Source organism: Nicotiana tomentosiformis, chromosome 3 (genome assembly GCF_000390325.3).
Source record: "Nicotiana tomentosiformis chromosome 3, ASM39032v3, whole genome shotgun sequence".
Classification (NCBI taxonomy): domain Eukaryota; kingdom Viridiplantae; phylum Streptophyta; class Magnoliopsida; order Solanales; family Solanaceae; genus Nicotiana; species Nicotiana tomentosiformis.
In genome coordinates, this window is record NC_090814.1 from 116,949,716 (window position 1) to 117,021,037 (window position 71,322).

At 37.7% G+C, this 71,322-nt stretch overlaps 6 protein-coding genes across 8 annotated transcripts; 3 read left to right on the plus strand and 3 right to left on the minus strand.

The window, feature by feature from the left end:
* The first annotated feature begins 2,701 nt into the window (after positions 1–2,701).
* On the plus strand, positions 2,702–8,654 carry LOC104121650 (HIPL1 protein-like). 2 transcript variants are annotated; one of them, XM_018766726.3, is made up of 7 exons: positions 2,702–3,818; positions 3,901–4,058; positions 4,608–5,411; positions 5,495–5,711; positions 7,421–7,599; positions 7,815–8,056; positions 8,188–8,247. In XM_018766726.3, the coding sequence occupies exons 1-7, from the start codon at positions 3,728–3,730 to the stop codon at positions 8,207–8,209; spliced, it is 1,713 nt and encodes a 570-aa protein (XP_018622242.1). In that variant the 5' UTR covers positions 2,702–3,727; the 3' UTR covers positions 8,210–8,247. The 2 variants fall into 2 exon arrangements, with proteins under 2 accessions (XP_018622242.1, XP_009631991.1); XM_009633696.4 differs by having other exon boundaries at positions 2,706–3,818; positions 8,162–8,654.
* A 7,793-nt stretch (positions 8,655–16,447) lies between these two features.
* Positions 16,448–25,536, plus strand: LOC104121649 (DDT domain-containing protein DDR4). Its single transcript, XM_009633695.4, has 12 exons — positions 16,448–17,484; positions 17,571–17,681; positions 19,620–19,706; positions 19,786–19,823; positions 19,923–20,004; positions 21,181–21,287; positions 21,438–21,594; positions 23,666–23,758; positions 23,855–23,978; positions 24,056–24,098; positions 24,187–24,375; positions 24,451–25,536. The coding sequence occupies exons 1-12, from the start codon at positions 17,005–17,007 to the stop codon at positions 25,193–25,195; spliced, it is 2,256 nt and encodes a 751-aa protein (XP_009631990.1). The 5' UTR covers positions 16,448–17,004; the 3' UTR covers positions 25,196–25,536.
* Positions 25,537–26,663: 1,127 nt separating this feature from the next.
* LOC104121648 (uncharacterized) lies at positions 26,664–28,100 on the minus strand. Its single transcript, XM_009633694.4, has 2 exons — positions 27,945–28,100; positions 26,664–27,841 (listed from the first exon to the last, which is right to left on the minus strand). Exons 1-2 carry the CDS (start codon positions 27,996–27,998, stop codon positions 26,897–26,899), a joined length of 999 nt encoding a protein of 332 aa, XP_009631989.1. The 5' UTR covers positions 27,999–28,100; the 3' UTR covers positions 26,664–26,896.
* A 5,066-nt stretch (positions 28,101–33,166) lies between these two features.
* On the minus strand, positions 33,167–36,918 carry LOC104121647 (hydroxyproline O-galactosyltransferase GALT6). Of its 2 annotated transcripts, none has more exons than XM_018766724.2 (7): positions 35,658–36,918; positions 35,091–35,230; positions 34,719–35,009; positions 34,478–34,606; positions 34,220–34,393; positions 33,782–33,889; positions 33,167–33,705 (listed from the first exon to the last, which is right to left on the minus strand). In XM_018766724.2, exons 1-7 carry the CDS (start codon positions 36,526–36,528, stop codon positions 33,496–33,498), a joined length of 1,923 nt encoding a protein of 640 aa, XP_018622240.1. In that variant the 5' UTR covers positions 36,529–36,918; the 3' UTR covers positions 33,167–33,495. The 2 variants fall into 2 exon arrangements, with proteins under 2 accessions (XP_018622240.1, XP_009631988.1); XM_009633693.3 differs by having other exon boundaries at positions 35,091–35,329; positions 35,658–36,917.
* A 13,354-nt stretch (positions 36,919–50,272) lies between these two features.
* On the plus strand, positions 50,273–53,388 carry LOC104121645 (transcription factor MYB8). The gene is made up of 3 exons (XM_009633692.4): positions 50,273–51,080; positions 51,491–51,620; positions 52,419–53,388. The coding sequence occupies exons 1-3, from the start codon at positions 50,948–50,950 to the stop codon at positions 53,221–53,223; spliced, it is 1,068 nt and encodes a 355-aa protein (XP_009631987.1). The 5' UTR covers positions 50,273–50,947; the 3' UTR covers positions 53,224–53,388.
* Positions 53,389–67,939: 14,551 nt separating this feature from the next.
* LOC138908390 (uncharacterized) lies at positions 67,940–68,377 on the minus strand. The gene has a single exon (XM_070199052.1). The coding sequence runs from the start codon at positions 68,375–68,377 to the stop codon at positions 67,940–67,942; it is 438 nt and encodes a 145-aa protein (XP_070055153.1).
* Positions 68,378–71,322: the final 2,945 nt, after the last annotated feature.

Sequence of the window (71,322 nt, forward strand, 5' to 3'; positions counted from 1 at the left end):
AGCGCATTCACACCTGCGGCCAAATGTCTGCTCCTGCGGAACCGCACCTGCGAGAACCACTTAAGTCCTCAAATTCCGCACTTGCGCCCCAGGTTCCGCACCTGCGGGTGCACTCCTGCGCAATACTTCCGCTTCTGCGGAACCGACTCAACCCTTTCTTTCCGCATCTGTGCTCAAGGCCTCGCACCTGCGGGCTCGTAGATACGGCAAATCCTTCGCACCTGCGTTCGCAGCCTTGGCCTTCCATTTCCGCATCTGCGGCTACCCCAAACGCACCTGCGACTCCTCCTTCCGCAGCTGCGGAAATATCAGTAACAGCAGCTTCAGCTATATTTTCCAACTTCAACAAATCCGTTAACCACCCGGAATCGCCTCGAGGCCCTCGGTACCTCAACCAAAAATACCAACAAGTCATATATCAACATACAAACTTAGTCGAACTTTCGAATCACTCAAAACAATATCAAATTACCAAATTACCCTTGGATTCAAGCCTAAGAACTTCTAACTTCCAAATTCGACAACCGATGTCGAAACCAACCAAACCACGCCCGAATGACCTCAAATTTTTCACATACGTCACAAATGACACTACGAACCTACTTCAACTTCCGAAATTCCATTCCGACCCCGATATCAAATTTTTCACTGCCGACCAAAATCGCCAAATTTTCAACTTTCACCAATTCAAGCCTAATTCTACCACGGACCTCCAAATCACATTCCGGACACACTCCTAAGTCCAAAATTACCTAACGGAGCTAACAGAACCATCAAAATTCAAATCCGAGGTCAAATGCTAAAAAGTCAAACTTGGTTAACTCTCCCAATTTAAAGCTTCAACAATGAAATTCTTTCTTCCAATTCGCTTTCGAAATACCTGCAAAACCAAAAACGATGATTCACACAAGTCAAAGTACATCATACGGAGCTACTCATGCCCTCAAACAACCGAGCGAAGTGTAAATATTCAAAACGACCGGTCGGGTCGTTATAGTAGGGAAGCTCCCTCATCACTAACTTTTTCATCATCGTCGATCGTCACGGTGTCTACTACCGGAGATGACTCTGGGGCATCGGTCATCGCCTTCTTATTCTTTTCCCCGACTATGGAGGAGCGTCTTCTCTTTGGTTGTTTGTCTTCCGGTCGGGGACTCCGTAAAGAAACATTTGCTCCCGAAGCAGGCCCGGAAATACCTGTTCGAGTAAGTGCCTCCTGAAGCAGCCTCGGTGCATCAGCAAGAATCAGGATCAGCTAAGACATCTTCCTCGGGAACAATAACAGAGCCCGCGGGTAGACCTGAAACAGGCGAAGGATGGATGAGCAGAGTCCTTGGCTTTGATCTTGCTTTTTGAAAAATCGGTACGCTTTGAGGAAAAAGCTATTGTATGGAAGAAAGAGAAGATTTTTTGTTTGAAGAGAATTAGAGAAACTATGAAGAGCAAGATGCAAATTAGATAAAGGAAACTTGAAAAATTATGAAGTATATGGGAGAAGGTTGATACGTATAAGTAAAAGTTTTGGCGGCCAAATTCATGGCCATGATTACCTCGATAATCGGGAAAAGTTGTGCTGAATCATGGGATGACGCATGTTCGAAGCATTAAATGCGGAGAAACGTTTGTCTAATCAACTGTCAAAAGCCTTGAGAGGGAATTATAGTAATTCCCGCCAAAAGAGTATTTCTACCAACTTTTCGGTAACACAAAGTTATGTCACCGGAAAGCATGGGGACTATCTGTATAGGGTAAAATATGCTATGACACGTGGCCATAAAAAAAAGGGATATGTGGAACCCAAAACGGGGGGATGGGCAAAGACCAAAGGCAGCTGTTTCGTTTGTCACCGGAAAGAATAACGCTCATAAAGATGTGATAAATGCTTTTCTCTCGGTAGCATTTAATAGAGAATATTCCATGGCATTAAGAGCAATTACCCGTTATAGAGAATTTGGTATTTATGTTCACCGTTACATCCATCAATGTCTCTTATAATTGACATTAAAGAAGGGCACGATCCTAGGACCTTCTTCCCTAGACATAGCTATAAATAGTGAGCTCAATTATCATTGTAAGCGACACAAATTTTCTGGCAAACTTATGCTACATTCTATACAAAGCTTAATACCCTTTTACCTTCTTACTTTTTGATTTCGTTGTTGTCGTGCCCGAAAATTATGTTCCCCAAACTGTTGCTTCTGTTGTTTCGTCTACATCTTAAGCCTAAGTATTGCATAATTCTTCGTTTATTTTATTATTTCAGGATCAAATTAATTCATTTGTCTAGAAACCACGTATAAATTCAAGTATACCGTTTTACAAGTAAACAAGATGCTACAAAATACCATAAATGTTTATTTAGCTTTTACATTCAATCAAACAATTTAATATTAATAGTTAAAAACAAAAATAAAAATACTTATCAATTAACCATAAATATTATACAGGACAATGTCTTGCATTTGTTTGGTTAATGTAACCATTGAGTGGGCATTTATCGAAGAGAGGTCAATATGTGGAAGTACAAAAATTGATAAGATTAAATTAGTATATTTTTTTAAAGGATGTGTAAAAAGTTAATATGATTAAGCAATTAGGAATAGAATTAGAAAAAGCAACATGTAACATTCCCTATTTTATATGGAGTAAACAATTAGCAAGAATGTCTTTGTGCTTCTTTTCCAGTTTTAGTTCTCACTTAAACTTCTAGATCACCACTTTGCATTGGTCAAGCACTTGCAGATTTTCATGTTCAGAGTACACATTTGGAAAAATTGCTTGATAGCAAAAAACTTTCCCTTTAAAAAGGTTATGTCTATGATTTGCCTAACGCCTTTATCTAGAAGTACAGAGCTCTGTGTTTCTTTTTTTGTTTCTTTATGTATTCAGTCTCCATCTCTGCTGATTTTGACGGTGCCCTTTCTGAGTTTTCTATAATATTTCCAAAATGGACTTATTCATATCATATACAACGACCGTTGTTCTAGGGATCTGTATTGTTAAGTACAAGATTTGACTATATTTAGTGAGTAAATATTTATCTCATAAGGTGTTTGCACAAAACCAAGTAATTTAATCTTAGCAGTAAAAAATGAAAGTGATTATATATAATTTAATCATAGTTAAGTGATAAATGTATATTAGTGCGGCTAATATTTTAGCATATTCAGAACATATGGGTTGCAATCAATGTGGACACAGAAGACATGAAGCCAAACCAACCAAGATCCATCCAGCTTCCAGCCTGGGTTTTCTCAATTAAAGTTGCTTCTTTTTTCCTGCTCAACCACCCAATATGTTCTACTAGTATATGTATTTATGCCAAGATTTCACAATCTTAAAGTCAACTGTTTAGACTGCCCAATTGGAGCGTCTATCCTTAGTAGACAAAAGAAAATGTCAAAAGCCTCTTACAGAAGAGAAAAGGACAGGTTGATAACAAATGAGAGACAACATGTTCTGGAGATTTTCTTCTTCTTTTTTTGAATTTTGATTAGAGGGTTGGACCAATAATAGAGGGAGTTGGCAACAGGCAGCATGTGTTGAAATTTAAAGCAAAGAAGGATACAGTCAATTAGAAAATAGTTTTATATTTGTGTCTCTATAATCTATCTGGTTCCACTTAAGAACTGGAAATGTATCTTATCTTGAAAACAACCTGATGTAGCTGCAGCCTGCAAATAGGTGTTTTTTCTGCTTTAGACTTTTGTTTTCTCAGCTAGTAGTTATGGGAAGCAGTTACTTCTTGATCATCCTTCTGTTGAACTTTCTGCAGCTTCTTTATCCTTGTGTTTCACTTCCCTTGTGTACTGATTCAAGTAAGTTTTTGCTGTTGGTCATAACTTCCCATTTGCAGTTATCTATTCTTGTTCTAATTTCAGTTCTCTTGATGCTTTATAGGGGCTCCTCTCCCTCAAAAGACTCCTTTGACTTTCTGCTCCTACAATGGAACCTCATGCTGCAGCTCCAGTGATGATAAACAATTGAAGAACCAATTTGATGCTATGAATATTTCTGATTCTGGTTGTGCTTCTCTTGTAAAGTCAATCCTTTGCGCGGTAAGAAGATCCATGATCTGTGCTATTTTGTATTATCTTGCTAAATGTAACTGCTTGTTTTGAGTAACCATCACTAACTTAAACAACTTAAGGTAATTAATGTCCTTAAGATTCATGAACATCTAGTTATTTCCTATTTTCCTAGTCTTGCAGCATGAATTATATAAATATGTGTTTTAGGATACCCGTTTAGTATTAAGGACCTATATTATATCCATAGTTCGTTAGATTGTTAATTATTTAAATGCTCTTTTTATATAAAACCAGAAATTTGTGCTATTTAGAAACTCTGCTGAGGTCAAAAGACTCAATTTCCCACAATCATCTGTATCAAGATGGCTCTCGAGATCCTTGTTCTGATTTATTTGGAAGCTATGAACTTTCATTTTTCAGACTTGTAAGTTGTACCTTGTGTAACTGGTTATTTAAGATGCTATGACTAGAAATATTACTAAAGGATTTGCTGTCCAAATTATTAATTTTCAAATGTGCATCTATCTTCCTTATTGGGTCTTGATGTATGGACTTCTGTATTTTCACCTTCTGCAGAAATGTGATCAATTTTCAGCAGATCTCTTTAGTACTAGTTCTGCTCCGAGACAACTTCCTATACTGTGCAATTCCACGACTACAGCAAATTCTAAGCAAACTAGACAAGTTACCGATGACTTTTGCTCTAAAGTATGGACGACATGTCAAAATGTATCCATAATGAACTCTCCCTTTGCTGCTTCCTTGAAAGGTCAAGCTCCAACACCTGTAAAGTCCAATTCCACCAAGTTGACAGATCTATGGCAATCACAAGACGATTTCTGTAATGCATTTGGAGGAGCTGCTTCTGGTGTTGATGGAACAGTATGCTTTGCTGGGGAACCTGTTACCTTAAATACCACTGAACCTCCAAGTCCTCCAGGCGGTTTGTGCCTCGAGAAAATAGGAAATGGTAGTTACCTCGACATGGCTGCTCATCCTGATGGCTCTAATCGTGCCTTTTTCTCGAATCAGCAAGGAAAAATATGGTTGGCTACCATTCCAGAAGTCGACTCTGGAAAGGTGTTAGAGCTTGATGAAACAAATCCTTTTCTGGATCTAACTGATGAAGTTCATTTTGACACTCAATTTGGTATGATGGGGATTGCATTTCATCCAAAATTTTCGCAGAATGGCCGTTTCTTTGCTTCGTTCAATTGTGATAAGCAAACATGGCCTGGTTGTGCGGGAAGATGCTCTTGTAACTCAGATGTGAATTGTGATCCATCAAAACTACCTTCTGATAGTGGTTCTCGGCCATGCCAATATCAATCCGTTATAGCAGAATTTACTGTTAATGGGACTGCATCCCAGCCTTCACTGGTAATTTTTCAGTCTAAAGGAGTAAACTTTTTTCCCTTTTTTATTTGACTCTGAATGATCATGAATAAGTATGATTTTTCCAGGCAAAAACTGCCAGCGCGAAAGAAGTCAGAAGAATATTCACAATGGGCCTTCCTTTTACATCTCATCATGGAGGCCAGATTCTTTTTGGACCTAAAGATGGATATTTGTACTTTATGATGGGTGACGGTGGAGGTACAGGAGATGCTTACAATTTTGCCCAAAACAAGAAGTCGTTGCTTGGAAAGATTATGAGATTTGATGTTGATAGCACACCGAGTAAGTTGGGTTCAATTTCTAGAAAAGTACTGTACACCTGGAAATTGTATCTCCTAAAATATGTAAAGGGCAGCCCGATGCAGAGTTTTTGGCAGAAATCATCCTTCAACTGTGGCCCAAAACTAGAGTACATCCTTGTGTAATAATAGTGAACAAAAAACATCCCTTAACTATTCAAAAAATGGCAAGAATCATCCTTCTGTTAATTTCCGTTAAGAAATTAACAGCTACAACCAAAACATGTGCCAAGTACGTGACTTCCCCCCCCCCCCCCCCCAAAAAAAAAATCCCCCTTCACTCCTGATTCTATCCCTCTCGAAGCTATCTCGCTCTTCCATATTCAGTGAAATTAAGGCTTCAAAAGCTATACGTTCTACGTTTAACTTCAGAAAATAACTAGAGCAACAAGATAAGTTATTTTCTTGAACAAGAATTGAAGCTAGGGCTATTCTCCATTACTTATCTTCCCACACCTCACAAACAAGATAAAAGCAACAATAGCCATTGAAAAAGATTTGGCTTTTCCCATTGTATGGAGTAGTATTTTTGCTATTTCTCAAACTAAACATCTTCCTCATTCTTAAAAGTTAAAAGCACCAGATCTTGTGGGTTGAAGCATAAGAAACAATTGGAAAATGCTGGCTCGAAGTTTAAACGGCCAATCATCCACACCAACTATGGTATTATTGATATTACAGATCTTTAAGCATTCGATAATATCATATACAATAGCTTTCACATTAACTTATATTGATATTACTGAATTTACAAAGTTCTAGTAAGTCTTTTATTTAATATAAAGGTTTATTATTTTAATATTTATTATATTCAAAGAAAAATCAAGTTTTAGAAGCCTAAGCTTCGGTGAAGGATGAAGACGAGATGATCGGGAAGGACAAAATAGTGAGATTTGAGGGGGGGGGGGGGGGTCACGTGCTTGACACATGTTTTGGTTGCAGCTGTTAGTTTCTTAACGGGAATTAACGGAAGGATGATTCTTGCCTTTTTTTTGGATAGTTAAGAGATGTTTTTTGTTCGCTATTATTACACAAGGATGTACTCTAGTTTTGAGCCATAGTTGACTATGAGGGATGATTTTAGCCAAAAACTCGTGCGGTGCACTAAGCTCCCGCTATGCGCGGGGTCCGGGGAAGGGCCGGACCACAAGGGTCTATCGTACGCAACCTTACCCCGTATTTCAGCAAGAGGCTGTTTCCACGGCTCGAACTTGTGACCTCCTTTACATGTACTGAGTAGTATTTTATATATCCATTTACATGTGCTAACTTTGATGGTCTTGCACCTGCTCTAGGCTATCGTACTGCATGTTGTAAATAGATTCTAAACGGCTAAATCTTTGTAGTCCCGATTAGAAAATAGCACTCTCTTGTCTTTGTAGTCATCTTTGCCAAGGATAAAGCTCTTTGCCAACAGATGCATCATTCCTGATCTTTGGAAAGATTCTAGCTGCTTATTTTTCAACTAATATGACTAGCAGCAACTGGTGAAAAGAAAGTAATATGCCTTCTGGAGGAATGAGGATGCAAGTTTTCTACTGGTTCTGTGTCTGTTCTGCCTTATTTGCAACTGTGAAGAATTTCTTGCCAAAAGTCTCCGTCTGTTGATCCACGTGTAGTTTCTAATCCTGTGAAAATGAAGCGTTTTTTAGTCAGCTGAGTCGCCTCTTATTTTGTGTGCGATTGTTTTAGGTGCTGAAGAGATTAGCCAGCTTGGTTTATGGGGAAACTACACCATTCCAAAGGATAATCCTTATATTGAAGATAAAGAATTGCAGCCAGAAATATGGGCACTAGGAATGCGAAATCCTTGGCGCTGCAGCTTTGATTCTGCAAGGCCATCTTACTTCATGTGTGCAGATGTAGGCCAGGTAATGTGCAACAATTTTACTCCCCATGCAGTTCTCATAAGACATGTATGTTTTAACAGCTAATACCATGCTCTTTAATTCTTATGTGTCCACCTTCAAACTCCACGTTAGATTTATACGAAAAATCCTTACATTTCCTCACTCCAGAAGTTTATTTAGTTGGCGTTGTGGCATTGATACATTGGATCTATTGGTACTGTATGATTTTCCCATAGGATCACTATGAAGAGGTGGATATAATCACCAAGGGAGGAAACTATGGCTGGAATATGTACGAGGGTGCCCATCCATTCGCTCCTCCAAAATCACCTGGAAAAAATATATCTACGAGCTCAATAAACCCAATTTTCCCAGTCATGGCTTATAATCACTCTGAAGTAAATAAGAATGAAGGGTCAGCCTCAATCACTGGTGGATACTTCTATAGGTCCATGAGTGATCCTTGCATGTCCGGAAGGTATGTCTACTAATTCAATGTTGTCCAGGTCGAATGTTACTGTTTGTATTTCCAAAATTTTGTATTATATACTTTTATGTTTATGACATACATGAACTGTTTCAGGTATCTGTTTGCGGATTTATATGCAGGTGCAATGTGGGCAGGCACTGAAATCCCTGAGAATAGTGGAATATTTAACACAACCAAAATTGCATTCACTTGTGCTGGGAATTCTCCGATAAATTGTGCCTTGGTTCCAGGAAGTTCAGTTCCAGCTCTGGGCTACATTTTCTCATATGGTGAGGATAACAATAAGGATATATACCTCCTAGCAAGCAGTGGTGTATACAGGGTTGTTCGTCCTAGTCGTTGCAAATACACTTGTGCTAAGGAAAATGCCACTGACTTTGGCACCCCAGCTCCTGCTACTTCCCCTCCTTCAGCAGCAGTTATGTTAACAGGTTCATACAAGAAGTTAGTACTCCTCATGTTGTCTTTTTGGTTTATGGTGGTCAGTAGTTGATTCCAGGATACTGTTTTAGCTATTCATGTATAGAAGAACTCAATAGGCTACTTAAGTATTACTATACAATTATGCTCTTTTTGCTTTCTTTCAGCTCATTGTATGAGTAGTATTTATTGTTTCTGGTAAATTAATTTGAAAAACACTTTTGAGCAGCAATTAGTATGTAGCCAAACTTTTAAAAAGCGCTTTTAAGTATATTTTTTTCAAAAGTATTTTGCAATAAGTGCTTATGCGAAGAACTATTTTTTTCTGTTTCTCAAAATCTACTTCTGTTTCTGTTCAAAAGTATTTTTTTTACTTCTAAAAGCTTGGCCAAACACCTTAACTTTAGAAAAAAAAACTCTATTGACCCCAAAAAAATATAGGCTACAAAAAAGCTTGGTCAAACATGCTATAATTGAGGTGTGAATCAACTATATAACTCAGAAAAAATAAATTTAGTTTCAAAAACTTTAGCGGATATAATTAAACTATTGCTAAAGTTAGATGGAACGTATTTGCAACAGCCACATTGTATAGATCACCAATCCGAGGATCAAGGACGATAAGTTTTTAACAATATTTCTGGATCATTTACGAATGCTATACAAATTTCCATTCATCTTCTATGTTTTTCGCGCGTTATTTTTCTAATTAATCTAATCATATTAACTGACCGTTTTTAAATTTGTTGACATATACCTATTATCTCTTTAGTTTTCCTTCTGAAAAATGGTTGTATCAAGAGTAATAGCTTGTTTGGCCAAGTTTTTAAAATAAGCTTATTTTGAGAAGTGTTTTTCTCAAAAGTACTTTTTAAAAAAAAAAAATGGTGAAAAGTAGTTTGTATTTGGCTAATTAATTTGAAAAACACTTTTGAACAGTAATTAGTGTTTGACCAAGCTTTTGAAAACTGCTTCTAAGTGTATTTTTCTCAAAAGTGCTTCTCAGAAAAGTACTTTTGGAGATAAGCTACTTTTTTCTGCTTTTGCTTCTCCTCAAAAGTATTTTTTTCCCTTCCAAAAGCTTGGTCAAATACCTCAATTTTTGGCCAAAAATACTTTTGGCTTTAAAAAAAAATATTTTTAGCCAAAAAATAAGCTTGGCCAAATTGGCTATAAGAGAGATTAACTACTACGTGATTGTTAAAGCAAGGCAAATGAGTCCTTTTTTTTTCTCTTTAGTTTTCTTTCACTTTATTTTACTTTTTAGGGGATGCTCTTTTAGTTTGATTTCATTTGGGGTTAACTCGACAAGACATGAAAAATGAAAAGATATGATGAGGTTTGAAAATTATGAAATATACCTAGGATAGGATCAAACCTGACATAATACCATCATTACCACTTATACCCCATATAAAAATCACCATTATGAGTTTATGTCTCACATTGTATGAATAACACCAACATGAAATTAGATTCCAAATTCATAATTGATTTGAGAAAAGTATGTATAACAACAACAACAAAAATAATATATTCAATATAATCTTATAAGAGAGGACGTGAAAGGATAGTATGTATGCAGATGTTAGCTCTATTTTGTGAAGGTAGAGAGTTGTTTCCTATATCGGCTCAAAAAAAGCAAAATCATAGCAGTTTAAAAAAAAAAAAAATAGTAGAGAAGCAAAAAAAAAAAGCAATAATAATAACAAGATAATAAGATAATCGAAGCACAAAAAAATAACATGCAGTAAAAGAGTTCTAAGGATAAGGAAATACAAGAATAATATTAATACTACTGGTATAGGAAAGAAATAGACTTGACTACCTACTAACCATCTACCCTAATTCTCAACCTCTAAACCCTGCTATCAAGGGTCATGTCCCCGGTAAATTGAAGATGTGCTATGTCATGTCTAATCACTTCTCCCAAATACTTCTTCGGCCTACCTCTACCGCTCCTCAATAGGCCGACTGGAGCCCAAGGCTACTAAAGCAATGGCCTTAGGCCCCCAAAATCTATAAATAATATATATAGTATTTAATAATTATGCACTATTGATAGAATTTTTAAATCATTTAGTTAAAATTGTTATAGCTAAAGTTTTACACATCTTAAATTGTAGTTACCAGTTATTTCATATTTTTAATTCGTCCCAACTTAAATCGATTACAATGTTAGTTTAGAATAATTTTTCTTAATTCTTTGAGTGCCTTTGTAGATACTTTTACTTTGACAAGTAACTATTAAAATTCTTCTTTAATATTGAATGACTCTTAAATATAGTAGTTACTACAACATTATTTGTTTCAACTTATATTTAGAATTAAAAGTGCTAAGAGAAACTGTATAAGTAGATGAATACTCTATTTGGCAAACTCAATCATGTAAAAAGTGTTAATACAATTACCTTTAACAATTTGTATATCACTTGCCTCGGTTTAAAAAATTTTCAAAACTAAATCAATAAAGTTCAACATGATAACACAAGAGAGATTAAACAAAGGGATTGTTACACAAATAGCCGACCAGATTCAATGTTTACTTTTTCTAGCCGGTATACATAGATATACAATGATTATACACAATTATACCTATATTATACATGAATTATACTTATATTATACATTCGTCAGCTATTTTTAGTTTGCGGGAGTAGGTGGGCGGCTATTTGGGTTAATTTTGGTTAGACGACAGTAACAATAGTTAAAACTAATTATAACTTCTTTAGATTTCGATAAATTATAAGAGTAAAAAAAATTAAAAAAATTTATGACCTCACTTTTTATTTTCGCCCCATATTATGTCGAGTCGCCCCTTCTCCTCATTCCCACCATCTGCCAACCTCTTACACCTCCTTACTGGAGCATGTGTTCACCTCCTCTTCACATTTTCGAACTATCTCAGCCTCGCTTCCCGCGTCTTATCCGCCAAAGAGACTACTCGCACCTAATCCCCAATATCTTTATTCCTAATTATATCTCTCATAATATATTTACACATCCATCTTAGCATCCTTATTTTTGTTACTTTTATCTCCGCTTCCCACCGTGTCCTTCCATGTGTGTCAGAGAATAAAACATACATAGCACGCGTCTTATTTTTAACCCACAAGGAACACAAGTTTATGTATGTATATACAATTGTCTATCGTATTGATCAGCGGCGGATCCGCGTTTTAGTGGTGTGGGTGCTTAAGCACCCATTGTCTTTGGGTAGGCTATGTGTATTTTATGTGAAATTAATGAAAAAATCAAATATAAGAGGGATGAGCACCCACGAAATAAAAGTTGAGCTGGGTGCTTTGGTTTAGAGATTCAACTGTAGGCCTTTATTTTGTTTGTTTCGAGTTATATATATATATATATATATATATATATACACGCACTTTTGTATGTTATATATAAGAAGTATATAAATTCTATACACTTTTACGGCTATGTGATAAATAATCTTGGTCACGAGCTAAAAGTGATCTTTGCTCAAAAATATATTATTGTGAACATTACAACAAAAACTAAATGGAGTACAATATTTGGACAGTAAAAGTACTCCATCAATCTCCATATTTGAAATATTTTTAAGTGATGTAGTATAAAGAAAGGAAAACGAATTTGAAGGGGAAAAAAAGAAAGCAAAAAGGTAACAAAATATGGAAAAATAGCTCAAATAAGGGCAACCGAAAAATAGAAAAAAATGGAAACGATCAAACAAGGAAAGGTCTTCCCCATCGCAAAACATACAAAAAAAAACACTTACGCCTCCAAAATATATATATATATATATATATATATATATATATATATATATATATATATATATATATATATATATTCGACTATTATTTTGAGAGCCGTTTTACAATATTATTTTTCCTATTTTTTTGCATTGAATTGTCTCATTTTAAGTTTCAAATAGTGATACACTTATACTATGCGTCAAATTAAGGACAATAAAGCACCAATTACTTTCGCCACTGTTACTAATGAATCATTCAAGACTGTTTTAAAGAGTCTTCCTTATTTCCGCATGATATCACATTAAAGACGATCTCTTAAATTACCTGTGTTCACTCTCTTTCTGAATAAGAAGTTAATCCGTTCATGTATTTCTCATTTGAATTTTACATTCATATACTACATATTAAACTTTATTATTCTCCCTAATTAAGTTTTAACTTAATTTCATAGGCATATACAATTCACCAATTATATACAAATTAGCATTAATGAATATCTCTTTTATATTAGGAATTGACTAGAGAATCAGTTATTTTTCATCCCTGCTCTCTTTCTTTCTCTTTCTCTTTCTCTCTGTCTCTCTCTCTTTCTCTCCTCTTCCGTTCTTTCCCCAATTTTTCTTCCTTCATTTTTCTATGCTTTTTATCCTCTCTTTTTTTTTTTTCCAGAGAATTAATCAATGAATTTTAATTGTTTTAATATAGAGTTTTAACCTAGCAATTTTCTTTCATTTTTACAATTGGTATTCGAATGAAATTGTCAATCAATAAATTTGAAAGTGTTTTGATTCTCCACCATTGATAGCCATTAAAAAATTTTAAAACTTTGAATTCGAATTTGGGTTTTCAAAAACTATTATTTGTTTGGATTGGGTGTTGTTGCAAATAATTGGGAATATTCTTTGGAGTTTGTATCTCAATTTTTGAGGGTATTTGGTGAAGATTAGACTTGATTTTGGCTGAATTGCAGATTGAAACTCGAAGAAGAAGAAGAAGAAGAAGAAGAAGAAGAAGAAGAAGAAGAACAAGAACAAGAAGACATGACATACGATATACTTACGAAATCGTATTTAAGTTATATTCTGTTGTAATTATTGTTGTATGAAAGTTAAAAAATAGTTGTTTAATATATGAATCGTTGTATGAATATAACTTTTAAATCAATAAAATTTTGACTATTAAATATATTTCCTTATTTGAATTATGTAAGAATTTCTAATATATAAGAATTTAAAAACAACAATTACACGTTGATTTAATTGTCCAACGAAACTACATCCAAGTAACCATATTTGTTTACCAATTCCATATAACCAGAAATTATATCCAAGTAACCATTTTTTGTTTACTAATTCCATATAACCATATTCTATTTACCAACCACCATACTTTTAAGTTAAGAAAATTGCTTTTGTTGTCTAAGTAAAGATTATATGGTTCCTCTTTTAGTTTTTATACAAAGTTGGAAAGAACAAATTCTATGTCCCTAGGTTACAATTTGTTTTTCATTACCATGTAAAAAATAGACTTATAAATATTAAATAAAAAATTAAGAACAAGACTCAACCCGAGAAAAAACCCAGTTTTTAAACTTTTAATTTATTATGTTATAAAAAGTAGCTTTAATTTATTTCCTACACAAAATATTTATTTTAGAATCTCGACAAATTAAATCAAATTTATTTAACACATATTGTTTACTAAACATAATACATACTGTATTGTTTACTGAACCTTCATCTAAATTAGAAAAATCAATCTTTAAATATGTAATTCTCTAATATATATACCATGTATTTTTTTTATGTCGAGAAAATTTTTAAACTTTTAATCTCTTTTATTATAAAAAGTAGCTTAGCTTCATTTTTCTACATAATTTATTTTAGAATCTTGATGATAAATCAATTGTCAAAAAGTTACCATTAATTTTAAAGTTTTATTTTTTTTGGTAAGAGGGGAAACCCGCAGCCGCTACAACCTCTGCCCTTCGGGTGAGCACTCTGTGTGCACTAGGTAAACCTCCCCCTGTGTAATAGCATGCAAATCATACATGGGATGTAAACCGCACTAGGCAAACTCTGTGCGATAGGCTCATCCTAGAAGGTATTGAGGGGGGATTCGATCCCAGAATGACCACCCTCCAAACCAAATGACAACCCCGAAGGGTTAATTTTAAAGCTTCATTATGAATGCATTAAATATCCTTTTTCAAAACTTTAAATTATTATTTAGTTTTTCAAGCTTTTAACATATTAAGGAAAATAATAACTATTTATAAAGATCTAGATTTTTTTTTAAAGAACAACTTCCTCAAGACCGGCCTAATTCAGTGACTAGAATTTTATGAAAAATACATTATTTAATAGATTAGAATTTCAAGAAATATATATTTGGGAATGTAGAAGCGCACTATAGGATAAAAAATTAGATAAATATTTATATTCAGTAATTAAGTTTTATAATATTTTGATGAAATAGCCGTTATACAAATTCTGATGTAATATAAATACTTATAGCATGTTTGGCCAAGCTTCTTTTTGGTCAAAAGTTCTTTTTTTTTTTTTACCAAAAATATTCTATATTAAGGTATTTGGCTAAACTTTTAGAAGGAAAAAAGTATTTTTGAGTAGGAGCAGAAGAATTTTTCGAGAAGCAGAAAAAATAGCTTCTCCCTAAAAGTATTTTTTCGAAAAATATTTTTGAGAAAAATACACTTAAAAGCACTTTTTAAAAGCTTAACGAAATACTAATTACTGCTCAAAAGTGCTTTTCAAATTAATTAACCAAACACAAGTTGCTTCTCACCAAAAATACTTCTTAAAATAATATTGTTGCGAGAAACACTTTTTAAAATAAGGTGATTTTAGAAGTTTGGCCAAACAAGCTATTAGTGTCACTGGTCAATTGATAGTCCAAATTTATATTACTTGTATTCTAAAGAGATATTAGGCGAGATACAACAACATAACGTATTTATATCTCATAACTATAATAAAATATTTATAGTTACAAATATTATATAACTAATTCAACTAAATTTATCATCTTTGCATGTACAGAAGATACTAAAATTCAGCTATTGTTTCAATGTATGCACTAATTTATTATTTTGAATATATTCTATATTGATTGACGCGAAAGACACGTGCAACGTACGTACACTAAAGCTACTACTTATTAAAAAGAGTGGAATCTATAATGGAGAAAACGATGAGAATCAAAATGTTTTGAACGCTATTTGAGTATATCACAAAAACTCAGGTTAGCGCAATTCAACTCCATAGAATTGAGGCAGAAAAATGAGGAAAGAAGAGAGGAGAAAAAAGGGAAAATAATGTAATTGAATCCCCTAATTTAAGGCACTAATTATGGATTGTATATAATTTGTAAGTAATCCTTAATTTGTAATATATAAAACTAGAATAATTTTAGTACATAAGCTTCAAATATTATATAGAAAAGAAAAAATCCCTAAAAAAATAAATTGATTTCTTTAAACACTTGGGGGAAAAAGCCACCAAATGCTCAAAGGCTATATGGACTCCAAATATACGGTAATTGTTGCCTTGCTCATACATGTGTTGTAATACAATTAAGCGAAAAATTCACAAAAATCTTTAATAATAACACCCACTATGTTTGAAGGATTTATCGGCTTGCATCAACTCCCGGAACCTCAACATAATTGCGGATCATTAAAAAAAATCCTGGGGGTCGGTCTCCTAACTTGGACCTATATAATACAATCGATCAATAAATTCACTTTTATCATATTTTATATATCACATTAGATAAATATCATCAAGAAATACTATTGACTTTCAAGATATATTGACGGTGAAATGATAGACACATAAAACCCAAAATCTCATTCAAGAGAGCATAGAGGTTTCAAAACGGTGGAAACAAAAAGTTAGAGAAACAACAGAAGTAGTTTGTGTTGTATTTTAATTTTAACGATACATAAACACAATTAAACCTAAGTTATCTAATTTAGCTTCTGTAATGATCAATGGAATCTCCATGTGGTCAGGGATTTTTGGTCTCCCCAACCTCTAACCTCTTTGTATGTAACAAAAAAATTATAGGGAACAATCCTACTCTCCTATTTTTCTTTCCTTTTAGAGGCTTAAAAATTTGCCAACTTTTGTCCCTTTTCCCATACTTCATTAAGTTGACCAAACATTTTTCCTGTCAAATATAAAGCAACGTTATTGCACGGCGTCGTTCTGAATATCCTTCATTCTTCCAGTTTCGTGAAAACCCTTGCCCTGAACCAAAGTTGTTAAATACATTCACAAATCACAACACACATTCCAATTCCGAAAGTTCCTAAATTCACCGTTCCAGTCCTAATTTAATCCAAATTCACCGTTCCAGTCACCAAATCCCACGCCACTCTCTCCCTTTACCCCCAAAATATTTTTCTCAGATATCCCTAAATTCTCTTTCTCCTCCCTCTTCTTTCCCTCTCCCCAAAAACAACACACAATTTCACACACCCACAAGAACTAAACACACCAAAGCTCAAATCTTTTTTTTTTAAAAATTATCACCCATCATTATTACAAGATTATTACCCATGTTCGATTTTCTTGGATGATGCTTTCCTTTTTTTACAGTAGCAGTAGCTGGAACCTCTTCCTAGATATTGCAGCTGTCGATAATATTTCAAAATTTTCTTGGCCAAAACCCCAACTTTTGTTCAATGCAACCCCACGATCTCCACCTGTAAACCCTCCCTAGACAATCCCTTCTCCGATCCCCCTCACTATCATGTCCGACCCACAGCCCTCCTCGATCCAACACGATACAAACAATACCCACTCGGAAAGCAAAGCTGAAAACAACTATAACAACAGTAATAGTAATGCTAATAACAGTAGTAGTAATAATAATATAGTTGTCAAGAGAGAGAGGCCGGCGAGGGAGTGTACGAAAAGGGCAGCGGCGAGGTTACAGGCGGCAGCAGCGGCGGAGGCGGAGGCTGCTGCTGCAGTGAGGAAGAAAAAGTCTGGAGTTAGGAAAGAAAGGTTAGCGGCTAGGTTATTGAGGGATGAGGAGGATGAGGAGGAGAAGTTTCTAGAAGGTGATAATGATGATGAGGAAGGCGAAGAAGACGGGTCGCCATCTTCGTCAAGGCAACAATGCAGCAAGATTGTCACACAGCTTGTGGGAGAGCCCGAGCCTTCGCAGTTGCCACGGTGGAACCTGCGGTCCATGTGGCAGTTAGCTTCCATATTGAATTTCTTGAATGTATGTTCTTAAAGTTTGTAACTTTAAGTGTTATGTGCATTTTTTTGGTGATAATGCTTACTTTTTTGCTTTTATGGGGATTTTAGGTTTTTAGGCCTTTGTTAAATATTAGAGTGGAGTTCTCAGCGGAGGAATTTGAAACAGCATTGATTACTCCAAATGATACACTTGGTGATATACATATGCCTTTGCTAAAGGTTGGTGATTTTGTCGTAATTCAATTGCTTTTGATGCAATTTGAGCTTTTACATACTCAGGTTTGGTGCTGCATTCACTTAGTATTTGATGGTTCCTACTTAACTCTAGTTCTCTTTGGTGTTGTGGCGACTCCTTATACTAAGTGTAATGGTTTTTTGTATTTGTGAACCTTTAGATTTTACTCTGGAAAGTTGACTTGCATTATCTGTTGCTTGAAATCAGAAAAAGAGTTTGTGCCCCACTTTTTAAACTAGAATTCTCTGCTCTCCTGTGTCTTTCTCTTCATTGGAAGTGAGGATTTCTGCAAAGTTTGCACCTTTTAACCTTTAATGCTGTTAGAAGGGTCATGAAACTACTTTGAGGACTATTTGTGTAGAGACATACTGATTTGCGATTATATATATAGCAAAGTCCTGTAATCTGTATGAAAATGTTTCTCATGAAACACGTAGAATTAACTTCAGAGTGACTTTTTACATGCATACCAATGCAGCTATACCTTGAAATATGCAGTTGGTTTGAAGTTAGCATTATGTAGAGAACCATCATTTTCAGTCTCTTTCTGGTGATGGACTTGTGTCTTTTGTGGAGCTAATCCTTTGATATATGTCTTTTCCCTTTGGTCCAGCAAACTTGCATTCAACGGGCAGGGGGTTGAGATAAGTAGTAGCATTTCCTATCACATGGTGCTGATGTTGGGCATTGTAGGTGTTGGTTTTAGATAATTACGTACTGTTTAGCAGGTTAAGTATTACCCTTAAATGCTAATAAAGGTCTTGTGACTTGGATTCTAAAAGAGATGTCTCTTCACGGTAGACATTTCATGCCTGTCACACTTCAAGATAGGGGTGGGACTCGGTGCCTAAAATGCATTATTATGTTTGAGGAAAGCATGGGGTTTACTTCATTACACGTTGTATCTTAAGTAGCGGTAGACAATGGTGATCTTTTCTTGATATGATTAAATGAGCATTAATGATTAAGATTTCTTTTAAAAACTGATGGGTGAAGGCCTTGATTGGAACATAATAGCAGTACTTTGCTGATCCGGATCTCTTTGTGACTTCTTGGTAGACCATGTTAGTGGCCTTATGGTTTGCTAGCCTTTGTACGACGTAGAGGTTAGAACCCAAAGAGGTGGTCTTCTTTGAGTTGGGCATATGTCCTGCTGATTTTCACATAATCGAAGGAGAAAACCGTACATGTGTGGTGCTACTCGTGATGGAGAAATGCTGTGTGCATACACCTGTTTACTACTCTTGTTCCCTGTTTAGTCAGGTCAAACTTAACTCTTTTGAGGAAGGTGTAGTGTTTCAGGGGTTTTGCATTGAAATTTCGTGCGTGACAGAGCAAGTGTCCGAGGGAGGGATTCCTATTTGCTTCCAAGTAAATATGATTCCTTTGGGGGAACAACCAAAAGAACGATGGATTGCATTTGGGGTGAACACAACTCATGAGAATGATTTAGCTTTTCAAAGTTGACTGTTAATCCATCCCATGCTTGACAGATAACAAAAGTCTGCATTCAAATCAAACATTTTTAGGCACACAATCTTTGCCTCCATGCTATATCCCCATTCTTATTGTCTTTGAGCTTCACATTAACATTTAATGGTTAAGGAGACTGGTCTGTTGATGCTTTCGTCTAACTGAATTTTACGCTCTATAGGGAGGCCATTTCAGAGATATAATTTTGCTCTCCTTGAGCTTTATATCAAAGCAGTGCTTCTAATATTTCAGTGATTTAACACTCAATAAAAGAGAAGATGTTTTGATGATTTGAATCACCACTGGTACATGTGTACACACATTTCATCCCCAGTAATTAGACTAACGTTTTTGTGAGTGGATTTACTTAAAATGCTCTTATATTGAAATTCTACCAATTTAAGGTTTTTCCATTTTCTCATTTCTATTACTTTTCCCCATCTCTGTAGGCAATTCCACCAGTTACCCGAGTGGCACTTGGACACAATACATGGATTACGGTTTTGTGCAGGAAATTAAGAGATTGGTGGCATTGGGTAACTTAACCATTTGAACAAACTGAAGTGAGCTTTAGTTGTACATATTTTTGAATAACTAACTGATAACTTTCTGCAGGTTGCTGAAGGGGAACTACCTATAGTCGCTTCACATGGGTGAGTTAGAGAGGTTTTTGTTCTTGAAGTGCATTTGGTTTGTGTATGTACTTATCAAAAAAAGTTTATGCATGCTAACTAGCCCCTTTGAATTTTCAGGGCTGAAATTGAAGCTTATAATGCACTAGATCCTGCAGTTCGTGTGGTGATTTTGAAAGCATTATGTGATATTCGTGTTGAGGTATTTTGCATCTAAATTTTATTTTATCTTTAATTCTTGCCATCTACTGTGTTATTTCCAAGCTCACTTGGTTCCGGAGACAGGTTTGTGATTAGCTACTTATTATATTTGGGTAATCAATGATTTTTGAAGACTACTGATTTCTTAAACCATATTTGTTACGTTCTCAGCGGTTCAGTTTGACTTGGTTTAATTATCCAGAAAAGATAACAAAATAGCTACTGAGTTATCATAATTGAATCAGACATAACTTTGTTCTTTAATTTAGACACTTATAAACTATATGAATCTACCTGAATTTGCAATCTTTCCCATTGCAATCAACCAAAAAAGTATAAGTTATAATCATAGGCAGAGATTGATTCTGTTTGACTCTTGATTAGTGAAATTGGACTGCCATTGTGGATTGACGACGTAGTTTTCTTAGAAGTATTCTCAGGCATTTGGTACATCTCATAAAATGAAGGGTATAGTAGTTTTGGAAGTTCATCATTGTCCTCTTTCAAGTGGTGACTCTTCTCCAATTACTAGACGTGTCTAAGTTATGTTAGATCTCTTCTGGGATTAAGTTTAGTTTCACTCTATGGGGCCGTGTTTGCACCCAACAAAAAGGAAGCAGAGAAAAGAGGGGAAAAAAGGAAGAAAACTTGACTAAACAGGACTTTCCTGCATCATACAGGCATCTATAGTGTTTATAATAGAGCATTTATTCTCAAAAGAAGAAAAGGAAGAGAAGCAGGCACTTCAAATTACCAAAAGGTTAAGCTGGGTGATTGTTAATATACCTTTAGCCTATTTTTCATAATGTGGTCTAAGTGGTCTTCAATGAGATTCAAATATCTGGTTTTGGAATCTTCTATGCAGCACATCATCGCACCTAAGTGGTAGAGATTGGTGCACCACATGTAATTTTCTTCCGTCAATAGGAAAAGAGAAGTATAAAAAGCATTCTAGTCCAAAGATCAAGGATTAGATGGAATGTGGTGAGGCAAAGTTCTTTTTAATTTATAAACAAGGATGTGATGAGGCAGAGTAGTCCTTTAACCCCTTCTTGAGCACCTAGTACTGGATAATATACAAACTTATGTAGCTTTCTCTGGATTTTATGTCTAACCCTTCTGAAGTTTTTAATTTTTAATGTCATTTGAGGTCCCAATATTGTTGGTTATTTTGCAGCAAGAAGATATTCGTAACTACATAGACGACTCCTTGAAACAAGGTGTTCGCCTTTCACTTTTCCGAAAAGAACGTATTGGCGGTGATTCTCATGGAATTTCGTACTGGTAGATAACTTCACTCGCAATACTTCCATTTTTCTTAGATATTACGTAATATTGTTTATAGGTTCTCACAGCACTAGGTGGAGAATAGATATTTCCTATGGTGGATGTTGTTCACTGCAAAAGTCTCTTTGCTTTTAACTTCATTTACAGGTATGAGGATGATCCTGTCATTGGGCATCGATTGTACCGAGAGATTAGAAAGGTTGAGGTCAAGAAAGGAAAGGGCAAGAATGTTCCGGCAATACCTAACTCATGTTACCAGTGGGAAACTGTTGCAACTAATTTCGATGAATTCGGGGATGTTTCTGTAAGTTCTCATCATGGTCTGTTGCTTATATATCCATTATGTTATAATTCTTAAAAATGATTGTCACAATCTCCTGCGTCTGTGCAACGATGCTTTGAGAAGAATTATAGGATACTAAGGTCATGGATTCGTTAGTATTAATGTCCTTAAGAGGATCTGAAGATCTTTGAGTTCCACAATCATGCTTAATCTATTGTGGTTTTGGTATCAGATTAAAGGTAGTCCCTTGCTCTGGAATTTCGCTCTTTGCTCTCCTATCGTATACCGGTGTTGTCAAAGGTGCGCTTAAAGCGCGCTTAAGCCTTGAAGCGAGGCTCAAAACATGTTGAGCGCTTCGCCTCGCTTTGTGGGCGCTTTAGTATCGCATCAAGGCTCTTAGGCATACTTTTACTTGCCAATGAGTGTAATCCTGAAAATGCATCATTAAACAATTGATATTTCACTTTATCGTAAATTTTTTTCAATTTCTTTGTCCATATATTTGTTATTCATGCTTATAATTATTAGTCTTAGACTACATATACATATTTTTACTTTTTCTCCAGTTGCGCCTTTTTTCATTAAAGCCCACGCTTTATTTGCGCTTTGCACTTTAAGCCCCAACAAACCTTAGAGCTTTTTTGCGCTTTTCACCTTTGATAACACTGCCATATACTCCCTCTTTCAATTTATACTCCAATTGTTTGATTTTGGGACGTCTCAAAATATACACTATTTGATTAGTATTATTACTTTATACAACTTTTATAATTTTTCTAATTGTCAAATTCGTTAACTCTTGAAATTGTGAATTCTGACTCTCCATCTGTCCCAGATTATTTTGATACTCTTTCCTTTTTAGTTTGTCCCAAAAAGAATGATACCTTTCTATTTTTAGAAACATTTTAACTTTAAACTTCACATTTTACCCTCAATGAGATGATTGAGCTGGTGCATATAGCAAATTTTGAGAGTGCTGCATTGGTGTATTGGATAGACACTAATAACTATAAAGTAAATGAAATCACAAAATTATCATGATTCTTTTTTATCTCTTGATAAGAACATAAACTTATTGAGATTTACCTTGCTTTCTGAAAAAAAGAGATAAGTTCATATAAATTCATGAAACAATAAATATGAGTTTGTCTACAAGAACTCACTGATGGAAGAGAGATACTCTTAATACTATTAATCAAGCAAACTCATCACAGAAAAGTAATATTATACTCTGAGATGTTTATTTAAAACTTTTTAGCTCTGACCAATGAATATAGGAAAACAAATGCATCATGATGCTCAACTTGCTTCCATTTTTTTACACTCAAAAGATGACAAACAGCTTTCTTCACAGGGTAAAAAAAAGAGAAAAAACAGGCAACTTTTGGATTTTTCAGTTTTACCAAGAATTGGCACCAAGAAAAGGGCCTAAACAAACTAGGGAAGACTAAGAACTATTGAGATTTTAAAACAAAGAAAAAAAGAAATAATGGGAAATACAAAATGAATAAGGCAACAGTGTACTATGTTACCTTCTCAAAAAAAGAATTTAACAGTGTACTGCAAATAAAATTTCAAACAAAGAGCAGTTACATCCACGGAAATCATCTTTGGTGGTCTGGTAATCAACTCTACACACGTACATCTTTTTGTCCTATCCCTAGAAGATTATTTTTATTTGAAAATGTGGTTGGTTGGTTTTTTATCCTTTATTAACTGCGTTGATAACTTGTCAACTTAAATCTGGGTCAAAAGGCATTTCTTTTTTGATAATTGCAGTCTGAATGATTAACTGTCCTATTTCACTTCGTGGTTAAGCTATGTTTAGCCAACAGCAGGTCGAAAACGGTTTGATTTGAATTAGTAAGATTTTCAGATGAACCTTGCAATTTCCATTTGAAAATTTTCGCTCCCTACTAAAATGAAGCAATTTGAAAGTTGTAACCACCTTTTGTTTGGAGGACATCCCTCCCAGCTTAATGCCACCGCTTTCTTTAACGTTATCCTTTTGCTCCATTTTCCCTATTTTCTTCACTTTTTGTTACCTTAAGCGCTATCACCTCATTGTGAAGTCCCTTCATTGTGACTGCAGGAGAAGCTATTCTCGAGTAAAAATAGAACAGAGGCTTCTGTTGGAAAGAAGTTGAAAAATGACATGCTTCCTGAGGTTGAGAGGGTCCACAAGGTAATCTATGATTCATTGTCCCAAGCTCTGAGCTGTTCCGGTTTTCAGTGACTTCATATTATGGGACTACCGGTACTGAGATTGTGTTTTGTGCAGAGGAAAGAGAAATTGCTGAAGAAACAACATAGACAGGCATTGATGCTTGATAACATGCTAAATATGGATGGTCTTGGTGGTGGACGTGCCTTGCGGGGTAGGAAGCCTGTGACCTACACATTTGGTAAGTGCATTTTATTTGGTCCTGCTTATGTGATGGTCAAGTATTTGACGTCTAATTGGACATTGGGTATTGCACAGATGATTACGATCGGTCAATTAATGAGGCTATCAAGCTAACCAAGTAAGGATGATTTTCTATTGGAAAGTCTCTCCCCGTCTGTGTCTTTTGTAATATGCTGACATGTTTGTTCTTTCCTGTCTCCTTTCAGGAAGAATCAACCATCCCCAGAACCTATTTTGAGGAGAGAAGCTGCCACAAAGCATGAAACTACTACAAATGGTAGATTGGGTAGTCCTCCACACTTGTCTCAACATGTGTCTTTCAGAGTGCATTCTCCTAAATCACCTGAATACGATGAATATGACGAAGACAATGAAGATGAACTATTAGATCGAAGGTACTTGCTCCATGTGTTTTGAGATCTCTTTGGTTCTTTCCTTAATTGACTAACTGGTACTCTTCTTACATGCAGCAATCGTAGGAGGCAGAGACCCCAACGCTATTCTGCATCAGAGTTTGTTGAAGCATTATCTGAAAATGAGGCAGATATTGACAGTGATGATGATATAATGGGTGAAGCGGTATATGATGAAGAATATTTAAGGAAACGAAAACATCGGAAGGTGTCAAGTAGCTCGGAAGGAGATGATGAGTACCACTGGGATGAAGAAAATCCTGAAGATGAAGAAGAGGAGGATGAAGATGAAGCAGATTCCCTAAGTGCCAGTGACGAGAGCGACGAGCCACGGAGATTTAAGAAACTGCCGGGCCGCACAAGAAGAGAAACCAAGTTGAGGTCAGTGGGCAACCTTCAGTCAGGTTTAAGACGCAGTAACAGGGCGACCAGAAACCGTATCAATTATAGCCATTTAGATCTGTCAGAATCTGAGACCGAGTCAATGAAACCTGAGAAGTCAAATGGATCCGATGAGCACTATGATGCAAGTGATAATGCAGAGTTCTCAATGGGAAGTGAAAACACAGAGGAAAACAATGACAATCAGGAGGTGAAAGCTGAGCAACCTGTTGATGTACCATCTGAGATGACAACAGCAGATCAAAACAATGTACCAAAGAGAACAAGCAGTCCAGATCAAGATGATGTTGAAAGTGGAGGGAAAAGGCGCTTTCTTGATCTTAATGAGCTTGCCCCAGGTTCTGGATTTGATGATGGTCCCAATTCAGTGATGAAAGATGAAGGTCCAGATGACTTTTGATGTTTTACTCTGAGATCCTGTTGCTTGTAGTTTGGTCTTGCAAGCTGATTATCTGGTAGTTAACTCTGGAATTTTTTAGTCCGCTCCACGATGGAAGCAAGGAGTATCCCCCCGGCGAATTTTGGCAACTGTGACGCAGTTTGTTTATCCCAAGGGGAGCTTAATCAGAACTGAGAAAATTATGTAGATGATGTAGTCATTTTTTAGCATTTCTACATTCACCTATGAAAAATGGTGGGGGCATTTGGAGAGTCTCTTTCTTGTTCGCTGTACAATAACATTATAACTAATACTGTAACAGAAATATCACTTCTAGATGTTTAGAATCATTAATTTAGCGAGGTGCTTGGTATCATTTCCTCCAACAGTCGCTCAGCTCAGATGTTGAGCCTGCTGATAGTATGACTGAATTCCAGGAAGTTTGTAATGCTTGCGCTGTAATGTTCTCCAAATTTTGGGTTTGTGTTACACAAGTAGTTCGATGATCTTTTATAATTCCCACGCTGGAGCCTCCAACCAGTAATGTCAAATACAATAGTGACGAAAACCTTGTGGTCTATAGCTATTGCCTTTCTCCCCCCCCTGCATTGTGTTATAGTTTCTTTAGTTTCAGGCGAATGTTTGCCTACTTATTTTGAATCCTTGTCTTGTGATTCCTTTATGGCCTTTATCAGTTTCATCTGTTTGTTTGAGTTGAGAGCTTCTACCATCTTCGTAAGGATTTGTTTGCATCTTCTTTCCAAAGATTTGGGCATCAGGTTCTGGACAATATGAGAAGGTCCGGTCTTTGTCTCTCTTTACAAGCATTTCAACTGATTCAACAAGGGATCCGCCCCCAAGCCAGGTAATTCTTTTTGTGTACCTTGAAACCATCCCTGAAACTACGGTAGGAGAGCTTAATGTGCTTATTCATTTCTTCACTCCTTGTAAGAGCTGGATCCAATTTGTTTGCTTTCAGTTAATAAGTGCGTCTTATCAATCTAAGTTGGATTTGGCACGAAACGGTTCCAAGTAAAAACAAAAAGGTAATTAAGGCTGTCTTGGTGCTAAAAGATCTGATTCAGATTTAAAGATGTGTTTAGTTATCATGAATTATAAAAGAGACTTTTCTATGCTGATGTGGTGTTCCAATGATGTTAGAACTATTACAAGGGTTTTGCACCTCTTAGGGTGATTACTACTTTCTTTCCTTTGTTTTAACGGGTATCTTTTTAAGACGAGCTGTCTATATTAACCATTACTACCAAGATACTAAGCAATTGGAATTCTAGAAATTACGCGCTTTATTTAGCACCGCGGGGTGATGCGCGCTACTAATGTTTAGTTCCCCACACAGTACCACATCAACAAGTACATGATGCACTATAAAAGAGCACTTATTTAAGACTAAGGTAATTGGCAGCTAAAACATAGGAGCGAAACATAACGGCGAAGATTAAACTGTAAAACCAGGCCAGCTTGTAAGGACTTGCACATAATAGTAATCTATAGAATACAAGTAGCAGAATACACTAACCGTGTACAAGTACAACTTGTCAAACGTCCTAATTCACTGTTAAACAAAATATAGGTTCAGGAACGGTGTTCCTAATTACAATAGTCCTACCATTTACAAGGTACCCTTCTACATCTAAAAGACAAACCTAATATCTACATAATTAGTACTCCTAAGAGTTAAGACGCCTTCTACCTTCAAAAAGTTCAAACCCAAGTGCCTCTAAGAAGGGCACGGATAGGAGCAGTTTCACCAAAAGTCTTCACCAAATCCGAACAAGACGGATCATGTTCTGCTTCTTCTTCTCCTTCAGTTTCTGTCTTCAGTTCCAATCCCAACTCCTCTTCTATATCATCAGATGCAGATATCAGCAGAAACTCACATCCTTCATAGTTCAAAAAATCCGGAGGATCCGCTGGATGGTATCTCAGCTGCCCAAATTCACCTTGTAAATGTGCAGGAAATGTGGACTTCCTCTTGTTCTGAAGTCCCCTAAACTGAGTTTTTCCACTTCCATGTAAATTCGGATTCTTGATCTGAATCAGAAATGACCCTTCTCTCTTTATGTTCAACTGCTCCTGTGGTTCATTTTTCTCATCCTCTGCTGGAAATTCAAGCTTGTAAACTAAATGAGTATGCATTCTCTTCCCCGGATTGTGCCGCAGAATTCGATATATTCCTTCTCCTACAGCTCTAGCTGGTGCTACTACACGGTGTCCTCTGGTTGATGTGTCATATTCTTCGCCCTTGAGAGCTGCTTTTACATCGTCTATTTTCGTTGTCACCATTTCCACGAAACCCCAATATGGTCGGTGCCCCGTTTTCTTACTAGGATCCGGGAGACTTTTCCGGCCCATTACAATGAACCGGAGCAAAGGTTGCTTCTCAATGTTAACTTCTTCTGATCCATGTCCACCCTCACCGCCGGAATGTTCCTTATCGGAGGAAATGTCGCGGTTGGGTTTTTCGGGGTCTGTATGAGAGCCGAGCTCTTCACCTTCCTTGCCGGAATGAGGATCTTGCTTGACTTCGACGGAATGTTCGCCGGACTCTGGACGGAGAACGATGTATAAGCGTTGGACATCGTTGGGGTTATGCGCTTCTTCTTTGCCGACTTTTGGTCGGTAAAAGAAGAATATTTCTCCTCTTTCCTGTAGCGTTTAGTTTTGGACATTAATCATCCATATGTCATGAACTTGTGGGACATATTTGCAACTACATAATGAAAAATCAAAGTCAAAGGTAGACATGTACCTGAACTTCAACGCTCGGTTCATTTCTGGTCTTTGATTCCTCGCCTAGTCCCATGGCAGAAATTTTGTTCTTGGAAAGGTGCAACGACCGATTGAGTTGAGAAAACTGAAAATTAAGATAAAGTCGATGCAGTTTTAGATATGCTGATGGAAGGGTGAAACGGTTTAAGGCCACGTACGCTCAGTTAATGAGACGTGTTGCTTTTTTAGCACATACTACTTTCCACGTTTCTACTACAAAAATACTAAGTGAAATAATTGTCTTAACGACCTAACTGCAGCTTGTCATTGTTAGCAGCTAAGGCATTTCGGAACACTTTTACCATTTCAAAGTAGCTTAACCCACTCAATATTTACACAATTATATATGTTAAGTACTAGATTTGTTGCCTAATAATAAAGGTATGATGGTGATAAAAAAATGGAGGGTTAATTTTACGTATAATCACGAAAGTTTATTTATTATAACAGTAAAGATATAATATTATTTTTTGATTGTAGTAAACTATTGAACTTTATCATTATAACACTTAAAGATATAAAATTATTTTTTGTCTCACTAAATATTGAATTTTTACCTAGTATAATAGCAAAATTGTTATAAAATAAAGACTGTAAAGTAAAGACAAGTATAAAGAGAAACTGATATATTATTCAAACTTCAAACTTATGTACATAATGAACTGAAAACTCCTCTATTTATAGAAGAAATGAAGCAGCTGCGAGACTTTTCACGAAGCAGATGCAAGGCTTTTCTTTAGCTGCTTGTAAGCTGTCTGCATGAGCTGCTTGCAACCTGCCTGTTTAATAAGAAGCTGCTGCAAATTATTTCATTGAGCTGCTTGCAATCTGCCTGCATCAGCTGCTTGTAGATAAACTTCAACAGAGTACTAAATGGATTATCTATAGCGGAGTAATAAATGAACATCCACAATATAATTATTTTCATAACACTCCCCCTTGGATGTTCATTAAAAGGTATTGTGCCTCGTTAAAACCTTACTAGGAAAAACCCAGTGGGAAAAATCTCAATGAAGGAAAAAGAGTACACATATTTAGTAATACGCATTTCTAGTTGCCTCATTAAAAATCTTATAAGGAAAACTCTGTGGGAAAAAACCTTAGTAAGGAAAAAAGAGTACATCGCGTATTTTACTCCCCCTGATGAAAACCTTGTTTCAAATATTTGAGTCTCCGCATTCTAATCTTGTATACCATCTTCTCAAAAGTTGAAGTTGGCAAAGATTTAGTGAATAAATCTGCCGGATTGTCACTTGAACGGATTTGCTGCACATTAATGTCACCATTTTTCTGAAGATCGTGTGTGTAGAATAATTTTGGTGAAATGTGCTTCGTTCTATCTCCATTTATAAATCCTCCCTTCAATTGGGCTATGCATGCAGCATTGTCTTCGTATAAAATTGTGGATCTTTTATCACACTCCAAACCACATTTTTCTTGAATAAAATGAATCACTAATCTCAACCATACGCATTCCCTACTTGCTTCATGAATAGCTATTATCTCAGCATGATTTGAAGAAGTAGCAACAATTGATTGCTTTGTGGAGCGCCATGATATGACAGTACCTCCACATGAAAACACGTACCCGGTTTAAGATCGAGCTTTATGGGGATCAGATAAATAACCTGCATCTGCATAACCAACAAGATCTGCACTACCTTTGTTAGCATAAAACAAACCCATTCTAATGTCTCCGTGTAGGAGAAGAGCTATATCTTGCTAGTAAATTAATAGAAAATGCTATGACAGGCCTTGTAGCATTAGCAAGATACATAAGTGCACCAATTGAACTGAGATAGGGTGTTTCAGGACCAAGGAGTTCCTCATCCTCTTCTGGAGGTCGGAACGGGTCCTTATTCACTTCAAGTGATTGAACAACCATTGGTGTACTTAATGAATGCGCTTTGTCCATGTAAAAGCATTTTAAGATATTTTCTGTATAGACAGATTGATGGATAAAGATCCCGTCTGCTAAATATTCAATTTGCAGACTAAGACTAAGTTTTTCCCTTTGGAGCTCTTCTGGAGTTCCTATGAGATTTATGTCATTAACATAAATGGCACGTATAACAAACTCTGATAGTGTTTTCTTTGTAAAAATGTATGGACAAATACCATCATTTATATAACCTTCATTCATCAATTCAGTGAGGCGATTATACCACATGCGCCCTGATTGTTTTAAATCATACAAATATTTTTGTAATCTGATTGAATACATTTCACGATACTTTGAACTATATGCTTCAGGCATTTAAATCTTTCAGGGATCTTCAGACTTAATCAAATGAGTCATATAGGTTATGACTTGCATTTAGATGGCATGAAATCTTCAGGTGTCTGGACTACAAGTCCGATCCTCACGATCTTTTACAATATTGTGAACTATATTGTATCAAATATATCGTCGACGATCATTTTGTATCGGTTCCTAAGCGACATAACTTGTTGAGATCTCATCACTTTCTTTATTTTCAGGTACCTGAACTTCTTGTGGAGTTTCATGAAATATTATGTCGTGGGCTCTTCCAGAGCTTATTTCCTTCTTATTATGATCATTTTGATCATTTGCTCCTATTCTTTTCAAGGATTGTTACATTTGGAACCGATTGGTCAACCACGCTTCATGCATACAGTAAATTCTATCCTTCAGGGATTTTAATTTTAATAGGAGCATTTGCAGCTGAAATATGATATTTAATTTTGGATCAGCAAATGCTACTAGCATTTGACTTGAATTTTATTCTAAGTGAGGATCATATTAATGATAATTCGATTCATATAGCATATTTTCCAGCTGTTTATTCCATCCCCCAAATGTTAGAAAAACTAACACATATCCCCAATCTTCTTTGAAAAATCTATCTTTGTGCATTGTGGTAGAGAACTTAATCATATACCATACATCAAAAGTTATTAGATAGTAAAAATATTTGATTTCTGATCCTAAACCAATTGTGAGGGGAGGACTTATCATATATTGATGGTCTGATGCATACAAGTGATATTGTATGCAATTTAGAAAATCTTACAACAACACATGAGATTATGTTCTCATAACCAAACTAAAGACTGTAAAGTAAAGACAAGTATAGAAAGAAACTGATATATTATTCAAACTTCAAACTTATGTACATAATGAATTGAAGAAAGGTTTTTCACGAAGCAGCTGCAAGGCTTTTCTTTAGCTGCTTGTAAGCTGTCTTCATGAGCTGCTTGCAACCTGCCTGTTTAATAAGAAGCTGCTGCAAATCATTTCATTGAGCTGCTTGCAACCTGCCTGTTTAATAAGAAGCTGCTGCAAATCATTTCATTGAGCTGCTTGCAACCTGCCTGCATCATGAAGTTTGTAGATAAACTTCAACATAGTACTAAATGGATAATCTTCTTCAGGAAGATTATCTATAGCGGAGTAATAAATGAATATCCACAATATAATTATTTTCATAACAAAAATCATAAAATTTTATCCATTATACGTGATAGTAAAGTCACCTTTGATGAGTCGGTCATGTCATTTAATGAGCAAAGTTTAATGATTTTAGTATGATTGTGCGTATAATTCAGTTACTTTAATATTTTAGAATATAATTTTGTGACTTTATAAGTGTAATGAATAAAACTTTATAATTTTACTATTATTGCAAATAATATTCAATTACTTATAAAAATAATTTTGTGATTTGACTATAACAGTAAATAAAATTCAACGACCATATATAAAATTAACTCATGTACGAAGAGTGGGGTTAAAGGAAAGTTTGGTATGGATTATGGGAGTGACGAGTTTAAATCCATTTATTTTTCAATTAAATATGAATGTTTAGTAAATTCTCAAAAGTACTGTTAGGTGGGGCTCACAAAACCGGTTTAAAGATAGGGGACCCAATAATTCCCCTAAACTTCCGTTACAAATATCACCAAATGCTCTCTATAGTACTATACTACTATTTCATAGGAAACAAATTTATCTGTAACAATTTTTTACTTGGTTCCAAAGACTTATTTCTTTAGATAGAAAAGAAAGGTAATAGAAAGTAAAAAAAAATAATCAAGCAAAATAAAGTATTCAAGATAAAATTTGCAAAGAAAAACATTAGAAATGCTATAAATTTGAAGAAGAAAAGAAATATGAGTCGTTAGTGTGATTGATTTTTCCTTTTAAATATTCCAATTAATGCCAATAACCACGTTCTTAGAAGAGTTCGTATCAATAAAATTCCTTAAAGCTTGTTTGATTGCTCGTTTTACAAAAAAGTTAACCCGACATAACACACTATGTTATTCAATCCGATGTTTGGCTATGGAATTTCCCACATATGGTTTGTTCAGCTCACGTTTGAAGTTTGAACAGAGAAAGGAAAGATCTACCTTCCATGCTATCTTGCATTTCCATTCCTATATAAGTAAATTACTTATATTAAGAGAAACATTAATTATGTAGTTTAAAATTCGTCACACATTCCTAACATACTTTTCGAGCCATCTTGATTTCTCCTAACATGCTTGTTAGCTCATTTTCAAAGGGATGTTTACATACATAGCCGGCCAAATTCATTGTTTACTTTTCATATCCAGTATACATAAATTATATGGATTATGCACATCCATACAAACATTATATATGAATTATATATATACTATACATTCATCGACTATTTTCAGTTTAACCGGTTGAACATGCACTATTTAAGTAAATTCTTCTTTTCAAAATCGTTCGCCTCGGAGATAGCTATATTGTCGCCAAATTAGAAAGAAAGAAGAAACAGGTTCAATCCCACAAAGAGGTGGTTGATTTTGGACTTTGATAGCAAACCCCCGTATTCCAATTCAATTGCAGTCCGCTATTTTTATATACACTGCTAAAAGATTTGAGATCTTAATTGGTGCAACTGTCATTCTCCTTTGAAATGGAATGAATAGCCAATAACCATTGACCTTCCTGCCTATGTTTTGTCGCTTCAAATAGTCCTTTTCATGTTTCAAAATCAACTTTGGTTACCACATAGCAAGCATCAACTACCCCACATTCCCACAACAACCGGCCTTGCCTTTGACACAATAATTTGGTGGTAACATCCTTTTGTACATTGAATAGGTCAACCATACACCTCAAAGACAAACCAAAAAACTTGGAAAATGAATCTCTAGCTAGGAGAAAGGGGGGGGGGGGGTGGGTGTAAGGAACTTTAAGCAAAATGGAAGAAACTTGCTTGGAATATCAAGCTCTGATTCTATGCTATGTAGGACACATAAAAGAGTGTATTTGGATATTCTCTTTGCACATGTATGTCCATACCTTTATACAATAACAGGTAGGCTGGAAAAGGTATCAAAAAATAGAAAGTAAAAAAAGAGAAGGTAGAGATAACAAAAGAATGAATTTTTAAGGGCCCCTGAGCAGCCCATATATCATATCTAAAACCGAGTGTTCAAGAAAGTTTACAGATCATGGTTTCTATAACTGCAAAAACTTGTCTAACTCCCCTTGCTCAATTCTCAGTTACCCTTCTCTTTATCTCTAATTGTCATCTCATGTTGCAGCATCGAGGTTTGCCTAGCTGTTGTAGTTTGTTCCACATGCAGATCATCTGCCTAGGTGATTGGTAATGAGCTGAATAATAATCATCTACACAACCAGATTGGGAGAACTTCAAGCTGTGTACATATTCCACTGGCCTTGAGCTATTAAATTTCTCAACCCACATTCCCATGCTCACGTCCTCCATCTTGAACAACTGCAAGTCAGGGAGCTTCGTTAGATATTTCATTGAACTGACACAAACAGAGGGGAAGCGGGAATTTTTTGCGTACCTTTAAGTTATGACTATCAAACTCTGAGACAACGAAGTTTGCAATGTCTGATGAAACAATGTAGCCAGGTCCATTTGCATATGACGGATAATCTTCTTCTGGCCATTCCTGAAACGACACAGTGAAAGGGAAACGAAATGAGATACTCAGCGTATCATAGTAATGAACAAGGCCACAGAGATTAAACCTGAGAGCATTTTTTAGACAAATTTGGATTGTGAAGGGGCAACATTAAGAAAACTACTCCATTAAGACAACTATTTTGGTTGGTGCATTTGTTGTGAAACTAGTGCATCATTCATCCGAATACCCTCCATTTAATCTCTTGAGAACACTCACTTAATTCAAGTATTTTGATTATTCACCATAATGTGGTAATTATGAAGTCCTCATTACACCACTACTCTTTATGTCACACAAGAAGATCCAAACTATTACCTCATATGTCACTGCCCATTTACCACTACGTAGGGGTTTATGGTGGTAATTGATATTTCCAATATATAAGCTCCTATTTTCAGGTATTTTATTTACTTCCTTGATAACTGCATCCACTCTCACAAAGGTGTCATCATCGCACTTCATGATATTTTTGGCAGATATTACACGGACCTGCAAATAACCAAACGTATAAATGAGATTAACTTTTTGGGGCAAAACTAATTTCAACATCTAAGGGCAAATCTAGAAACGTACCCCATATTCACAGATGGCAACTGTTTTCAAAACCACGAGGTCATAGTGATCCATATAAGGAACAATGACGATGTCACCAAAAAATTCTGCTTCTTTCTTTAACTCCACATTTACCTCCTTTCTTGCGTGCTGTCAAAATCCATCCCAAGTTTAAGTCAACATTTTTAACAGAACCAGTGCCAATGTTAATAGCAAAAGATATTTGCAATAGGGTCCATAGGCTACCAATATAGCAACCTACCAATGCAACAAAGAATCGAGCCACAACATTTGAAGATCTGATTAGCTGATGCTGCATCCAAGACCTCCTTATAGCCATTCGCTCAGCAAAATGATTGCCAGCAGAAAGAATACCTATGAACATATCTACAGGCTGATCAAGGAGAGGCGGTGCCTTCCATCTGTTTGACATATCAAGATGTCTCTGAGGAGCAAAATTAGGATGTGTAGCCGGCAAGGATGCAGCAAACACTGAATCAACATCAATGTCACCGTTCATCCACAAACCAGTGGCATCCTCAAGAGCAAATCCCTAACAGCACAAAGGAGAACCTTAAGGATAGTTCAATTCAATAATCCAGTATGAACTTGAATGTAGTAGTATGTTACTCACTGTTCGATATGGAAATGAGGTCACATGCCTCCCATCAACATTTATGTGATAACCCTCAAAGCCAGCACTAAGAGTTAGCACAAATAACTTATCCTCCAAAAAGGGGAATGGCCAATCAATAGACACCTTCTTTGTTCGCCCTGTAATAAGCCGGTTTAACCACCATGAGGACTTTGATTGCTCAGAATGATTTTCGTCATTATCTCGAATCCAGTTTTCACACTTAACCTGTTCGTCAACTGCAAAAGAGTCATATGTTACCTATACATTGATCTACTTCACAAGACAACAGATACAGATGTAACTACAATGCATTCTCAGTTAATCCTTTTTTCCTTCAATACCATAAAATCAATAATCAGGCTTCTTACAATGCATTACCACAAGCTCCTATTCCCCCCACCCCACCCCACAATGCGCCTGAAGAACATATACAGATTTTTAACTTAAACTAGTACATAAATGAACAAACTTTTAAGTTCAATTGCTCAATAAAACATAGGAGTAATAGAATTTTCTAAACAATATTTAAAAGTTAATTCAATAAACAAAATTCATTGTTCTCACCAGTCTCCTCATTGTCCTTGGACCTCCAGCCATCACACCTTTGTGCTGTCCCCCACTGCATCCTATAACAAGTGTTGTGTTCAATCACGGGTTTCCCACTCCAATCACCCCTCAGTCGTGGATTAAAATGCAAAATCCTTGGCGGGTCCTCTCCATCAACTGTCTTCAGCCCCTGCAATTCCATCATAAACTGTGAAACCATCAAGAATTGGCCATCTTTCAGCAAAGATATCTTCGGGTCATGCTCCGGGTGGGCCTTCCTTGGCTTCCCAACAACAGTAATATGAGACCCTAATGTAAGCCCACATGGCAACACCAAAATTCTCCCTTTCTCTTGGAACTCCGACCCGGAAATTGAAATCGAATGTGGGCATTCTTCTGTCGTGTTACTTTTTTCTACGGGAACCACTTCTTGTTTGTGCAATTCAAGCTCTTCCCAGAACTTTTTCCCTACCTCAAATGCCTCCTTTGCTGATTTCAAAATCCCAGAAAATCCATCGGTGCTATTCATATTTACGGAACTGCCATCAAAAACTAAATTAGATAACAAAGTGTGCATTTCTCTGATTTTTCTCTCGGGCCTGGAATTGGATTGATTGGAAATTCCAACCCTAAGTGGGACATCAAGAGGGCGATTTGGGGCCTTTTTTTCTTCCACGTCCTCTTCACTTTCAAGCACAAAAGCCTTGGAATTCAAATGGCGGTTAGCAAAACCCTCACCCTCCTTAGAAACTAAACTGAACCCAGTTTTGAAGACGAAAGGAACTTCAAAACCCACCATTAAAACATAAACAAGGCCTATAAAAATCAAAACTTGGACCGATCTTTGACGACTCAGAGACATGAACATGTCCAATTTTGCTCTCTTCATGTTTTAAGAATTCAAACCCAACCCACAATAAACAAAACTGTAAACCCCCTCTTTCAATGGCCAACGATCATAAATAAAATTTTGCAACAAAACAGCTAGGCAAAGAAAGAGGGAGAGCACTAGTGAGAAAAGAAGAGAGAATTAATAAGTCAGCAAAACAGGATCACAGACGTGTTTAGTAAGAGGGGGTCATATGAACTTAAGATTATACCATAATTATAAATAGTAAGTAGATAAATAGAGAGAGATTGAACTTAGAAGAATGAAGAGAGGCTATTGGGTCGGTGACCTTCATAGAACAAAAGAAATTTTATACTTTTTCAATTCAAATTAGAAAAGGTTACTGGTTTGAAAGTGGCCCGAAAGTATATTTTATCAGGTAGTATGTTTAATTCATTCTCTGAAAAGGAAGGAAAAGGAGAGGGGAGAAAGACCTTGGAAATTGTTTGCTAATTAATTTCATATACGCACCTCAATGTTTTGCGAATTTATCATGACACCCTCTACTTTTTCTAAATGCGTAAAATGTTTAAGTTTTTTCCTATATTTGAAATGTTTTGTTAATTCCTCAATTTCATTCACAAAACTTAATAGATCGAATGACCTTGTAGAATAGTATATTTTATTTTTCACAAGCCTTTTTTCAAATTTCTTCCAGAAATTTCTGCAGAAATGATTGAAAATTACTTGTTGTTTATGTTGCGTAAAATTTTCGAAGGTTTTTCTAGGTCTTTTATCATATAAAGTTTATATTGACAAGTTTAAATTTGATTACTAAATAAATCATGGTATAGTATTTGACATGGATTACATTATGTTTAATTTATTCATATTTCAGTTTGCAACAAAAAAAATATCTTAATTAGTAAGACAGTAAATATCACACATTTGGTAATCAAAGTCAACTTGTCAATAAAGACTTTCTGTTGGGTAAGTTCTTAAAAGGATGTAAACTAATTTGGTAGTAAGTAATTAGTAACAATATTATAAACACAATGATTCCAAATGCAATATCTGACCCATTAATGAGTAACTGGATTTCGTCTATTTAGTCATTTTAAACTTGTTTCCTTGTATTTAAGCTTACATATAGAAGGTGACCTCGTCAGATTTGGATAAAAAAATTGTAGCAATTGGAAGTTTCATATGTAACTATTAAACTAGAACTAAACATCATCGGCCATTTTAATTGTAATTATTGCAACGCCTGGAAATGCGAAATAATGCAAGAATAAGTCATATACCATTCAAAAACACAAAGTAACCATTCAGAGTGGAAAAGACAGGTAAACCAAAATTGGAAAAACATAAGCAAGATATCTACAAGTAATTAAAGCTTAAAAAGTAACATGTTTTAATGAATATTTTCCTATCTAAGTAGAATGATCATAATAGGAGGCGTTCACATTAATTGTAATATATTTGCAAATATAATTTAATGTTCATAGTAGGAGTGTTGTTCCCATTGTGCTATTTGTGGATAATCGTCTTACAATTTTAAACTGAAGACGTCCAAATTTTATTCTTTAACACTTGGTTAGGAAGAGCTTTCAAGTATATTAAAATATTAAGCTTTTCTTTAGCGAGACTAACAATTAATGCTTGATATATAATAGCAACAAGCACTACTTAGTTCTTTGGAATGATAATTTGTATATTCTCACTGACTTGCTATCACCAAAAATATCGGTTAAAAGTGTAAATAGAATACCTTTTGAAACATATTTTTACTAAGAGTCAACAAGTGTTTCATTTCTAGAAGAAAAAGAGTTAGTGAGTATGTTCAATAAATTACTCATTAAATCATTGAAAACAAAATGAAATTACACATATAATTCATTGATGATGGTTGATAAGTTAGTGGTAATATCCAACAAAATAGAAATCTTTATTAAAAAAGATATCCAACAAAAACAAAAAAGTATTCAATTAAGTAAATGTCATTAGGCATTAGAGGTGGGACCCCCAAGAGAAGAAAAGAGAGTTATTGCTTATAAAGTTGCACGAGAGAACTAATGTTGTAAAAATGGACAAGAAATAAAGGTTGTCTTTTTTTGTTTCAAATGAATGAAACTAGGAATCTGTTTAGTAAATTCCGTCGTTGATGACGAAGTCAGTCACTTAGGTGGCATTTGGTTGGTTGGTAGCGTTGGGAGAAATAATTTTGATACAAAATATAGCATCGTTAACAAATCGTTTGGGTTGCATTTGCCCTTTTTTTTCATAATTGATATTCACATACATTATGCGAAAATTTCTATATTATAAATCTTAAAATGTGAGATAAAATGCAAAATCATACTACACGTATTAGTATTACATGAATTAAAATAACTAAAACGAAAATAACCCTCATATAGTAAATAATTTTTTATTTTGTTTAAGAAATATACATTTTAAATTATACAAATTCATGCTAATTCTAAACGCAACAAATAAAGCATTTACTAAAAAATAACTCTGCGATAGAGTTGAATTTATACGTAGTTCTAAGGATACGTGGTATAACTTGGCACAAATCGAAAAGTAAGTAGAAATATACTAAGTATCGACTGTATGAAGAATGAAATACCAACCAAATTGAAATAGAAAGCTATTTTATGAACAAGCAAGATGAATCAATGTATAAAGCTCACAAGAGGATAATCTCAATATAAATATCAATATGTTTTTCTCTGTGAATATCAATAATATGAAAGTGTATGAATGCCTTAATGTTGGATCCCTTATAAAAATAATAGTCATCCCTCTTATAGTGGAGAGATCCTACTTTGGATATAATTAAAAATACATAGTGGAGAACCTATGATCGAATAGATTTTCCCTAATTCCCGCCGAGATTCTCTCTCCTTAGTGCGACTGTAACGGCTCTTGTCCCTTGGCTCGATCTTGATCGGACTTGATATTGGTTGATTTCTAGATTTAGAGCCCGATACTGACTCGGGCTCGATATTGACTCGGGACCCGGTATTGATTTGGGCTCGGTATTGATCGGTCTCTGGCTCTCAAGCTCGATAACGCCGTCTCGCATGATAGTTCGATTTGGATTCGAGCTCGGTAATGACTTCGAGTTCGGTATTTGATCGGACCTAGAAATTTGAGCTCGGTAACCTGGCTTCAGATCTCATACCTTATATTATGAAGATGACATTCGGTCCATTATGTTCCAATCGTGACTAATCATACGAAGGTTAAAACCAGTTTTGACTGTATACAGATAGTCCCCTCATTTCTCGGGAAGAATGTGGCGAGAAACGACATAATTTTCAAGCGGTATGACTCGATACAAACTGACGTTTGCATCGAGCCCGACCATGACGTACGTGATAGATGTCCCGTCGGTTCAGCTTACCAAGGCATTAAATATTTGTCAGATGATGGTCGACCATTGTTGATACTGAACCGTCATTGCCAACCCTATAAAAGTATAAATAACCCCTCTTTTTATCACTTCTTACTTTTACATCTCCAAATCTTCTAAGTTCCCTTTCGCATCTTCTGGGTTCTTCATCTGTGAATTTTGTGATTTTCACTGCAAAATCCCTCTTTAGAACACCAAATCTTGTCATTTTCCTCTATCTTCAATTTTCAAATCCCAATGGCGAAAACGTCAAAAATAGTTCCTTAGAAAGAAAAAGCTTCATCTTCGCCGCCCGTCGGCGACAAAACACCGGTGGAGCCACGACCTGAGGAGTGTGTTCCCGGGGGTGTGTTCTTACCTCCAATTTTAAGATCGACAAAGCTTCGCCGGTTCTTGGTCGATGCGAGCTAGTATCGAGGTACATGTGCTCGATAACCGAGGGCCATCTTGAACAGTTAAGGAAAGATTGCAACTGGGAGGACAAAGAAGTGATAATCCCGGCTCCCGAAGAAGATATTACTTCTCATGTGAAAGGGTTTTTAAGTGTGTACACTTACCCTTTCACGTTGGGCCCCCTCGACCCTGTTGTCATCGATTTTTGCCGCCAATACCAAGTAACTCTAGGCCAAATCCACCCTTCTTTTTGGCGGATCGTTATTCTGATCCGCTTCTTTGTGAACAAAGTTGAGGGGATGCCTTTCACCCTCGACCACCTTATTAGATTGTACAGCCCCCGCCTCTATCGAGGTGGGTTAGTAAAACTCCAGCGCCGGGCTACCAAAGTGATGTTCTCGAGCATAGACGAGGACAAGGACCGGGGCTGGATGGGCAGGTTCGTTCAAATAAAGACTTCAGACCTAATCCTGGTCGAGAAGATGCCATTTCCTGAGGAATGGATCATGAAGCGTAAGTATAATTCTACTGTTAGCTCCTATTGTTTTGCTCCTTTGTTTCTTTCCCACTGATATCCATTTTGCGATGCAGCGGTTGCTTGGATGCCCGGTGCAGTTCCTAATCTTAAGAGCTGGGTACGAGACCTGGCTTCGATCTCTACATATGCCGAGCGCTCGTGGAGCGATTTATCAAAGGGCCGATGGGAGGCCAAAAATCATGGTAATCCTCTTTCCCATGTCTTTGATGATTCGAACAAAATGTTTTTCTTATACTTAACCATTTTTTTTTGTGTGTAGGCCTGGGCAAAGATGCGGTTATGAGGCCCCCGTATGGCGAGGAAAAGACTTTGGCCCCGGTTCCAAAATCGGCGAAGGACAAAAAAAAAAGGGCCTCTACCTCCGAGGATCCAACACTTAAGACAAAGACGGCTCGTAAGCCAAGGAAGAACATTATCCCTTTGATCGAAGAATCAGTTCGGCGTCTAAGAGATGAAGACGAAGAGGAAGAAGGAAACTATGGGTCCATACTGGTGTCCCGAGTGAAGAAAATCATCGATGCCCCAAAGGCAGCGGGGTCGATGACGTTTGATGAGGCTCCATCTCGAATTGAGGGGATGTCGGAGAAGGACTCGGGCAAAGTCCTCGAGTCGTTGGAGATTGAGGATGCCTCCCACCGAAGCTAACAAACAGTGGGTATATCCGAAGAGGCCGGCCCTGAAGCTCTTCGAAATGAAGAGAACGCCCCAAGCGACTCGCTTGGGGCAATAGTAATCGGAGACTTCCCTACTCTCCTACTTTTTCCGAAGGGGCGATTCGGGAAGCCCGAGCTTTGGGGACCCTCGAGGTAGACGGGGCCCATGAGGGAGAGGACCCCTTTTGCGATTTGTTTACCGGTATTGAGGATGTTGCCGGCTCGAGTGACGTGTTGGGTCTTTTCTTCGAAGTTCAACGAACCCTGAATCGGGCAAGTCTCGATTCCCTTTGTTGATGTCATATTTTTCCATTTTCTACCTAACTTTTTCTCTTTTTCATATAGGCTTTAGCTCTTCATTAATAGGAGTTTTCCAAGTCTCGAACGGAACTGAGCCGACGTGAGGCCGACTTTCGAGGGATTTCTGAAGAGAGAAATGCCCTCAAACTTCTTAATGGGCAGAAAGAGGAAGAGATCAAAGATCTTCGAGCCGAGTTGGCCAAAGCATACCAAGATCAGACCGACCTGACCTAGCAGGTAATGATAATCTTAAAAGCTCATGGGCTCGATTTGGGAACGGTGGCTAATATTTCGATCTCACAGCTGCAGCAGAAGCTTGAGGTGATCGGGCTGCTTCGTGAGGAGGCCGATACGATAAGGGTGGAGGCCTTAGGGTGGAAAGAAGGCATGGACCGCCTCGCTGCAGAAAAAGAGACTGCTCGAGCCCAATTATCATCGGCCGAAAGTCAAATTCAAGGCATGAAGGAGAAGAGTTAGGTTCAAGCAAGAAAAATAGAGGAGCTCGAGGCTTGGTTGGCTTCTGAACTTGCCAAGGCCAAATCTGAAGTCGGAAAAGCAAAGTCTGAGGCAGATGCATTTGTGGCCGTCTATCGGGCCGATGCTGAGGCCACTCAAGTACAAGAAAAAAAGACAGTCGAGACCGCTCAAACTCGAGCATATTGGGTTGCTGAACTCGCCAAATGCCAATCTCGGAGGGAAACCCTCGAGGAGATCCATACTCGAGGTTCCGATCTTATCGAAGAGATAAAAAAAGGCTAAAGATCTTGAAGTCGATGCCGGAGCCTTAGCTTCCGATGATGATGATGATGATGATGGGAGCAAGAGTGGGTATGAGAGTGGGGAGGAGCCCGATGGAGAAGAGACTTCCCCCGGAGATAACCAGGAAACTTAGGGTTTGTTCCATTTTGATTTTTTGTGTAGGGTCCTGATCGGACGTTGTAAATACCCTTATATATATACAAAGATCTTTTCCTTTCCCGACTTGTCTCTATTTTATTCTCTACCTTGTGAAGATTTTGTTTCATTCATGCCTTATGAAAGTTTTCATAAGTTCGAGGCCTTAGGCAATTTGATCGAAGTCGGACCATGTAGTCTTTATAACCGAGTGAGCGTTTAATCGAACTTGAATTAAAAATAGCCCTTAGGCTTAATAGTTGAGTGTGCATTTGTTCAGACTTGAAATAAGGTTAGCCCTTAGGCTTAGTAGTCGAGTGAGTGATTGCTCGAACTCGAAGTGATGTAGCCCTTAGGCTTAATAGTCAAGTGATTGATCGAACTCGAAGTGGTGTAGCCCGTAGGCTTTATGGTTGAGTGAGCGTTTTCTCAGACTCGAATTAATATAGCCCGTAGTCTTAGTAGTCGAGTGAGCATTTGTTTGGACTCGAAGTAATGTAGCCCATAAGCTTAGTAGTCGAGTGAGTGATTGCTCGAACTCGAAGTGATGTAGCCCGTAGGCTTAATAGTTGAGTGAGCGTTTGCTCGGACTCGGAGCAATGTAACCCGTAGGCTTTATGATCGAGTGAGCGTTTGCTCGGACTCGAAGTAATGTAGCACGTAGGCTTAGTGGTCGAGTGAGTGATTGCTCGAACTCTAAATAAGATTAGCCCTTAGGCTTAGTAGTCGAGTGGGTGATTGCTCGAACTCGAAGTGGTGTATCCCGTAGGCTTTATGGTCGAGTGAGTGATTGCTCGAACTTGAAATAATATTAGCCCTTAGGCTTAGTAGTCGAGAAGTGATTGCTCGAACTCGAAGTGATGTAGCTTGTATGCTTTATGATTGAGTGAGCGTTTGCTCGGACTCGAAGTAATGTAGCCCATAGGCTTAGTGGTCGAGTGAGTGATTGCTCGAACTCGAAAAAGGTTTGACCTTAGGTTTAGTAGTCGAGTGAGTGATTGCTCGAACTCAAAGTGATGTAGCCCGTAGGCTTAATAGTCGAGTGAGTGTTTGCTCGGACTCGAAGTAATATAGCCCTTAGGCTTTATGATCGAGTGAGCATTTGCTCGGACTCGAAGTAATGTAGCCAGTAAGCTTAGTGGTCGAGTGAGTGATTGCTCGAACTCGAAATGAGATTAGCCCTTAGGCTTAGTAGTCGAGTGAGTGATTGCTCGAACTCGAAGTGGTGTATCCCGTAGGCTTTATTGGCGAGTGAGAGTTTGCTCTAACTCAAAGTAATGTAGCTCGTAGGCTTATGTGGGGCTTGATATCGTTGACTTTTCGGTTGGCAGTCCCCGATTTATGGGGTAATGGTCGGCCCTTGAGCCTGTTTGTATAATAGATCACGAAATAGAGGATAGATTCTGTGATATGAGATATTGGTAAAGGAGAAATTTCTCTTTATGTCATTATACATGTGTTCATGTTTTGTGCCAGGGATCGAGCAAACTACACGAGCATGGTTCGTTTTGACCATTTGGATCTTACAATTTTTCCTATCGAAACCCTGTTGTCATGAAGTAACTTCCTTGCATCGAACTTGACGATCGAACTTGATATATTCGACGGTAATGCCCCCCAGTATTCGAGGTTGATTGTAAAGGGGCCTTGGATACTGTTGAATTGTTCTAAGTTAGCACGATCAATGGTTGCCTCATTAAAAACCTTGCCGAAAAACTCATTTGGGATAAAAACGGTCTAAGGGAAAAAGAGTGCAACGCGTGCTTTTAGGCCTAAAGGCTTCGGGTTAGATAATCCATCCCTGTCCCTAGTCGAACTCCAGGGTTAGTTTCGAAATATAGATGAACATGTGAGGGGCGTACCTTAGCAGTAGTATTGTTTTAGGTGCGACATATTCCAATTGCTTCGTAATTATTTACCGTTTATCACACCGAGCTTGTAGGATCCTTTACCGACGATTTCGAGAACCTGATACGATCCTTCCAAGTTAGGACTCAGTTTCCCTTCATTTGGATTTTGGGTATTGATGGTGACTTTCCTTAGCACTAAGTCCCCGATTTTAAAATATCGAAGATTGCTTCTTCAATTATAATACCTTTCAATCCGCTGTTTTTGAGCGGCTAATCGGACGAGAGTTGCTTCTCGTTTTTCGTCCAATAATTCTAGGGTCGTGTTCATCGTTTTGTTGTTCGACTTATTTGTTGCTTATCGAAATCTGATGCTAGGTTCTCTGACCTCAACCAGGATAAGAGCTTCAACGCCATAAACCAACAAGAATGGTGTCGCTCCGGTACTCGATTTCGATGTTGTACGGTATGCCCATAGGACTTCGGGTAGTATTTCTCTCCATTTTCCTTTAGCATTGGTTAATCTTTTCTTAAGATTTTGGATGATGGTTTTGTTGATCAATTCGGCATGTCTGTTCCCGTTGGCATGATTAGGTGTTGATAGGATCCTTTTGATTTTGTGGTCTTCGAGAAATTTGGTTTTGCTTCCGATGAATTATTTTTCATTGTCACATACAATCTCGGATGGCATCCCGAACCGACATATGATGTGGTCCCAAATAAAGTCTATCACCTCCTTTTCTTTGACTTTCTCGAAAGCCTGTGCTTCAACCCATTTAGAGAAATAATTAGTCATAAACAAATTAAACTAAGCCTTACTTGGGGCAGATATTCGATTAGTATGACTTGCTCCAGTTCTTAGATTGTTGATTAGGTGGTGTCGGAATCATCGGGAACCATGAAAGATCGAGGGATCCTATGTTCATCATCTTCGTGAGTCTTCTAATTCTCTAATTAGGTCGACGCTGACGTTTGTGATTGCTATTAGGTATTCCGTTCCTCCTTCGAATCTGGTCATTTTGCTGATGATAATGATGATATCAGAATCACTTCATCGACGATAAACATTTCTTTTGCGGCCGGTTGCTCCCCGTAGACCGTTTTGATTCCCTCCGATGTTGGGAACTTCAAAACCTGGTGGAGGGTCGAGGGTACAACCCTCATATTATGGATCCACGACCATCCGAATAGGGCATTGTATCTCATATCATCTTCGATCATTTGGAACTTCGTTTCTTGGATGGTTCCGTCCATGTTAACTGGCAGGATTATTTCGCCCTTAGTAGTTTCACATGCAATATTGAATCCGTTTAGTACCAAGGTTGCGGGAATGACCTGGTCCTGTAGACCGAGTTGCTCTACGACCCTCGATCGAATGATGTTGGCCGAACTACCTGGATCAATTAACACACGTTTAACTTGAGTTTTATTCATAAGTACAGATATTACTGGTGCATCGTTATGTGGTTGCATGATTCCTTCCGCGTCTTCGTTATTAAAGGACAAGGTTCCTTCAGGGGTGTAATCCTGAGTCTGGGATCGCTTTTCTCTTACAACCGATATTTTAGTGCGTTTAAGCACCGGCCCCTAGGGGGTATCGATCCTACCAATGATCATGTGGATGATGTGTTGTGGCTCTTCTTGTTCGTTTTGTCTATTAAAATTCCTGTTTTTGAAATGGGTTTTGGCCCTATCACTTAAACATTCTCGAAGGTGCCCTTTGTTGAATAACCAGGCTACCTCCTCCCTTAGTTGCCTGCAATATTCCGTTATGTGGTCCATGAGTGCTATGATATTCGCACATTTGATTGGGATTCCTCTAGGTAGGATCAGTCTGCATAGGTCGAGGCCATTTAGTATCTTTGATGCATCCGATAGCCGACACGATAGCGGATGCATCAATGCTGAAGTTGTACTCCGTTAACCGAGGTTCTTCCTTAGGTTCGGTATGCCTGTCGAACCCATTTCTGTTCATCAGCTCCCATGACCCTTGGCCCCGATCACTTCTTCTCTCACCTTGTACGGGGTTGCGTGAAGGTTCGCTCCCCCCTACGATCTCCATTATACGGCCGATATCGATCCTTATTGACCTTGGTTCTCGGTCGATGTCCCTTTTTATAACGGACCATGAACCCAACTGGTCGTCTTCGACTCTTATTTTGGATTGATATCGATTATGCATATCGGCCCAAGTAATAGCTAGGTACTCGATCAGGTTATGCTTCAGCCGCCGTGAAGCCATTGAGCTTCGTTCATTTAGACCTTGAGTGAAAGCTTGAACAACCCAATCGTCTGTGACCGGTGGTATATCCATTCGTTCCATTTGGAAATGAGATACGAATTCTCTTAGTATCTCGTTATCCTTTTGTCTTACCTTGAATAGGTCCGACTTCCTGGTCTCGACCTTTATGGCCCCAGCATGTGCTTTTACGAAAGAATGTGCAAGCATAGCGAAAGAATCGATAGAGTTAGATGGTAAATTATTATACCATATCATTGTTCCCTTTGACAGGGTTTCACCGAATTTTTTCAATAATACAGATTCGATCTCATCGTCCTCTAGATCGTTCCCTTTGATGGCATATGTGTAAGAGGTGACGTGTTCGTTGGGGTCGGTCGTTCCATTATATTTAGGAATCTCGGGCATGCGAAACTTCTTTGGTATCGGTTCAAGAACCACGCTCGGGGGGAAAGGCTTTTGTACGAATTTTTTGGAATCTAAGCCCTTCAATATCGGTGGTGCCCCCGGGATCTGATCAACCCGGAGTTATATGTTTCCATTTTCTTGTCGTTTGCCTCGATCCTCCTTTCTCCTGACTCTATTCGTTTTGTCAGTTCTTCGAGTATCTTAACAATTTCGGGATTAGTCCCCGATTCTTGCTCATTTGACCTTACTATAGCTGGCTCCGTTTTGTGGGTGACTTCTTGAGGTGGACTGGGCTCGAGTCTGGTCGGTGCCTGGGTTTGGCTCTGAAACTGGGCTATTGCTACTTGTTGAGCTTGCAACATCTCGAAGATCATACGCAAGTTGATTCCGTTTTCCTCAGCGTTTTGGGTATTTCGAGCTGTAGACCGAGTTCCACCATGAATGCTATTTTTAGGGTCAGAACGTTGGTTCGCCTCAATGGCCGCATGTGAATTGACGTTTATTGGCTCTTCAACTCGAGCTCCAACGGGATCGACGAATGGCCTTCCACCCCCGGGGGTTAAGTTGTTGTTCTCATCTTGAAGGCCAACTTCGTTGTCGATAGGTAGGGCCATTAATTGAGAATTCGTCATTTTCAACCTGAAATCAAAGTTACTTCCGAGAGCAAGTGTAAAATATTGTGTTTTGGAGAGATTCATATCAAACAACCACTGTTATCCTTAGCCCCACGGTGGGCGCCAAACTGTTTACCCGAAAAACGGATAGAGTTGAATTTATATGTAGTTCTAAGGATATATGGTATAACTTGGTATAAATCGGAAAGTAAGTAGAAATATACTAAGTATCGACTGTATGAAGAATGAAATACCAACCATATTGAAATAGAAAGCTATTTTATGAACAAGCAAGATGAATTAATGTATAAAGCTCACAAGAGGATAATCTAAATATAAATATCAGTATGTTTTTCTCTGTGAATATCAATAATATGAGAGTGTATGAATGCCTTAATGTTGTATCCCTTACAGAAATAATAGCCACCCCTCTTATAGTGGAGGGATCCTACTTTGGATATAATTAAAAATACATAATGGGAAACCTATGATAGAATAGTTTTTCCCTAATTCCCGTCGAGATTCTCTCTCCTTAGTGCGACTGTAATGGCTCTTATCCCTTGGCTCGATCTTGATCGGACTTGGTATTGGTTGGTTTCCAGATTTAGAGCCCGATACTGACAGAAATAATAGCCACCCCTCTTATAGTGGAGGGATCCTACTTTGGATATAATTAAAAATACATAATGGGAAACCTATGATAGAATAGTTTTTCCCTAATTCCCGTCGAGATTCTCTCTCCTTAGTGCGACTGTAATGGCTCTTATCCCTTGGCTCGATCTTGATCGGACTTGGTATTGGTTGGTTTCCAGATTTAGAGCCCGATACTGACTCGAGCTCGATATTGACTCGGGACCCGGTATTGATTTGGGCTCGGTATTGGTCGGTCTCTGGCTCTCAAGCTCGATAATGCCGCTTCGCATCATAGTTCGATTTGGATTCGAGCTCGGTAATGACTTCTAGTTCGGTATTTGATCGGACCTAGAAATTTGAGCTCGGTAACCTGGTTTCTGATCTCATACCTGATATTATGAAGATGATTTTCGGTCCATTATGTTCCAATCTTGACTAATCATACGAAAGTTGAAACCGGTTTTGACCGTATTCAAATCTCAACACTATCAATGTATAATTTGTCTATGAATCAAACGGTCTCTTATGGTCTTACAATTTTGTTTTCCAGCAAATTGCCAAAGGCCTCCCCCCACCCCCCACCCCAACTTTTTTACAATCGAACACTATTTCATTGCGAATAAATACTTATTTATGTTGTGAAAATCATGATAAATTATTCACAGCATTAATGAATGACAACGAAAGTAATAATACTAAATATTAGTATAATATGGGGTGGAGGATGGGGCTTTAGACTGTTATCTGGAAAGATTTTTGTATAAGCTGTGTGCCACATGTTGTATTATTCCTTCTTCAAAAAGAATATCACGAGCCTATTAGAGACAGGGCCTATAGTAAGATTTTAAATTATACTGTAATGATTACATGAACATATTATATAACTCACCCCTTTGGATTGGTTTTGATTTTTCTGAAAAAATTGGCTAATGGCTATGTTGACATATTATTATTATTATTATTATTATTATTTTCTGTGTTGAGAGTTGGCATTTGGCATAAGCTTGTCTTAATTTTGACCTGTCCAATGGCCTCTTTTGTCAGGTCTAATAATTGTATGATTGCATTGCTTTGAAGATTTCAAATATTAAGAGCCTGGATTAGGTCACTATCTGGCCGCGGCTGTCGACAACTCGTTTTTTTATATATTTAAATGGCTATTTTCCAGTTCATGGAAGATAGACCGAGTTGCACTACGTTCCTGAGTTGGACTATTTCTTTCTCCAATTTAATTATTTCTAATATATTCGTGAACTAAATCATATCATATGTTGTTTCTTACTAATTTCTAAGTATACGATAACCGTTTTCGGCTATTGCCCTTTCATATCGGACGTGACATCTTTAGTTTCCACTCTCAATTGGAATTGGAATTCATCTTTGCAGTCCACACACTCTCCTTCGAACTGTCCCTCTCAATTTGTTTTCCTTTTTTTTTTTTGTTATTCCTTTCAACACTCTTAACAATTTTTGTACCCAAACATGTATTTGATAAGTACTTAAGCATTTTATTTGATAGATCGAGTACATCAAACGGAAAAACTTAACTATATACAAAATATATCAAAGATTAGTTGAAAATTTGAAATATCATCTAATAACCACCATATATATATTTTTGAATTCAAATAAAGGTGAAAAACCTCGAAAACTTAAGCTTGGGGCTTAACCCCTTCCTAAAATCTTAAAAATTACTTAACCCTGATTGTAATTAATTAGGATTATATTTGCCTAGCCCTGTGCTATTATATATTCACGGTTATGGACTATGTCGAAATTGATGCATATATAACCAGATGTATGGAATGGAAAAAGTTCTGATAGGGATTGGTCGGGTTCCATATCTTAGGTACTGAACACCAAATGAAAAACATGCATGGGAGTATTTTAACTTGGAAAATGTTTCTAAAGCTACTTTATTCTGCTTTATGGTTTTTGTTTGGTTCCTTTTACTTCTAGGTAGTGAATGTCAAACAAATTTCCAAAATGAAGTATAGCTCTTTATCATGCCAAAGCTGTGGGTTCTTAAGCAGAGCTCAAATGGCCATTTTCATATTGGCTTTTCTTCAGTTAGTTGAATACAGTATTTGTTTATAATAGTTCTCAAACTTGTGTCTTTAGAACTAAAGCTGAAATCTATTTACTTTCTTGTGATCATGAAGTACTCTTTGCTTTGTAGAATATAGTAGTTTATTTGCAAAATAATAATTCTATGTTTAACCAAATTCATTCACCCAATTCGAACCTATTTGAAACGCTCTTTGTAACTTAAAAGTATTTACCTCTTTCTTACTTCTTTTAATAGTTCATCTAAAAACTGTTCGACAGAAAATACATTCCATCATGTTAAATAGTTAAATGGAAAGTGATACCATGCTTTTCTTGCCTCCCTTTTAGGGTTGCATCCATAAATCAATAAGAAGGTTCAAAAATTGGGATTTTATTATTGTCTCTTCAACATTGAATTCTTTCATTTGTTGTTACCTTTATCTGCCCCTTTTTCAGTGCTAGAAAATAAGTCTTTTTTAGAGAAAATTAGATGGGGAGGCCACCTTGTTGCAGTGATAAGGTGCATAGTAGAAGATGTAATTGGACGGAAGAGGATGCAAATACATCTACATTTGTCTCCAAACATGGAATTGGTAATTGGACGGCCATGTCCAAGAAATCAGGTAACTAACTATCTCTCCTTGTTTTGTTTTATTTTTCAATTGATACATGAAATCCATAATTAAGTTCATTTGTGTTAGATTGTCCCAAATTGGTTAAGACATAAGAGAATGAGTTGTCTTCTTAGATGGTCTTGACAATCCTCACATCACGAGTTATACACAAATCAATTTTTTTAAACATGTTAATAGAGTAAAACTCATCCATGTTCTCGTCTTACCCAATGTTGGGCCGTATATTATGTTATCCACACTCCAGTTATCTTGATTAGGTGCACGGAACATGTTAGGTTGTCCAAAATTGATTGAAGGAATATGATGTTGTCTTTTCATTAGGCTTAAGGTTCATTTCCTTAACAATTTGTCAGCTGCTAAATTTCAAGATTTGTGTATATGAGTGCAATTTTGAACAGGAACTGGGAAATGTGGGAGGAGTCAGAAGAACAGGTGGAGTAATCGCCTGAAGACTGATCTTAAGGAGGACAGCTTCACACACCAAGAAGAGGAACTGATCATTAAGCTTCATGCCACTATAGGAAGCAGGTGTGTCAATCCTAAACAAATATAATAGTTCCTGGTCTTTCGATCATGCTCTCACCTTACTAAATTGAACTGACTGACTTCTAACAAGTAACTTATTTTGGACAATTTAAGCCATTTATAGTTACTACTCACTGATACTTAAAAAACCCGTTTAGCCTAACTGATATATAGTAGCTTATAAGTATTAAGTGCGAAAACTGATTTTATAAATAAACAGTTAAATGCTTAAATATAAGTGTTTGTACTTCTCACCTTTGTAAATTTGCAAATTTTTAGAAGGTGCATGGACAAATATTTGCCTTTACATTGCTTGTCCAAATTTTTGTTCAAGTAAACCTATAGTTTGACAAGATGGGTTGCTCTGATGGTAAGCGCCCTCTACTTCCAACTAAGAGGTTGTGAGTTCGAGTCACCCAAAGAGCAAGGTGGGAGTTCTTGGAGGAAAGGATGCCGAGGGTCTATTGAAAACAACCTCTCTACCCCAGGGTAAGGGTAAGGTCTGCGTACACACTACCCTCCCCAGACTCCACTAGTGGGATTATACTGAGTTGTTATTGTTGTTGTAAACCTATAGTTTGATCAGAGGTGAATTTAGGATTTCTATAACATGGGTGCACCGCGCAGCCTGTTTGGACTGCTAACAGATAATATTACAGGAATATGTATATGAAATACCTAATTTGGCAAAGAGACCATGGGTTTATGTGCCTTGTATTTTAGGCCTAAATCCGCCCGAGTTTGATCCTTGGTATTTTCTTTCCTTTGTCCGTTTCTCACCCTTGTTGCAAATGTTCCCAGGTGGTCTATAATAGCACAACAAATACCTGGGAGAACAGACAACGAAGTGAAGAACTTGTGGAACACAAAGTTGAAAAAGAAGCTGTCTGCAATGGGGATTGATCCAGTCACTCACAAGCCCTTTTCTCAAATTCTCACTGACTATGGAAACATTGGTGGCTTCCCAAAAGCCAGAACTCGTTTTGTATCTCTTAACAGAGAGTTAAAGGGTGCATTTATGTCTACACCAGAACAACTTCAGCATCCTCTAGAAAGATTTCCAAACTTCAACAGCCATTGTGTGACAACAATTAGGCTACAAAAAACTGAAACCTCAGAAGATTGTTTCTTAAGCAACAATTATGATTCTAGCAACAATCAGCCTCCTGTTGATCTACTCTCTGAGTTACAAGCTATAAAATTTGTAACAGAGGCCTCTAATAACAATTCCCCAAAAGCAATCTTCTCCTATACCAATCCCATAACTGATTGCTCTTTGTCTTCGCCTTTGTCGTCGTCCTCATCATCATCTGCATCTCATTCTTTAACCAGTAATCAAGTCAACTGGTGTGACTATCTTCTTGACGATGTATTGCTTCCATCAAATTTCAAAGAACAAGAAGAGACAGTAAACATAGAAGAAAAGCTAGTGTCTGGGACAGCTCAAGAATATCGACAAAACAACGCACCAGCAACGAAGGATTTTGAAACCACGTTGTCTACAAAGGGTACATCACCATCATCATCATTTGTTGAAGACATGCTAGAATGCGAATACGAAATGTTCCTGAACTTCCCTGGCCTTTCCGAGGATCCTTTTTACTAGTGATAATGCACTAATTGATGAACAAGAATTAGATTTTAGCAACAAGCATACTGCAGATCAGTACTTCGTTTTGTGTCCTAATAGCAAAGTTACTGTAATTCTACTTTTGATCTTCCAAAGCGAAAAAGGTCTAAAATAATATGATCAAGTGTTGTATTTATTTTATACCAGTTTTAATATTCCTTTGTGGTTTTGATCAAGATGTGCTGAAAAATAGTGAACCCGGGATGAAAAGAACATGAGATTGCTATGCTTGAGTGGTATCTTGTTTTAGAGCTTATTAGCCAGTAAAACCAGACAGAGTTTTAAACACTGCCATGCCTGAAACTCGTTGAAATTGGACTTATACATGTATAAAATGCTGGTGATGTTGTACATATGCATGAATAATGTACAATCTGGTGTTTGAAAGAGGATATATAGAATGTTTTTTAGATGTATGCTTATGTGGAATTTTGGAGTCCTTTTTCTGTTTTACTTAGTAGAGTTTGTGAATTGTGATCAAGGTGAGGCATACTTTCTGACTAACTGCTTCACTAGCAATATAAGTGATATATATATATATATATACATGCTTTCAACTATTTTATATGAAGGAACCTTTCTCCCTGACTAGCTATTCGTTATAAAAGTTAATCGCGACCAATTTTATTCCATCAACTATTTATACTGATTAGCATACACATTTCATCAAATTTAAGCTTTCAACCTATTAGAACTATATATTGAACCTTTTTTCGCCTTGTATTTATTACTAAGATGAATTTTACATTAATGATAAGACCAGATATATACATATATATTGAATCAAAGTTTCCAACTAGCATATATATATATATGAATTTGAATGCATGAAAGAGCCATCGTGAGGTCACTGGTTTTTGATCCTTCTTCAAACTTGTTCCTTTATTTCTCCTTCTAAAACTACTCTAGTCTTTTTGATTTTACTTCATTGTTACCTTTTCCAGTACTATAACATGTCCCTCTGACAACCAAATATTAAAGTTAGTAAAAAAACAGCAACGAGGTGGACCTGATACCACATGTTCTTCAGGCATGGGGAAATGAGGTTCCTGCTTGTCTCTGATGCTTAGACTCTCTAGTAGTGTTTGACTGGGTTTGTTTAGAAAGAAGATGAATGTTGGGCTCACTGGTTTTTAATCTCACCATACTTGTGGGACACGAAACTAGTAGTAGTCTTAAATTTTGTATATAGTAAACAAAAGAAAATTCCCAACATACAGTATACTCTGGTGTAATGTATGGCAATCCATATTGCTGTCTTTTTTCACAAGATTTGCTGCAGCTCCTATCCCTATCATTATATTCTTGCTTTGTATTTCTTTTTGCAGTTTCTGCTTGGCAACATAAGACTGGAGGAGAAAAAAGAAACTAAACTCCTTCCTTTCTCTCCGTTCGCACACATCATTCCTGTTAAGAAAATAATTAATTAAAACAATAATTTGACTAATAATTTTTTGAATCTTGTTATGAATAGAATTGTACTCAAATGAATGTCTATTTTTAAGAGAGTTTATTACTTTGTGGCTAAGTCATTTTTTCCCTATAAATAGAGGGGCTTTACCCCATTGTAAATCATCCCAACATCAATAGAATTCTCTATCTTTTCTATGCAATATTCTTCTTTTCCTTTATTATTTTATTTCACGTTACCAGCACGAAACTCTACTGTTTCAAGAAGCTATTTGAAAAAATTAAGGTATAACTTTTCTCCTCTTTTAATTATGACTGATATTATGAAAAGAAAGTGCGTTGCTCTTGAAATTTCGGGCAAGAACTATATGACATGATGTTGGATGCTGAAATCCATTTAGATGCAATAGGTCTTGGAGACGCCATTAAAGATAAAAATAAACCATCTACCCAAGACTGTGCTAAGACCTTGATTTTCTTGCGCCATCACCTTGATGAAGGGTTGAAAATAGAATATCTCACATTCAAAGATCCACTTGTTTTGTGGAATGACTTAAAGGAAAGATATGACAACTTAAAGTTGGCCACTCTTCCACAAGCACGATATGATTGTGTTCATGTGAGGCTCCAAGTCTTTAAGTCTGTTTTTGAATATAATTATGTGATGTTCAAAATTATTTCTAAATTGAAACTCTATGGAGATAGTATCACTGACTATGATGTGCTTGAAAAAACGTTCACAACGTTTCATGCCTCCAATATGGTCTTACAACATCAGTACCGAGAGAAATGTTTCAAGAAGTACTCTGAGTTGATTTCTCTTTTCCTTGTGGCTGAACGAAACAACGACTTGCTCATGAGAAATTACGAAAATCGACCCACTGGGTTTATACCATTGCTTGAAGTAGATGAGGTGTATTCCCATTATGCTAAGCGTGAAAACGTCGTGGCCTTGTTCGTGGCCATGGCCGTGACCGTGGTCATGGCCAAGGAAGAAATTTTTCTAGTGTTAATCATCCCCCCAAAAAATAACCACCAAAAGTGAAAAGGGAAAGATGAGAAGCCAAAAACAAATGGTTCAGAAATTGAATGCTATCACTGCGGTGGAAAAGGTTATTGGGCAAATATTTATCGTACACCAAGACATTTGGTTGAGCTTTATCAAGCATCCTTAAAGAATAAAGGCTCTGAAGCTAATTTTGTCTCTGACAATGAATTTGACATCACTCACTTGGATGTGACAGACTTCTTTGAGCACCCTGATGAAAAAATAGACCATTTGATCGGTGATGGATCCGTGAATAAAGAAGATTGGATAGTTTGATTTTAATTTTTGCTTATTCGTATAAGTTAGTGAACAAATATCATGTAACTATCGTAATTTACATGAGTAGTAGTTTTGCAATTAAAATTAATTAGTATGTCGAATTAGTATAATACTTCATGGAATAAAGTTTGGTTTTAGTCTGCTTGTTATCGCACTACCTTATTGAGTTTGAATATTGATCTTATTAAAAGACCAACAAGAATCTACTTTCGTACTTTGTTAGATGTAAAGATTTGCCCATTGTTTACTTCATTCAATTGATCATGTTATTTTTAATATATGGTAAAAGAATTTTTCGAAACATGCAAAATAGACTTAAGTTCGTACTCTTAGTACATAGTCTAAATTAAATTGATGTACCACTGTTTGCTAAAGATTTTCCATATGTTGAAAAGGATTGGTTTTAAATCGACTGGTACTGTATGAAACTATGGTATTGAAATGCAACATTTGTTTTCTAATTAAGTTGTTCAATCAAAGAAAGTGTCTTACGGAAAATTATCGGCACACTAATTGAATATGCCATTATTGAGTTATTGATTTAACTTTATTTCTTTCCCTTTTTCTCTGAAAATACTAATGTTTATTCGTATATTTCTTTTGTATGTCAAATAATGGGAAGCAAATATGAATATCTCACAAAGCAAACTTGGATCAAAATTCAATTGTAAAAATATTTTCTTAATTGATTCATGTACGACACATATAATATTAAAAAAATATATATTTCTCTCATTTAAGTATGTGTAAGACAGATATTATTACAATTTCTGATAGTAGTAATTTAATTGAAGGCTCTCGAAGAGCTACTATAACCCTGCCTAGGGAAACAATTGTTACACCCCACAGTATTACGTCGATGTTACATAACCCTGCTTAGGGGAACAATTGTTACACCCCGCAGTATTACGTTGAAGTTATACTCCGTAGTAAAATGAGGGTTTGTAATGATGTTAAATAACATATGTTTGGATGTAAATATGGATAATACACATGATTAGCATAATATAGGTCCTATGATTAGTAAAGAAATGGTGGGTGCTTATGTGTATATATATGTATTCTTTGTAAAAGATCTATCGGCAAGTAAAGACAAATATAGCCTCTTCCATCGTCCAAGGCACCTTAGCTAGGGCTGCTTATCGGGCGGATTGGGCGGTTATTTACTCTTAACGGTTTGGCTTATCGGTTATCGGCTTTTAAATGTATAAATCCGCTAGCCACCCGATAAGATATCGGGCGGATTGGTATCGGTTTAGCTCTTATTGGGCGGTTATCGGATTGTTTGCTGATCGCTGTGACTCAAAATAAAATTCCTATGCTGAGCATACTACATTCCAATCTATAGAATATGGCACCTAAGAAGAGAGCTAAATAGAAGAAATATAGAGCTACATTCCAGCGTATTTCCCAATAGAATCATCTCTGGGGATGAGCCTATTAATAACTTATAACTATCAGAAGAAATAAAAGAGAATACTGGGTATAACACATGGCATCAAAATTATCTAATAGTAACTAACTGGAATAGTAAATTATAACTAAATGTCTAATAGTAAATTAGTAATAGATAGAGTACTGGAAGTGGAAGAAGGATTTTTGATTATTTAATATATATATATATATATATATGGATAAAAATAAATTTTATATACATATATACATACATATATATATATATATATATATATATATATATATATATATATATATATATATATATATATATATATATATATTCTTAACGGGTTAACGGATTATCCGTTAAGAAAATTGAATAATCCGGCCCCAAACCGATAAGCCGTTAATAAAAAAAATTCAATCCGTTTCCCGTTCGTTAAACCGTTAAACCGATACCAATAAGCCATTAAGTTTCGGTTTCGGTTCGATTTTCGGTTTCGGTTCGATTTTGAACACCGCTAACCTTAGCCATTACAAATTAATATATATCAAGTATAATTGTGGATAGTTACTATTATTACTATTTTCGGATATGCTTTAAATTATACGCTTGATATGAGAAAATTTATAAATGGAATTTTCTTTATTATAAAGATAGAAATTATTTTCTCATAATAATAGTTTTCTTTACCCATTTTGAGAATTTAGAGTACAAAAATTTGGACTTTTGAGGTTAAATGAGAAATATTAGAATTTGACAAATATTATTTTTTTACCATTGTCATAATTTTCACGTCCCTATGAAATATTAAGGTATGTTTTAACTTTATAAAATGCCATGATTTAATAGTAATTGAATATTTCCAAAGTTCTATGTTAGGATGAAGACAAAATGATTATTTTTTTTAACCTTTTCAGATGTGTTCACACGTGGACTTGCTCTCGTAATAGATATTGTAAGCATTTAATTTTTAACCGTACTTAAATTTTTCTCTACTCATCTCCTCAATACCTAACTTTCCACCTTCCCACTCACATCCCACTCACATCCCATACACACTCACATTACATAAACACACTGAAGGGAGATAGAGAGAGGGGAGATCTAAAAAAGATTAAAAAAACGAGAGAAAAAAAGCTCTTTCTCTTTCATGTCTTTTAGCTCTAATACCCTACTGTAACATCGTCTTTTCCCACCCACAAAACAGTTCCATTTTTACCATCAAAAACAGCCACTAGATACCGTCAAAAACCAGTCCAAGACTCCATTAAAAAGCAGCTTCAAAATTCCCCGAAAGAAGCTGTCGAACAGCCCAAAACAGCTTCAAAAAAATGCAGTTGAAACACACTGTTTCTTCATCCAAAATCCAGCTGAAAAATAGCAGCAAAACCACCCCTAAAAATAGCCCCGAACCCCTGCAAAAACAAGCTCAAATCAAATGTGAAACCAACTGAAAGTCAGCTGCGAAACCAGCTGAAAAGCTGTCCCAAATTCAGCCCAGAGAACGCAGTAAAACCGAGCCAAAAACTAGCTAAACAGAGCTCCATTTCTACCCCAAAATAGCTCGCTTCTGTCTCTATCAAACCCAGTTCGAAGTCTGAGGGATCCGTTCGAGCTTTGCGGCGAGATTTCGAGCTCCGGCGAGAGTCCTTTGTTTCTTTTAAGTTCTTTTGGGTGTCACTCTCGTCCGAACAAACCAGTCGATGTAAAAATTATTTGCTGGAGGTTTTAGTATTATTGAAGGAATTTTTGCTAAAGAAAGGTCACTTCTCAACTTGTCCTTTAATGTTATTGCATTAGTTTTGCTAAGTGTTTGGTCTAGTTTATTCTTTTTCTACGTTTAAATATCTTTCCTTTAGTCTTAATTAGTTATTTCTATGTTTACTTGATTTGGTGTTGTGAAGCATTTCATTAGTCACTTACGTGAATATTAGTATTCTATCTAGGCCTAAGAGCTTAAAAATGAAAGTTGATTAGTTTATATGATTTCGTTTGTGAATTTAGCTAAGGCATATTGGCTATCTAAAATACAAAAACAAGTATGTCATTATCTGACTTGTAGGCATGCCTTTAATATATATGAGCTGAATCTTTCTCTTCTGCTAGGCCCACGAAGCGTTAAGCAGTAATTCTAATTCCAGCAAGCCTTAAATAACATAGCTGCTCATCTTTCCTTTTAATTAGCTAGTGCATCTTTCCATAAATAATTTACTTCATTCCTCCCTCAATAAATTTCATAGACCATGGCCTTTACAAAAATCCAAAAGTAGTTTAAGAAAATAGCACAAAAAATGTAGTGTGCTTTTTGGCACGCTCTTAATCAATCCATTGTGATTATGTATACGTTCGCGTGACATAATCGGTTTTCAAAAATAAAGGCAAGGTATGCGTCCCTGCAACTTTGACGAAATAATCTCAATAATAATAAAGTATTCTTAATTGTGTACACGTACGCGTGACACTAAACAAACGAATAATCAAGCAATAAAAGCAGATAGATAAAATATGAAAACCAATAAAATACAGTTTATCCAAAAATAATATAAGCCAAATATAGTCAATAAAGCGACCGTGCTAGAATCACGAGACTCGTAGAATGCCTTACACCTTCTCCCCGGTCAACAGAATTTCTTACCCGGACTTTATTTTCGTAGACCAATAATAATAGAGTCAAACCTTCCTTTGATTAGGGATTCAAATAAAAGATGACTTGGAACACCCAAAAACTCAATTCCAAGTGGCGACTCTGTAAATAAAATAATCCCTACTCAAGTATGTCACTTTAATTGAAAAAACTCTTTAACCCACAACAATTCATAACACATATCTTCAGAAGTTATTCTTTCAAAAATTAAAAAGAAAACTCTGAATTTAAAATTATTTTCGAAAATTCAAAGGAAAAATTCAAAATCCAAAAATACTTTCTTTCCTCTTTAAAAGTCTTTCTTTCGAAAAATCCAAAAAAATAAAAAACAAAAAAAAAACAAAAAAAATTGAAATCCAAAAAAAAAAATATTTTTCTTTCTTCTTTAGAAGTTTTTCTTTCAACAAAAAAAAAATCCAAAATATTTTCCTTGTTAGGAGCTTTTGTGAGATTATTTGTATATGAGTAAAAAAAGAGTTATTTTATTTACTTTATTCCTGATTCTTCCGAACTACGTAAGATCTGATTCATGTTCCCACATGATACGTAGGCAACCCACATCAGGTTCGATCGAATAATTTTGGAAAAAAAGTAAAAAGAAAAAAAGAAAAAAAGAGAAAAAGAAAAAAAAAAAGAGAAGAAGAGTGTGTTCAATCTAACATGCTTGTTATTTTGGAATAAAAGCTAGTTAAAGGTGGTCGGTTTATTGGTTTGCACTGGTGAATCACGAAAACAATCCAGAGTCCCTCTATCATCTTCTCAACCAAGGGAATAAGCACCGCTATTGTTGATCCAACTAAGGTCGCGAAAAGGCAAGTAGACAGTTTGGTGGTGAAAAATAGAGGCAAACATTGGTTGACTTTTACCAGGTTTGAGCAACAGGACATGCTTTGTGTGAGACGATCTGTGATGATAGGGAGATATGAGAATTTTTCCAAGTCTTTTGGCAAATCTGTTGCTATGAAATTTCTCATGCCGTCAGTCCTGAAATCCGATAGCCAACATTGGGAACGGTTCAATCAAAAAGTCAAAATTTGAATGCTGATTCCAAAGCAATCAAAATTAGTGAATGCCATAGTAATACTGATGTGCAAGTCCCTGGCTAAGATATCGCTTAGTAACTAAAAAGTGTCACGACCCAACTCCATGTCAGGCCGGGATGGCGTCTAGCACCGTTGCTGGACAAGCCAACATCGAACAGCTTAGTGATTCCCCATTTAGCTTTACTTATTTTATAACATTTAGTAAATAAAGGATTTTTTTCTTTTTAAGGCAAACAAACGGAAACATCTAAAAACAGTTATAACTATTGAATTACAACTCAAAAATCCAAGTCTACTAATACATGCCAAGATTTGGTGTCACAAATATGTGGGCAACCAGTAGAATATACAAAAGATGACTATCCTACTGTCTGAAACAGAATAGACAGATAAAAACAAAAGAGAAACTTCGGCATGCTGCTGAACGACTCAGAAGGGGTAGCTCACCGTGAAGTCTCGGTCCAAGCTCAAGTATGCGCATCGGGCGGGTAACTAGATGCACCAACCTCAGATCCTGTACAATTAAGTATAGAAGTGTAGTATGAGTATATAAACAATATGTACCGGTAAGTATCCCGCCTAACCTCGAAGAAGTAGTGACGAGGGGTCGACTTGACACTTACTAGGCCAATAATAATATAATTAAAGTACTATGCTAAGCATGGATATCATGAATGATATTGTCAGTTCAACAATATGAAGAGATAAGTCCTTATTTCATAATTATGACATAAATTTCAGTAATACTATTTAGCAACTTACATTTCAAGGCATTTAAGTAGAATAAATCATGAAAAATTTCCAAATAATTAGCACGCGCAATTATGCCGAGGTCGTACGGCCCGACCCAACAAAATATTCAAATTGTGCACTGCCGGAGGATCGAACGACGCGAACCATAGATGCATCTATTTACTACCGAGGCGCTCGGCCCGATCCACAAATAACAATTTTTTTTAAAAAAAACACAGGTTTCTCATTTACAGTCAAGTATCTCAAACAAACCTTCAAGTAAGTGAATTTAACCTTATACAATTCTTTTATCAATTTCTATCATGACTTAAGTGATTATATTAGCAAGTAAGGCACAAACATTCCAAGTATAGCATGATACGGGTCCTAAACTACCCGGACAATAGCATAATAGTAGCTACGTACTGATTCCCGTCACTTCATACGTACATAGCCCCCACAATTAGGTACAAACATTTATTTAATTCACCTATGGGGTTAATTCCCTCTTACAAGGTTAGAAAAGAGACTTACCTCGCCTCAAAGTCTACTTCCCAATTCAAGAACGCGCTCAAACCTCCAAATTTGACGCCAAACGACTCGAAGCTAGTCAAACATTACATAAAGTAATCAATCTATGCTCAAAAGTTCATAATTCCACCATTTGAGTGATTACCCAACCTAAATTGCAAGATTCCTAAAATTCACCCCGAAGCCACGTGCCCGGATTTCGAAAATATTTAAAGAAAGTTGTTGCCCATAACCTTAGGAACATAAATATATGATTTTTACTAAATTCCATAACGAATTTCGTGGTTAAATCTTATTTTTATCAAAAACCTAGGTTTTTCTCCTAAACCCGTGATTTTCACTAATTTACATGTTATAATCTATCCTTAAACTATGTATTTAACTCACATTGAGTAGAAATTACTTACCTTAAAGTGCTAAGTGAAATCCCCTCTCTAAGAGCTCCAAGAATCGCCCAACAATGGAAGAAATGAGCAAAAATACCCTAAGTCTCGTTTTTAAAAGGTTTCTGCCCAGGTCTTCCTTCTTCGCGATCGCGGAAGAGGCCTCGCGATTGCGAAGGCAAATGGCACAGGCCCAGGAAAATTTACCCATCGCGAACGTGACAGGAGCAACGCGAACGCGGAGGCTCGCTTGGCCTACCCTACGTGAACGCGAAGAACGAACAACGACCACCCAGCTCAGACTCTTCTACGCGAACGTGGGCCAGGTCACGCGAACACGAAGGCTAGAGGGCCCAGACCTCGGCGAACGCGAAGGGTAAAAGCTCCCCAGCCCACAGTACCCCAAATCCTTCATCGCGAACGCGAGGGTCTGACCGCGTTCGCGAAGAAGGAAACCAGAAGCAGAAATCTGGTGTGTTTCAACTCAACTCCGGGCGGTCCGAAACGCACCCGATCCCCTCGGGACCCCGTCCAACTACTCCAACAAGTCTATAAACATAATACGCCTTGCTCGAACTCTCAAAATGCGTAAAACAACAACAAAACCAAGAATCACACCCCAAAACCAAATTGAATCAAACTTTGAACTTCAAGTTTCTAAATCGCTCCGAACGCGCCGAATCATACTTAGACTACTCGGATTGACACCAAATTTTGCGTGCAAGTCTTAAATGACATTACGAAACTATTCCCCGTCTCAGAATTTCAATTCGGACCTCGATATCACCAAAACTTACTCCAAACCAAATTTAAAAAACTTCAAAGTTCTTCAAGAACCAACTTTAACTATTAGGCGCCAAAATGCTCCTGGGTCATCCAAAACCCGATTTGAACATATGCCCAATTCCGAAATCATCATACGAACCTATTGGAACCGTCAAATTCCAATTCTGAGGTCATTTACTCAAAATATTGACCGAAGTCAAACTTGGCCTTTTAAGCCAACCTTAAGGAACTAAGGGTTCCGATTCTAACCCAGACTCTTCCAAATCCCGAATCAACCATCCCCGTAAGTCATAAATCAGTAAAAGCAAGTACGGGAAGTCTTATTTAGGGGAACGGGGTTCTAGAAAGTAAAATAACCAGTCGGGTCATTACATTCTCCACCTCTTAAACAAACGTTCGTTCTTGAACGGGTTTAGATTCATACCTGAAGTGCTGAATAAGTGTGGATATCTGCTCCGCATGTCCTCCTCGGACTCCCAGGTCGCCTCCTCGACTGGTTGGCCTCTCCATTGAACTTTTACCGTGAAAATCCTCTTGGAACTCAACTGGCGTTCCTGTCTAGCAACAATAGCAACTGGCTCCTCCTTATACCCCAAGCTCTTATCTAGCTGAATAGTACTGAAGTCTAACACATGAGACAAGTCGGCGTGATACCTCCGGAGCATAGATACGTGAAAAACTTAATGAACCCATGATAGGCCGAGAGGTAAAACAAGCTCATAAGCAACCTCCCCAACTCGCCTCAACACCTCAAATGGGCCTATAAATCTTGGGCTCAACTTGCCTTTCTTTTCGAATCTCATAATACCCTTCATGGGCGAGACTTTCAAGAGAACCTTCTCGCCTATCATAAATGATACATCACGCGCCTTCTGGTCCGCGTAACTCTTATGTCTGGACTACGCTATGCGAAGTCGCTCCTGAATCAACTTTACCCTTTCCAAAGAATCCTTCACCAGATCAGTACCATATAACCTAGCCTCACCGGGCTCAAACCACCCGATGGGAGAACGACATCGCCGACCATATAAAGCCTCAAATGGGGCCATCTCGATACTGGACTAATAACTGTTATTGTAAGCAAACTCGGCCAAAGGCAAGAACTGATCCCATTGTTCCCAAAAGTCAATCACATATGCTCTTAGCATGTCCTCTAATATTTGAACTGTCCGCTCTGACTGGCCGTCGTTCTGGGGATGGAATGCTGTGCTGAGCTCTACATGGGTCCCCAACTCACTCTATACGGCCCTCCAAAAATGTGAGGTGAACTGAGGGCCTCTATCTGATATGATGGAAACACGCACACCATGCAACCGAACTATCTCCTGAATATAAATCTGGGCCAACTTCTCTAAAGTATATATAGTCACAACCGGAATGAAGTATGCCGACTTGGTCAACCTGTCGACAATGACCCAAACTGCATCAAACTTCCGCAAGGTACGTGGCAACCCAACTACGAAGTCCATTATGATGCGCTCCCATTTTCTCTCAGGTATAGTCATCTGCTGAAGTAGGCCACCTGGCCTTTGGTGCTCATACTTGACTTGCTGGCAATTTAGACACCTAGCTACATACTCCACTATGTCTTTCTTCATCCGCCGCCACCAATAGTATTGTTTCAGGTCACAATACATCTTCGTAGCACCTGGATGAATAGAATACCGAGAACTATGTGCCTCCTCTAGAATCCTCTCCCTCAAGCCATCGATATTAGGAACACATAGACGGCCCTGTAGTCGCAGAACACCATCATCGCCAATAGAAACCTTCTTGGCACCACCCTGTAGTACCGTCTCTCTAAGAACTGCCAAGTGCGGATAATCAAATTGTCGGGCCTTGATCTGCCCTAATAATGAAGACTGAGTAACAACACATGCAAGAACTCGGCTGGGCTCTGAAATTTCCAACCTCACAAGTCTGTTATCCAAGGACTGAATGTCCAAAGCTAGTGGCCTCTCCTCCGCTGAAATAAATTCCAAGCTACCCATACTCTCTGCCTTCCTGCTTAAGGCATACGCGACCACATTTGCCTTGCCCGGATGATAAAAAATGGTGATGTCGTAATCCTTCAGTAACTCGAGCCATATACGCTGCCTCAAATTGAGATCCCTTTGCTTGAACAAATACTGTAAGCTGCGATGATCGGTATAAACCTCAGATGACACCCCATACAGATAATGCCTCCATATCTTAAGAGCATGGACAATCGCGGCTAACTCTAGATCGTGCACAGGGTAATTCTTCTCATGAATCTTTAGCTGACATGAAGCATATGTAATAACTCGCCCCTCCTGCATCAATACACAACCCAAGACAACACGTGAAGTGTCACAATATACCGTATACATCCCCGAGATGAAAGGCAATACTAGAACCGGTGTTGTAGTCAAAGCTGTCTTAAGCTTCTGGAAGCTCACCTCACAATCATCGGACCAACGGAATGGAGCACCCTTCTGGGTCAATCTAGTCAGAGGTGCTGCAATGGATGAGAAATTCTGCACAAACCGGCGATAATAACCTGCCAACCCCAGGAAGCTCCTGATCTCGGTCGCCGAAGTGGGACGAGGCCAACTCTGAACTGCCTCAATCTTCCTGGGATCCACCTTAATACCTTTTCCTGATACAACATGCCCTAAGAATGCCACAGACTCTAGCCAAAACTCTCACTTGGAGAACTTAGCATATAGCTTCTGTTCTCGCAAGGTGTGAAGTACCACTCTCAAGTGCTGCTCGTGCTCCCCCAGGCTACGTGAGTAAATCAATATGTCATCAATAAATACAATAACGAAGGAATCAATATAAGGCCTGAACACCCGGTTCATCAAATCCATAAACGCCGCTGGGGCATTAGTCAAGCCGAAGGACATCACTAGAAACTCATAATGACCATATCTGGTACGGAAGGCAGTCTTCGGAACATCTGAGTCCCGAATCTTCAACTGATGGTTCCCTGATCTCAAGTCAATCTTAGAAAATACCTTAGGACCCTGCAACTCGTCAAAAAAATCATCGATACGCGGCAACGTGTACTTGTTCTTGATGGTAACCTTGTTCAACTGGAAGTAATCAATGTACATCCGCATAGTCCATCTTTCTTCTTCACAAATAACACTAGTGCACCCCAAGGCGATACACTTGGTCTCATAAACTCCTTTGCTAACAACTCCTCAAACTGCTCCTTCAACTCCTTTAATTCTTTCGGAGCCATACGGTATGGTGGGATGGATATAGGCTGGGTGCCTGGAGCCAAATCAATATGGAAATCAATATCACGATCTAGTGGCATGCCTGGAAGGTCAGAAGGAAACACATCAGCGAACTCCCAGACCACTGGCATTGAATCAATCATCGAAGACTCTGCGGTGGTGTCCCGAACATAAGCTAGATAAGACAAACAACCCTTCTCGACCATATGTCGAGCCTTTAGAAAAGAGACGACCCGACTAGCTGTACTAACTGAGGAACCCTTCCACTCCAATCTCGATAATTCTGGCATCGCTAAGGTAATAGTCTTAGCATGACAATCAAGGATGGCTTGATATGGAGATAACCAGTCCATGCCCAGGATGACCCCAAAGTCGATCATATCAAGTAGTAGAAGGCCCGCTCTAGTCTCGTAACCACAAAACGTGACCACATAGGACCGGTAGATCTGGTCAAAATCACATAATCACCCACATGAGTGGACACATAAACAGGAGTACCCAAGGACCCACGAGGAATATCCAGAAAATGAGCTAACAGAGATGACACGTATGAATAGGTAGACACTGGATCAAATAATACTGAAGCATCCCTACCGCGTACATAAATAATACCTGTGATCATGACATCTGAGGCCAATGCATCTGGTCTGGCTGGAAAAGCATAGAATCTGGCTGGAGTGCCGGCGGGCTGGCCCCCGCCTAACTGAACAATAGCTAACTGGCCTCCACCTCTAGGACGGTCCCTACTAGCCTGCCCTCCGCCCCTGGGCGGCCAGACAGCCGGTGCTAAAATCATAGGATGCTGGCCCTGCCGCACTGCCTTGCCCCGAAGCCTGGGGCAGAATCTCCTCATGTGACTGAGATCTCCGCACTCAAAATAGCCCCTCAGTGCGGCGATCTGCTGCCTTGATGTCTGGCCCTGATGTCCTGTCGACCCACTGGAAGAAGCCTGAATAGCCGGTGGGCGGTATGAACTCTCCGGCATAGCACTAAAATAGGAACTGGATGAACCCTGGTAACCTGAGTACCCTCTGGAAGAACCCTAGATGGCTGGTGGGTAGTAAGAACTGTCGGGCATGACGCTAAAATAGGGGCGCGCTGGAGCACCTCAAGGAGGTGGTGGTGATGAATATGGGGGCCTGCTAGGCTGACCCCTCCCAAACTGACCTCTACCCCTAGCCGAGGCACCTCTAAACTCTCCAGAGAAACGGGCCCTCTTGTCATGCTACGTATGCTCTCTCCTCCTCTGACGGTAGCCCTCTATCCTCCAAGCAATCTCCATTACCAGCTGATAAGAAGTCCCCATCTCAACCTCTTGCGCTATATTGGTCCTAATATCATAATGAAGCCAAGTAACAAACCTCCACACACTCTCTGCATCCATAGGAAGTATCATAAGTGCATGGCAAGACAACTCATAAAACCTTGCCTCATAGTCGGTCACTGACATCTGACCTTGCTCAAGCTGCACAAACTGATACCGCAACTCTTCCCGCTTGGAGGGTGAAATATACCTATCCATGAAAAGCTGTGTGAACTGGCTCCAAGTCATGGGAGGAGAACCCGTCGGTCTGCCAAGAAGATAAGACTGCCACCATCTACGGGCCATGCCCTCTAGCTGCAAAGTAGTGAAGTCAACCCCATGAGACTCCAGTATCCTCATGTTGTGCAGTTTGTCCCTGCACCTATCAATGAAATCCTGGGTATCCTCATGACGCTCGCCTCCGAAGACAGGAGGGTGTAACCTAGTCCATCTGTCCAATAACTTCCGCGGATCGCCGTCCGCAGTCGGTCTAGGCTCAGGTGCCACTGCTGCAACTGGCTGGGCAACGTCCGCAGTTAATGTACCCAAAATCTAATACACTGCAGCTGGATACCCGAGAGCCTAGGCAGTAGGGGTTTGTGCTCCCTCTCCCGCCTGAGATGTGGTTGGGTCTGCTGGAAATAAACCAGCATGGGTCATAGAATCCATGAACTGTAACATACGGCCCATGACCTCCTGAAAGCCCGGTGCCATCGTGAAATCTACCAGGACTGGCTCTGCTGCGGGCGCCTCGCTCTGCTCCTCAATAATGGGATCCTCCACTGGATCCGCTGGTGGTGCTACTGGGGCAGCTCTGGGATGCCCCTGTCCCCTACCTCGGGCCGGTGCCCTCCACCGTCCTCTACCTCTGCCTCTAGCAACGGGGGGAACAACCCCTCCCGGGTTTGGAACGTCCGTCGTATGTGTCCTCACCATCTGTGAGAGAATAGAAGAAGGAAATTTAGTATACCATAAATTGCACGATAGTAGATAAAAAATGAGTAGTTTCCTAACACCCCAAAGCCCCTTGAAGATAAGTACGGACGTCTCTACACCGATCCGCAAGACTCTATTAGGCCTGCCCATAACTTGTGAGACCTACGTGAACCTAGTGTTCGGAGACTATGTTGTCACGACCCAACTCCATGTCAGGCCGTGATGGCGTCCAGCATCGTTGCTGGACAAGCCAACATCGAACAACTTAGTGATTCCCCATTTAGCTTTACTTATTTTATAACATTTGGTAAATAAAGGATTTTTTTCTTTTTAAGGCAAACAAACGGAAACATCTAAAAACAATTATAACTATTGAATTATAACTCAAAAACCCAAGTCTACTAATACGTGCCAAGATCTGGTGTCACAAATGTGTGGGCAACCAGTAGAATAAACAAAAGATGACTATCCTACTGTCTGAAACAGAATAGATAGATAAAAACAAAAGAGAAACTTCGGCATGCTGCTGAACGACTCAGAAGGGGTAGCTCACCGTGAAGTCTCGGTCCAAGCTCAAGTATGCGCATCGGGCGGGTAACTAGATGCACCTGCCTCAGATCCTATACAATTAAGTACAAAAGTGTAGTATGAGTATATAAATAATATGTACCAGTAAGTATCCCGCCTAACCTCGAAAAAGTAGTGACGAGGGGTCGACTTGACACTTACTAGGCCAATAATAATATAATTAAAGTACTATGCTAAGCATGGATATCATGAATGATACTGTCAGTTCAACAACATGAAGAGATAAGTCCTTATTTCATAATTATGACATAAATTTCAGTAATACTATTTAGCAACTTACATTTCAAGGCATTTAAGTAGAATAAATCATGAAAAATTTCCAAATAATTAGCATGCGCAATTATGCCGAGGTCGTACGGCCCGACCCAACAAAATATTCAAATTGTGCACTGCCAGAGGATCGAACGACGCGAACCATAGATGCATCTATTTACTACCGAGGCGCTCGACCCGATCCACAAATAACAATTTTTTTTAAAGAAAACACAGGTTTCTCATTTACAGTCAAGTATCTCAAACAAACCTTCAAGTAAGTGAATTTAACCTTATACAATTCTTTTATCAATTTCTATCATGACTTAAGTGATTATATTAGCAAGTAAGGGCACAAACATTCCAAGTATAGCATGATACGGGTCCTAAACTACCCGGACAATAGCATAATAGTAGCTACGTACGGATTTCCGTCACTTCGTACGTACATAGCCCCCACAATTAGGTACAAACATTTATTTAATTCACCTATGGGGTTAATTCCCTCTTACAAGGTTAGAAAAGAGACTTACCTCGCCTCAAAGTCTACTTCCCAATTCAAGAACGCGCTCAAACCTCCAAATTTGACGCCAAACGACTCGAAGCTAGTCAAACATTACATAAAGTAATCAATCTATGCTCAAAAGTTCATAATTCCACCATTTGAGTGATTACCCAACCTAAATTGCAAGATTCCTAAAATTCACCCCGAAGCCACGTGCCCGGATTTCGGAAATTTTTAAAGAAAGTTGTTAGGAACATAAATAAATGATTTTTACTAAATTCCATAACGAATTTCGTGGTTAAATCATATTTTTATCAAAACCCTAAGTTTTTCTCCTAAACCCGTGATTTTCACTAATTTACATGTTATAATCTACCCTTAAACTATGTATTTAACTCACATTGTGTAGAAATTACTTACCTTAAAATGCTAAGTGAAATCCCCTCTCTAAGAGCTCCAAGAATCGCCCAACAATGGAAGAAATGAGCAAAAATACCCTAAGTCCCGTTTTTAAAAGGTTTCTGCCCAGGTCTGCCTTCTTCGCGATCGCGGAAGAGGCCTCGCGATTGTGAAGGCAAATGGCACAGGCCCAGGAAAATTTACCCATCGCGAACGCGACAGGAGCAACGCAAACGCGGAGGCTTGCTTGGCCTACCCTACGCGAACGCGAGGGCTTCTTCGCGAACGCGAAGAACGAACAGCGACCACCCAGCTCAGACTCTTCTACGCGAACGTGGGCTAGGTCATGCGAACGTGAAGGCTAGAGGGCCCAGACCTCCACGAACGCGGTCCTACACACGCGAACGCGAAGGGTAAAAGCTCCCCAGCGCACAGTACCCCAAATCCTTCATCGCGAACGCAAGGGTCTGACCGTGTTCACGAAGAAGGAAACCAGAAGCAGAAATCTGGTGTGTTTCAACTCAACTCCGGGCGGTCCGAAACGCACCCGATCCCCTCGGGACCCCGTCCAACTACTCCAATAAGTTTTTAAACATAATATGTACTTGCTCGAACTCTCGAAACC

Excerpts from the sequence above, each read along its gene's own strand:
- LOC104121650 (XM_009633696.4), top strand. The coding sequence starts at position 3,728 with ATGGGAAGCAGTTACTTCTTGATCATCCTTCTGTTGAACTTTCTGCAG. Across the intron at positions 5,412-5,494 it reads CTGCATCCCAGCCTTCACTG|GCAAAAACTGCCAGCGCGAA; the intron begins GTAATTTTTCAG and ends TGATTTTTCCAG. Across the intron at positions 7,600-7,814 it reads TGTGTGCAGATGTAGGCCAG|GATCACTATGAAGAGGTGGA; the intron begins GTAATGTGCAAC and ends ATTTTCCCATAG.
- LOC104121649 (XM_009633695.4), top strand. The coding sequence starts at position 17,005 with ATGTCCGACCCACAGCCCTCCTCGATCCAACACGATACAAACAATACC. Across the intron at positions 17,682-19,619 it reads TACATATGCCTTTGCTAAAG|GCAATTCCACCAGTTACCCG; the intron begins GTTGGTGATTTT and ends CCATCTCTGTAG. Across the intron at positions 19,707-19,785 it reads TAAGAGATTGGTGGCATTGG|GTTGCTGAAGGGGAACTACC; the intron begins GTAACTTAACCA and ends AACTTTCTGCAG.
- LOC104121648 (XM_009633694.4), bottom strand. The coding sequence starts at position 27,998 with ATGGGACTAGGCGAGGAATCAAAGACCAGAAATGAACCGAGCGTTGAA. Across the intron at positions 27,842-27,944 it reads AACCGAGCGTTGAAGTTCAG|GAAAGAGGAGAAATATTCTT; the intron begins GTACATGTCTAC and ends TAAACGCTACAG.
- LOC104121647 (XM_009633693.3), bottom strand. The coding sequence starts at position 36,528 with ATGAAGAGAGCAAAATTGGACATGTTCATGTCTCTGAGTCGTCAAAGA. Across the intron at positions 35,330-35,657 it reads CAAGGACAATGAGGAGACTG|TTGACGAACAGGTTAAGTGT; the intron begins GTGAGAACAATG and ends ACTCTTTTGCAG. Across the intron at positions 34,607-34,718 it reads CTCGATTCTTTGTTGCATTG|CACGCAAGAAAGGAGGTAAA; the intron begins GTAGGTTGCTAT and ends GGATTTTGACAG.
- LOC104121645 (XM_009633692.4), top strand. The coding sequence starts at position 50,948 with ATGGGGAGGCCACCTTGTTGCAGTGATAAGGTGCATAGTAGAAGATGT. Across the intron at positions 51,081-51,490 it reads GGCCATGTCCAAGAAATCAG|GAACTGGGAAATGTGGGAGG; the intron begins GTAACTAACTAT and ends AATTTTGAACAG. Across the intron at positions 51,621-52,418 it reads CATGCCACTATAGGAAGCAG|GTGGTCTATAATAGCACAAC; the intron begins GTGTGTCAATCC and ends AAATGTTCCCAG.
- LOC138908390 (XM_070199052.1), bottom strand. The coding sequence starts at position 68,377 with ATGAGGATACTGGAGTCTCATGGGGTTGACTTCACTACTTTGCAGCTA.